A 55417-nucleotide genomic window follows, 5' to 3' on the forward strand; every position below is an offset into this window, starting at 1 on the left:
ACAACTGTCTATATCCTAAGACTATGTGTGTGTCCTGCTGTTTATTGTGAGCTTGTGTACCCCCATTTTATTACTTAATAAAAATGGTTAAACTTTATTTGCTCTCCTGCAAGTTTCTTATGAAAAGCTGACTCTCATATAAATAGACAGTCAAGACCCCGTGTTGCCTGTTCTTTTGCAATGCCCAGAGTCTGCTCCAGCTAATTTCCCCATACTAAAAAGGAGAGACTTCCCACCACTTTGGGTAACAGAGCTGCCTGCAGGGATTCGCTCAGCTGACCCTGCTGCCACCTAAAGCTAAAAAAGCTGAAATACTTTTTGGCTTTTTTCAATGTGGGTTATTCAGTTTGACCTAAATATCTGGGGGGCGGGGTTAGCTTGGTTTACCCCAATAAACAATGTTTTGAGCAGGTTTGTTAGAGTTTGCCAAAGAAAAGTCATGCAGCTGTTACTCCCTAATGATATTCTGGGGAGTGTCACATGCTCTCTCATAAATGATAGGGGGTCTGTCCTCCTGAATTACTATGGGGTGGATCTTGTTAAATTGACCCATGGTGGATTTCTACATTCTTGTTTTCCAATTGGTTACCAGACAAGTACATACAAATCTGAATGCTCCATTACACCTGGGCAACAGCCAAGTCCTGAGTTGGGCAGTTTCAAAGTTATTTTGATTCGTGGAAGGGAGAGAACAGTATCTCTTAGTCAGGGAAGCAGGTTCACCACAGCAAAGCAAAATTTTAGAACCATTTGCAGTTAATAATCCTATGTGATTTGGCTGGACTATTGATCTTCCCTTGCAAGGCTGCTTCCATACCAGTGTGGTTTTCCATGGTAAGCAAGTTGCTGGTGTGACTGTGTAAAAGTGTAAGTAAAGAGGCTGAAATGGGGGGAAAAAACATCCATGTGAGAGACACCCAAGAAGTATTTAGGATACTTTGGGCAAAACTTGAATGAAACAAAGGTAACTTCTTTCTCATCTGCAACTTATCTCTCCTACAGTGTTGACAGTTAATAGGCAGTGAACAGAGCATCCATGGAAGTTCACATGCATTATCAGTGCTGGTGGCTGCAGACAGATTTAGGGCAAGTGAATTACCATAGAGACAAGGTTACATACACACTGGATGTGCCTGCGAAAGGACCTTGACCTGCAATCAAATCTAGTGCTCACAAGCTTCTTAAAACAACTCAGCTGATTCAGCATGCCTGATGTCCACAAATTCCACAGAAACTGCCCTGATAACATGTTGTCAAAATAGCAATAGAAATCTTGTAGAAAAGGCACACTGTAAAAGATGGCTATGTAATTTTAAAAAGTCCATGTCTGTTAATACCATTCCCTTTAGAAAATAAGAACAGGCCTGCTGGATCAGAAGCATGGTTCATATAGTGCAGCATCCTTTTTCACACAGTGACCAACAAGTTGCCCTGGAGAGTCAACAAACAAACCTCCTCCTCCTCTCACTTTAAGACTAAGGTGCTAAAAAAGCCAGGGCACAAACTGCAACCAATCTTATTCTCCTACATACCTCATGTTTTTTTAAATGTGTTAAGTGCCATTTCATCACTTGTGGCTCATTTCATCGTTGTGTCTCAGATTAAACCAGGTTTGCCAGACTACCAGAACACAGAAATAGAGCGCGCGCACGCACGCACGCACGCACGCACGCACGCACGCACACACACACACACACACACACACACACACACACAGCAGAATGCATTAAAAGTACTTCAAACAATAGCTTGGAAACCAGAACAGAAATATCAGGCATTTATTAAATCTTTCTAGGCCAAAGTGCCTCCGAAACACCACGGAATGGTTTTTGTCTTCACTGTGGTGCTGGATGCTGCTCCTGGTTTTGACTCATGGTTTTGGTCCACTAACCCCAGCTGGAGGCCCTACAATGGACGAAGTTGTAAGGGTTGGAAGACAGGTGGGGTCAGTGGAGGGAGAGGAGCCTTCTCTTATGACTGTTGGCTGCCCTGTCAATTCCTGCTTGTAATTGAGAGCTCTGAATGTCCCAGGAGTTTATGATGTGGAAATTTATTTATTTATTTAATTTATTTATTAAATTTATAGGCCGCCTCATCCCCGAAGGGCTCGATTACATAAGGGCTCGAAATTAATGCCCTTATAGGAAAAAGATGGCAAACATGGCTGGGAACCACAGAAGAAGAGGCACTCTATGGTCTACGAGAGATAAGAATGAAGTTGGCAGTAGAACTTTCAAGTATGGGCACCACTGTGGACATTTGTTAAGCTCGTGCGTTCAACAACTTCAGTGACGCCAGAATATTTCCGTGATGCAGGAGGTCACAAGTCTGAGAACACTTTCCTGGAAGTATAACCCACTGACTAAACTGAAATTAAATTCTGAGTAGATCTGCTTAGCATTTCTCACATATATGTCTGCACATAGCATTTGGCATATTGGGAAGTGTGGTTTTTTTCTTGCTTTCCCACAGCATAAATGATGCATTTATGCACCTCCTCGGGTTTCCCTGGCTTGTCTCAAATCCTTCCCAAACCTGGTTTTCCGCAAAGTTGTGGGAAAGATCTCAAAATGAATTTCTGGTTGTAAATAAATGGAAGATAGTACACTTAGGCAGAAAAAAAATGAAATGCACATAGGACCGGTGCCACCTGGCTTGACAACACTACATGCAAAAGGGATCTGGGAGTCTTAGTAGACCACAAACTGAACATAAGTCAACAGCGTGATGCAGCAGCCAAGAAAGCCAATGTGATTCTGGGCTGTATCAATAGGAGTTTAGTGTCTAGATCGAGGGATGTAATTGTACCTCTCTATTCTGCATTGCTTAGACCTCACCTGGAATATTGTATACAGTTCTGGGCACCACAATTCAAGAAGGATATTGACAAGTTGGAATGGGTCCAGAGGAGGGCAACCAAAATGTTAAAAAGTCTAGAATCCATGCCCTACGAGGAGAGACTTAGGGAGCTGGATATGTTTATTTTGGTGAAGAGATGGTTAAGAGGTGACATGATAGCCATGTTGAGATATTTGAAGGGATGTCTTGTTGGTGAGGGAGCAAGTTTGTTTTCTGTGGCTCCAGAGACTAGTAATGGGTTCAAGGTGAAAGAAAAGAGATTCCACCTAAACATCAGGAAAAACTTCCTGACAGTAAGGACTGTTCAACAGTGGAATGCACTGCCTCAGAGTGTGGTGGAGTCTCCTCCTTTGGAGGTTTTTAAACAAAGGCTGGATGGCCATCTGTCAGGAGTACTTCATGTGTTCCTACATTGCAGGGGGTTGGACTTGATGGCTCTTGTGGCCTCTTCCAACTCTATGATTCTACAATAGGCTGAATTGATCTGAAATAACAATCAGCTTGTAAAATTATGCATCGATTATACCCCTAAATCTGCCTCCATACTGAAAGATTTCATCGGAAATATTTGAAGCCTACTTTTGGAGCCTAGCTATTCTGTCTCTTTAGAACTATTTCCACACAGGTTCATTTGTTGTGGCAATGGAATGTCTATGCAGCAGTTTTTCGTGTGCTTTCCTTTCTCTTGTTCTCTGCAGAACCATCACCAGCACATTGTCCCAATACACATGGTCAAATGTAATCACTGGAAAGGGCTGATCATTGCCACAAACTAGTTTCCTGCTTTCTTTCTTTAAGCAAGGCTCCAAGGAAGAGGCGCTGGAGTGTGTGGTGCATGCGTTCATACTAACACAAAATTCTGGGTGGGGGGAGCTTGATAATGTACCAGGAAAAAATATGGGGTTTTGAGCTTCATCAATATGGTGACTCACCTTATGATTTTCAACAGCTCACTGACCTTGCAGTGCCAGCGCACATGGCAGCCTTCCAGCACTGGACCCTCAGCAGGCAGTTCAGGGAGTGGTTCTGGGCAACCTGGGCTGGAATAGGCTCCCTATTGGACTCGGGGTTAATAAAAGCATCATATTTCAGCATATGTATTTCTAACAAATTGTTCTTGAGTGGCTTTAATGCATCCCACTGTTTTCTGTGGTATTATTATTTGTTTTATGGCCATTCCATCCCATTCTGCATTTGGCTGCGTTTAATGCATTCCGCTATTTGGGAAGCGCTGCTATTTGTTTAATGCCCAATCTATTGCATTGCAGCTTGTATCCACAGTTTGTGAACTGGCCATTTAAAAACCTTGCTTACAAATCTTGGAGTCAAGGTGCTGTGAAACACTGAACAAATTTTGGCTTAAATCTGAACCCTCTGACACAAAACAGTGACTGGACAAAACGGGCAGCAACAGCAGGCTTATTTGGGGAGGGGAGATATAACCAACATGAACACACATACATGCCTATTAAATCTGCCATGGGCCTTCTTCTTCTTTCTAGGCTATTTTCCCAGAGGAGAGGTTAGCACTGTGACTGTCGTTTCCACAGGTTGCTGTTTTGTGCATCCACAGGGCTCAGGTTGGCAGCACGCATGTCTTCCTTGATGGTAGTGCTGTTTGAGCTACTGATGTTGGTTCTCTTCTCATGACATGGCCATACCACCGTAGTCTGGCTTCCTGCATTTTCTTACTAATTGCTTTTATTCCTAGTCTTTGACGGATGTCATCATTTGGCACATGGTCAAGAAGTGTCAGGCCAAGTGTCCATCTCAGCATTTCCATTGTGTTAAGGGCTTGTTCGTGTTTCTTTGTTGCTGGCCAGCACTCTGCCCCATAGAGGGCTACTGGGCAAACAACTGTAGTGTAGATCTTAGACTTGAGTTTTTCAGGCATTTTAGAGTCACATAGAATGCCAGTAGTTTGCCGCCATTTCAACCATGCTGCATTTATTCATGACTGTATGTTTGGCATTGTGTCGCCATCTATGGAGACCAGGGACCCTAGGTATTTAAATTGGGTGGCCTTCTTCAGTGTTTGTTAATTTGAATTGTTATTCAAGTTTAAGAGCCACATTGTTGATACTCTGTTTTGGGTATGTTCTGCCATTGGCCTGCCTACCATATTCTCGAACCAGTCCTGCAAACAGAAATTCAGAAAGACTCTATTGATGTTGGATATTATCAGTGGTGGGATCCAAACATTTTAATAACAGGTTCCAATGGTGGTGGGATTCAAACAGTGGTGCCGCCGCACACACGCACCTCCAGTCCCTCTTGGGCAGGGAGGTTGCTTTAGTAACCCCTTCTCGGCACTCAGAAAAAATTAGTAACCACTTCTAGAGAAGTGGAGAGAACTGGTTGGATCCCCCCTCTGGATATTATGCTCAAGCGCAATCATCCACACCAACCCAGATTCCTCCAAGTCTACATTGCACTCTAATGCGCTTGCGCTGTATAAGCCGTACGGAGGAGCTAGCTTGTTTTCCGGTCCCCCAGGACATGTTCGCCGGAAGCGAGTTGTACTTTTTTTCTGTTCTGTGCGCTCTAACAATCCCTTTTCCTTTCGGAAAGACGTCGGAGGCGGTGCTCTCGTTAAATCTGTCCGCCGGAGCACTGACTGCGGCGCCCGGGAGGCTGCAACCGACGTGGCTGAGCTGAGGAGGTGGCGCTCTAAGGCTGAAGGGGCGGGAAGCATCCCGAGCGGAGACGCAGCTGGATGGCAGGGGCAGCCCGGAGCTCCCTGGAGTCGCGTGGGGATTGCACGAGCCTCTCCCGGGGAACGACCGGGAGACAGCGAGGTGGGCGAGCGCTGAGGAAGGTGCAAGGGGAGTTCTGTGCCGGCGGAGCTCAAGTGAGGGGCTGGGGCTCTTCATCGCATCGAGAAACGCCACTGGGGTGCTAGAAGTTAGACAGACTCCGCTTCAGCGCCGTGAGTCCTGCGCTTCTCTTCAGCGCGATCCACTCCCTTCCCTCGCCCCCCCTCATTTCTGTCAAGTAGTTTCGGGCGTCTGAGATTCTGGGTCAACAATCGTTCAAATTCTAGGTGGTGTTTTTTGAGTTCAGAGATTTTGGTTTTCTACAAGTAACTGATAGGATGAATGGGATGCGCTCCCCTTCCAAGACTGCAAGTCGCCAGAATATTTTGCCTTTATATGGCCTGATCATTTAAACTGCAAACGAAAAAATAGTGTCAGGCCGTAAGATAGTAAGACTCGATTTGTACCACACACCTGTCATGTTGGTGTTCTCAGGTCTCTTATCACGTGCATCCAATCGTTTTTCATTTGCCTGGTCTGAATGTGTACTTGATCCCTTGCTTTTGTCCTGGGAAGGAGCCAACAGCTACATAAAATAATAAGTGCTTTTGTGTGAACAAAGCAACTATTGATGGGGTACAAATCAGAGGTTCATTAATTGCTGTACTGTCCAATCTGATGCAGAGGGGTTTGCTCCCATTTAAGCATGCCAGCAGCCTTGCTGCTCTGCTTTGCAGCAGTGAACGTTTTGGCAGTCATCTGGTCCTAGCAAACTCTAGAAGGCTATTCAGGTAAATTCACAGAAGAGAATAATATCAGTGGCACAGAAATGGCTTGGCATCTGGACACAGTTCAGCTTTTAGATCAATTTCAAACATACTTCATGTGGAGGCTGTTTCGCCTGTACTGACTGTCCAGAGTTAGATTCTTGAGTTAGGTAGAATTGGAGTGACTATAGTAGCTAATGTGTTAACATTGCAGGTACATTTTTTGTCCACATCTTTTTAAAATATCTCAGCCAATGTAAAGGTCAGTAAGTAAAACATGTGCTATATTATTTATTTGGTATTGTTAATGGTAGGATATTTTGAGGGTAATTTATTCACAGGGTCACCATAAATTGGAAGTGAAAAACCTGGTTTAAAGTAAACTCTCCACAGGAAAATAGTTTGGTAAGATTTTTAGAAGTGAAGACTAGATTAGAAAATCTGCAAATTTGGGGCATCTTTCTAAAGCATCTGGGACCATTTATTCCTCTAGTACAGGGGTAGGGAACCTTTAACACCCAAAGAGCCATTTGGACCCGTTTTCCACGGAAAAGAAAACACATGGAGCCGCAAATACTTTTTGACATTTAAAATGAAGATAACACTGTATATATTGTTTTTTACCAATTATAGTGTATTGCTTATGAAAGCAGTGGCTTTCACATCATGCACGGGCTGCACACACACAGAGAGAAAGACACACACACACCCATTATCCCCATGGTTTTTGAGCACTGAGTGCGTGCAACATAAATATATTTTATAAATATGAATATAATAATGGAGATGGAGAAAGTCATTGGCTTCCTAATTCTGTTCCGTTCTGGGCAGGGTTTTTTTTTGGGGGGGGGTGCTTTTAAAGGACGCATGCTAGTCATTATGGCTGAAGAGATACTTGAAAATGCAACACCTGTTAAAATCTCAGAACCCAGAAGGGCTGCCATTATTCAAGTGCATTTCAGTGCACTTTCTCTGCCACACTGACCTCATCAGGTGTCTGTTGTGGGAAAAGGAAGGGAAAGGGGTTTGTAAGCCACCTTGAGTCTCCTTACAGGAGAGAAAGGTGGGGTATAAATCCAAAATCATCATCATCATCTGTATTGAAAACTGTCACAGGTCCTGCCTTTACAACGTCCCCCATCTACTTTCCTGAAAGGCGTGGGGGGCACATTGTGGAATGGGACCACTGATTTAAATAATTTTTACAGACACTTCTGAGACGGCATGAAATTGAGCCCGTAAGAATGAATACATCTCTGGAACTCACTGACAAACCTTTTCTTAAGCAATACAGAGATATGTTGGAGCGATGCTTATCACAAATTAATAAGCCCTATTCCATGATGCAATGTTTGTGAGCTATAATGTATCTTAATCAAAAACTATATTTAGTAGGTTTTTCTTCAACTCTGCTCTGGAGCTCCCCTTCCTCCACCTGGCTGTGTGTGGCCAGAGGTGCCATCCCTCCCTTTCCTCTGGTTGGCTGGTCCCCAGCCTGGCATCCTTCTTCTAAGGGTGGTGGTGGTGGTAAGGCGAGTGGTTCCCACCCTTCCATGTCCTGCAGTGAGCTGGGCACTTTCTACCTGTCTCTTTTGGTGGCAATTCCTGATTGCTGCTCCAGATTGGTCTGTAATTGCTAGGCACAAGTGTGGCACATGTGCCAAAAAGATTGCTTTCCTTTGAATTTGTCCTTGATTTCCAATACTCTCCCCCCTTTGCTGGCTGTCTCTGGAGTTTAATTTGCAGCCCTGGGCATCCCCACCACCCAAATCCCAGACAGGATCCCAGGCTAAACGCAGATATTTCCTGTGGTGTTCCATTCTGGAAAATCACCAAGTTAAACAGCTCAAGCTAATTAACACCGAAAATAATTTAGCAGCAAAACAAGCAGGGAAACCAGCTCCACACAAAGTGTCTTTCCAGGTGTGGCGTGTTGCCACCCTGGGGTGCTGTGTGGGGGCTTGCACCTTCCCTCCTTCCCTTTCCAGGGTGTTGGTCTCCCCGTCTGAGGCCCTTGTAGTAGGGGGGCTAGCCTTCTTTAAAGCCCTCAGCCACAGGTTGGAGCTAGGCAGGCTCCTTGTCCTAACCCACCACGCTCTTCACTCCCTTTTCCTCCCACTCCCAGCCAGGCTAGGGTCCCTGGCTTGTGCCGGGGGTCGTTCTTTCCCCTGAGACTCTTCCCCGTCTCCTCCCCTTCTCTCTCTTGCTCCGTTCTTTTTCTCTGCTTCTCTCTCTCTCTCTTGCCCCATTCTCTCACGTCTGCTTCTCTCTCTCTCTCTTGCCCCATTCTCTTACGTCTGCTTCTCTCTCTCTCTCTCTTGCTCCATTCTCTCACGTCTGCTTCTCTCTCTCTCTTGCCCCATTCTCTTACGTCTGCTTCTCTCTCTCTCTCTTGCCCCATTCTCTCACGTCTGCTTCTCTCTCTCTCTCTTGCCCCATTCTCTTACGTCTGCTTCTCTCTCTCTCTCTTGCCCCATTCTCTCACGTCTGCTTCTCTCTCTCTCTCTTGCCCCATTCTCTCACGTCTGCTTCTCTCTCTCTCTCTTGCCCCATTCTCTCACGTCTGCTTCTCTCTCTCTCTCTTGCCCCATTCTCTTACGTCTGCTTCTCTCTCTCTCTCTTGCCCCATTCTCTCACGTCTGCTTTTCTCTCTCTCTTGCCCCATTCTCTTACGTCTGCTTCTCTCTCTCTCTCTTGCCCCATTCTCTTACGTCTGCTTCTCTCTCTCTCTCTCTTGCTCCATTCTCTCACGTCTGCTTCTCTCTCTCTCTCTCTTGCCCCATTCTCTTACGTCTGCTTCTCTCTCTCTCTCTCTTGCCCCATTCTCTTACGTCTGCTTCTCTCTCTCTCTCTTGCCCCATTCTCTTACGTCTGCTTCTCTCTCTCTCTCTCTTTTGCCAGGAATTTCTCTCCCCTAAATGCTCTTCTCTCTCGCTCTTGCTGTATTCTCTCACGTCTGCTTCTCTCTCTCTCTCTTGCCTTTTATTCTCCTACAATTAGCTTCTCTCTCTCTCTCTTGCCCCATTCTCTCACGTCTGCTTCTCTCTCTCTCTCTCTCTTGCCCCATTCTCTTACGTCTGCTTCTCTCTCTCTCTCTCGATTCTCTCACCTCTGCTTTTCTCTCTCTCTTGCCCCATTCTCTTACGTCTGCTTCTCTCTCTCTCTCTTGCCCCATTCTCTTACGTCTGCTTCTCTCTCTCTCTCTCTTGCTCCATTCTCTCACGTCTGCTTCTCTCTCTCTCTCTCTTGCCCCATTCTCTTACGTCTGCTTCTCTCTCTCTCTCTTGCCCCATTCTCTTACGTCTGCTTCTCTCTCTCTCTCTCTTGCCCCATTCTCTTACGTCTGCTTCTCTCTCTCTCTCTCGATTCTCTCACCTCTGCTTTTCTCTCTCTCTTGCCCCATTCTCTTACGTCTGCTTCTCTCTCTCTCTCTCTTGCCCCATTCTCTTACGTCTGCTTGCCTGCTCTCTCTCTCTTGCTCCATTCTCCCACGTCTGCTTCTCCAGCTCTCTATAGCACTTCATTCTCTCTTCGTCTGCTTCTCTCTCTCTCTCTTCTCTCCTCTGCTTAGCTCTCTCTCTTGCTCCATTCTGTCTCCTGTGCTTCCTCTCCCTCTCCTCTCCTGGGAGGGCTGCACATGAATGACCATGGCCAGGTGTGGGGAGGGCACGGGGCGGGCGAGCGGTGCAGTAATGCACGTGCAAAAGGTTCAGCGTTCTTCCGGCAAGTAAAGCGCGCGCAAAACGTTCTTCTGGCACAGAGAAGGGGAGGGTAGAGAGGGGAGGCAAAACATCCTTCCAGCACAGAGGAGAGGAGGGGGGGGGGGAGCCGAGTAGAGATCTAAACAGTGCAGAGACAAGACTCGTGAGCTAATGCAAGGCCCTAGGAAGGGGCAGCCATGCCGGGAGCCGCACTGCAAGTAGTCTGAGAACTAGGTTTTAGGCTCTCGAGCCGGTAGGGTTCCCGACCCCTGCTCTAGTATAACGCTTCCTTAAGGGTGATTGGTAATATGGCAGTTTGATCTTCTCTCCAAAAAAAGCAAGTTTCTTCTACTTGCAGTCTGAGGGGCGATTCATAATCATGGCAGGTAGTGTGTTGACTCAAGACCTGCTTCTCATTTAGGGTGACTGAAGCCTTGCATAAAGGTTGTAAAGTTTTTTCAGATCTGCCCCAGGGTTTGGATTCAAATACAAAAATGTTGAATAGTAGGATGGTTTACAAGATGATCCCTATGTTGGATCAATAATAGATTTCATCTTGCCTGCTGACTGAGGTAGACTAACTGGCTGGGATCAAAAAGAAAATGTTCCCCTATAAGATAGAGTAGCAGATCACAGGGAGATTTTTCTCTGCCTGAAGAGATTGCTGGAGATTCAAGAAATAATCATTTCCCAAACAGCCTTATTCTTCACTAAAATAGGTTTGTGGCTGATTCCTCTACCTGCTGAAAGTTTCCATGCTAATAATAACTAGTAATAATAACTAGTAATAATAACAATTGTAGGACATTTCTTCTATGAGGTCGCTGTATATATGCCATGATTTTGTGGGTATTCAGAAATAAGATGGGAGTGTATGCAGAACTGAACTTTAGAATCTCAGCTTTTTTTTTTCAAAAGCAAGTTTCTAGCCTTTAAGGAGGCTAGAAGTAAGTGATTCAGAGCATGTGGGCAATTCCTTCTGAAGTCACATGACTGGGAACAAAACTGCTGTATTTTAGGTAGCTGTTTTCACATTCCTGACACAAGCAAAAATGGAATAAACTGTGCAGCACAGTAAAGATGGCAGAATAAACTATGACAATAGAGAAAATTTAGTTTTGAGGGAGAGACTTTTTTTTAAGTGCTCATACCATCCAGCTGATAATGGCTTGTGCCTGTTGACTGTAAGTATAAGGAGAAGTTGAGGCTTCAGCCTCTGATGTTGCTGTCAGGATGGATTGTAGGCCTAGCTTTTCTTGACCTTGGATTTTCATCCTGTTGTCATCCTTAGAGTGGTAGAAGACACCTACTGCACAATCCAGTTCTATGCAAAGGCTGTAATATTTTGCCCATTCAAGAGTAACTTAGAATCATAGCAATCATGTTTATATCAAAGGAAGACTGTCTTTGACAAGGTACCCTGTCTCTTTGGGGATGGAAATTGTGAGAGCAGCATTTTTTAGAGAGCTTGTGAGAATGTGAAAACCCGGGAGAGTTACTGCAGGTCTCACAATGGTGCTACTCCTTTGACTGGGAATATGAAGCCTGTTGCTGTTGGCAGAAGGTCAGAATTTGCAGTAGGAATCCAGGCGCTGAACTGCTGGACTCAGAAAATGGCTCTGGAGGAGAGTTTAGTTGTTGCTATTTCCATTTCCGTTGTAGGGGGCGGAGGATAAGATTGCATTTTGTCTCTGCTTCTCTGTATAAATAGAGATGAGGCTTGAACTTCCAGGTCTCAATTATTTTGTTCAAAGAGTGGCATGGCATTAAAATACAAGACTGGAAATATATGTTGCAGCTGTGTGATCGGAAAGGGCAACACTGCTGGCTGCCAGGGGGAGGTGGAAAGAGCAGAAGAAACTCTGATTGCACCACATAGAGCTTGGATTGTATTGGGTGGTAGAGAGCTGAGCTGGATTTTCCAGGTGCACTAAAAGTCACTTCTAATGGGGGCTGGAAATTTCTCGTAGCGGAGACTCTGCGGTTTCAGAAATGTCCCATGTAAACAATTTTATTCAGTTGTTCCTTTCCTTCTTGCTTCCTCGTTTGCGGTCACTGCAAGTTTACATTTCAAGCATTGTTTGCTGCTCAGACAAAATCCGAGATGGATCTCTTGACCAAGGAGTTGTGTCATGGTACTATTTAATCCCCCTCCCCTGGTACTGTTGCGCCAGCTGAATCTCTGTTCGCTTTCCTATTGTACTCATTTTTCCTTTTGTTTCTCAGCTGGAAAAAAAAGCTGCCTGGGGCTCTGGCCTCTGATGCAGGAGCTCTTTGCAATGTGATAAAATAAGGCCTCCAGGGAGTACAGCTGTTCTCTGTCTGGCAAGCACCCTCTGCTGAGCTGTGAGTCAGTTCTGCCTCTGCCGTTCCAATGTGGAATGTGCTGTGAGTCAGACTTCTTCTGCAGGTCCCAACATCTAACTTGCTCTCTGGGATTTATGAAAGGGCCACGAGTGCAAATGGTTTTTGAGCTCAAAATATTTCACTGGGACTGTTGCAGGTTCTTGCTAGGACTGAGTTTAAATGTGGGAGATTTCTTAGGGGTGGGTCATACGTGAGTGGGTAATAGTTGATTATATAACTAGATTCCATTAAAAAGTATTGCGTTGGAATTGTGCAGCATTAAGAAAGTTCTGACTTTGGGGCCTGATCTTTGGGCATGAGGAGCATGTGTAAACTGGTCTTAAGCTGTAAGCGATTAACTAAGGTCTGGCAAATCTGCGACGATTGTAATCAGGATGCCACTGAAATTGGCAAATGTTTCCTGTTGAGGTCATAATAAAAAAAGAACCATTTACTGTCTTTTGTGATTGGCGGCAGGAGAATGGAGATTTACTGCAGGATAGAGGGGATGCATCCAGCAGATATTTCTATGCATTGTAACTGGAAAAGGGGTTGTGCAGGCCTGGTTTATGATGGTATCTCTGTGAGCGGTGTGTGCCCAGGTCTTCAGTATGTAATAGAAACTAACAGGCACTTTTGACCCTCCCAAGTCAAGACCTTAAGAACTGTTCGGCTGTCAGTCTAGAGCTCCGTCCAGTCCAGTGCTCTGTCTGCAACAGAGGCCAGCTAGATGCTCTGGGGAAACTTCCCCTGTTTGTCAGTAGCCTCTGGCAAGCAGACATGAGTGAGTGAATGTAGAAATTCCATTTTCAGCAGCTAGGACAGGTAACTGTTGACACAGACCTGTTCACCATTAATTGTTGCATCCCAAGGACTATCAGAGTTGTGACACAGAGGCAGGCAATGGCGAGTCACCTCCAGACATCTCTTGCCTTAAAAACTCGATGGGGTTGCCGTAAGTCAGTTGTCTTGACATACAAACACAAAGATTTGGGTACAGCGACAGTTTTTGGCTCTCTTCTGCTCCATCTGATGGCTCCTTCGCTAAGAAGAATACCCTCTATTCTAGAGAATGTCCTCTAGTGAACTTTCTGTCTGTAGTATCTCCTGCCCAGTCTGCATCTACGTATTCCGTTAGTCTGGAATTGTCAATTATTGGTATTTTTAGTTTCAGGTGGACAGTGCCCTTCAGGAACTTTGCAGGTCTCTTGACTGCATCCCATTTCCTTTTGCTCAGGTAGTCAGTTTTCCTGCATAACATCCCCACAGATGGCCACTGATCAAATTTGGCAGGAACATGTCATTCTTTGATATGTGTGTGGGGCTATGTGTTTCTGTTCCTTCAGGTAATGGCACCTGCTGCAAGAGTTGCTTGGCTGGCCAGTGCTTTTCAGTGCACATTTCAGGGTGATTTCCTGAGTTCTACCTCCCTGTCCAGGCAGCCTTTGTTGCCAACAGCGGTTGGGCGCAGGTAAGGAGGATGAAGAGGCACGTGTTGGCACGGCCGTTGGGAGCTACAGCCAGCACTGACGCTTGAGTTCCAGCTCAACCTCCTGATCCAGGCAGCCTTTGTAGCTGGCTGCACCTCTCACCCGCTTTCCTGCATCTCTCACTCACCCCAGGTGTGCAACAGCCCCCCACAAGCCAAGTACAATAGCAACAGAGTAACTGTGAAAGGCTCTTTGTGAAACGAATGTTCAGCTTTCTTTCAGGAAAGTTACTCCAAGTCCTTTGCAACTTGAGAGCCACCAGACTAGATAGACTCTGCAGATGAAGCACGTTACGTAGTCATCCACTATGAGAAACAGGTACTGGAGTAGATGGACCACTGATCTTATTAGGAACACTCTCCTCAGGTTAACTCAAATGTGAAATTGCTGGTCTTGTTAACAAAAATAAGTAGTGTTATTAAAATCAGTCTCCAGCTGAGTCTCTGCTTTTCCAGAGTCTCCTTGGATCCCATCCAGAACCTGGCACTACGTTAATGCCAGGAGGGTAGCCGTGTTAATCTGTTGCAGCAAAAGTCTTTAAAGCAAACTTTAAAGCAAACCACATGCATGCCATGTGGTTGTGGTGTGTGCCTCACAGACATCCCAAATCTCACTCATCGTGTGAATAATATAAGTGCAGATTTCCTATTCAGTGGTACCTTAAAGACCTTTTTTAAAAAATCCAGCCCAGGCTTTTGTGAGTAAGAGCTCAGTTGATCAGATGCAAGGAGTGTACATGCTTTGTTCGTTTATTTAGAACTGAGAGTAGTCCTCACCCATTCTGAATACTCTTTGGTTGGTTATTGTTTTTAACTGGCTTCTCTGTGTGACCTCTCCCATTCCTAACTTTTTGTAGCTGTAAATATACCTTAGTAAAGTTCATGCTGGGATAAATATTTTAGTCTTGAAGGTGCCACTGGATTTTGTTTAGTAATGGTGTTACACTGGCTACTTTCTAATCAAGAAGCCAGTGTAATAGGTCAGATCTATTTAGAAAGTTGCAACTTGTGAGATTAATTTCTGTTACAGGTAAGCTGATTAAAAGTTTGATTGAAGCTAAAATTGTTAATCATAAAGAAGAGCAAGCCTGGATGAAGACTCATCAAAACAGCATTGTTGTGCTGAAATGACGGGGAAAAAAATATTGATGTGCAGAATGCAAACCATGTGATTGTGGTTTGTGCCTCCCAGACATGCCAAATCTCACTCACCATGTGAATAATATAAGTGCAGTTTTTCCTGTTCATGATTGCCTCTCCATCCCTTTGCTACTTTTGTGGTCCTCCTTGTCTCAATATTTAAGGTTGTAAGGTCATTGGGGAAGATACCTTGTACTATATGAAACACTGGTCACATTGTGTGGCGCAATTATTATTAAGAATGGGAGTGAGCCACATAATTATTGTCATAGCATAGCTTAACTTCAGCGACACAGTGCAGAGATACGCCCCTGCCTAAATGGTTTTCAAGGCAACAGATTTTCAGAGGTGCTTAGCCATTGCCTTCTTCTGTGTGTCAGATGCTGGGAAGCGCAATTTCAGTGCTTGAACCTCTGGTGGTTTTCAGCCTTTAACCAGATGTCCCTGTCTGGGCCCATAACTCTGTTGGCTGAGTGATTACAAAACAGAGCTGCACAAACTGATTAAAGTTTAGAGAAAGCTTTATTCAGGAAGTCACATATTTGATAGTAAACAGTACAGATATAGATAGGGTCCTCGCTACATCACTAACTGAGAGAGAGTTGTGAGTTGTGGAACTTCTGAGAAGGAGGAGGATATTACCCTAAGAATAGCAATCTGGAGACAGACAAGGAATGACACTTGCCAGAAAAGAAGGAGCTAACCCTTACCCCACTATCCTATCTAACTGGCTGTTTTCTCTTGCTGCCCCCTGCGGAGTTCTTCTCTTCTTTTGTACATCAGACATTGCTTGCCCCAACAAAATTGAATTGTATATCCAGTAACTTTTTGACAATAACTTTTTGAGCTTGCATCTGTCACATCTGACAACCTCACACTCAGTGAACATTTGGGGTTGGTGAGGTCACTGAAGTGCCCAAAGGCTCTTTGTTGTTTGGTGTAATTGAAAAAGAATTCCTTAGTGGTATTTGTGTTAGACTTTTTGTTCTCACTGAAGTATTTTATGATCTACTTGCAGGCCCGGCCATGCGTTGCTGTGGCTCAGTCTGGTGAAGTGGAAAAGAAAGAAAAGGGGAAGCGAATGGTTCAAACATGTGTCATTGCACAATGCTTGCAAGGGAGGGGAGGGGCAAGGGGCCCCTCGCTCCCCTCCCTCTCTCCCGTTCCCTTGCATGGCAACCCGGCCAGTCCCTCCCTAATGTTCCCCTTCCTCTGCTAGGGTGGGTGGGCCATGTGCAGGTGGCTGGTCCTGTCCCTTTCACTCCCTTCCCTTGCAGGCGAATTATTTTATTTATTTATTTATACTTTCAGCTTTTATACCGCCCCGTCCCCAAGGGGCTCCGGGGCGGTATAAAATTATGTAGAATTATGTAGCTTAAAACACGCTGGGAGGCATGAGATACGTTGTGTTCAAATTTCAGCGCGTTTGGTCCAGCAAACCCCTGGACCCTCCCTCACCTTCCCCTTCCTCTGCTAGGGTGGGTGGGTCATGTCCAGATGGCGGGCCCCATTCCTTTCACTCCATAAGGCAGTGGTTTTCAAGGAAGGCATGGTTGTTTCCCTTGTATCAGAGGGTGTTGCTTTGATGGCCAGCAGATGGTGCTGTTGCGGAACAGAACTGCGGTTCCAACTGTCACAGTTGTGGCATGTACACAATAACTGGCACAGTTGTGACATGTACGAAACAGGAGGTGTGGAAACAGTATGGAAACCTGGCCACACATGAATGCGACGTTGTGTGAAAATTTAAAAGCAATCGGTCCAGTAGTTTGGGAGGTTACCTGTCAGCAGAAAAACGTACTGATAGATTTTTATATATATAGATAGGGAGTGTTGTATATTAATCATGTTGGTTTGCCATTTCACTCTCTAATGGAATCACTTGCTCCTGTTGGTATCACAGCTGTCTCTTACATTACCAGGTCTTCTGCCCTCACTTTATAATATCCCTAGCCTTCCAGTGGCATCCAGGTATACTTCTGCCAGCTGAGGGTAAGGCTTCACACAGAATGACTTACTCTTTTCCTCCTTCATTTCAGGGATCAAGCAGCCAGACTGAGGTTGCCCAAGATGACTGGGAAAAGGCTGTTCCTTCATGGACCACTCTACTTCTTTCTACTCTCCTTTGCTTGCCAAGCAGTTGGTGGGGCTAGCCCCCTATGTGAAAAAGAGGTTGAGTCCTGGGGCACCATATTCTCCGAGGAACGCCTGGATGCCTGGATCTGTTCTCTGGTTGGTTCTGTTGTGGTTGGGCTGAGCGGAGTTCTTCCTTTACTGATCATTCCTCTTGAGTCTGGAGCAGCTCTGAAGTCAGAAGGTAGGCTGCCCTCACTCTCGGAATTCATTCCCAGCCATCTTTGAACCTCTCAGTCAGTGTAGCAGGAGTATATGTTGGATTCAAATGCAGAGAATCTATCTGAGGCTGGAAAATGTTGCCTGCTGAAATGCCTGCATAATTCACTAAGTCATTCTATTAAGCAGTTAGCAGAAATGTGTGGGCTCTGTTGTAAAGTGTTTGTTCCCATTAATATTGCAGAACGGTAGCTTTTCCCCTTCCCAAGTAGGTACTTTCTGAGAATCCCAATTTCACAGACTGAGAACTGGAGTGCTGCAGCCTGCAATAAAGATGCAAATTCAGCAAGTTTTGCATAATTATGGTTGTATTTGCAAATGTTGCATAAATATATTTCTGTATAGTGTTTTGCATAAATTTATTTTTATTATTCATAGGACGGGGCAAGGAAGCAAATAGAATGTGAAAGCTGTGTTTTCTAAATATTGTACACCCTCCAGTGGCCTTTGGGAGTATACCAGCACTTCCCACTTGATTTTAAGCCTTTTTTTATAGCCATAAGGAATACAAATTTACTCTTGAAAAAGAAAAAAAAAGTAGCCAATGTGTTAATGTAAAAATATAAAATAGTTAGCAGAGTGAATAATCACAGATGCTTCTGGTTAGATTGAATAATGTTTACTAAGAATATATAGAAGGGAAAAATAACATGGTAGAAAAACAATAAAACAGTCCACTCTGAGCTGAGCTATATTCTGTGTCTACATTGTGAGAAGATGCAACTCACACACTGACTGAGAACAAAGGAAGTTTATAATTTCCTCCCAAAATGCCTGCTTGCTCAGAAAGACATCATCTATGGATCACTTCATTAATGGAGGTACCAAGTTACCTAGGGAGCCAGCGTGGTATAGTGGTTAAGAGCAGGTGGATCTTGATTCCCCACTCCTCCACCTGAGTGGCAGAGGCTTATCTGGTGAGCCAGATGTGTTCCACACTCCTACATTCTCTTGGGCTAGTAGTCACAGTTCTTTGGAACTATCTCAGCCCCACCTACCTCACAAGGGGGCTTTCCGCACTGACAGAGTTGTATTGGTTTCTATCTAGGTTCACCTCAGTGTATCCGCACTGCAACTGAGCTCAACGTTGTTTTGTCTCAACCCCCCCCCCCCTCAGAACTGCGACATCCCTGTCGCAGTTATGAACTGCACCTTTCTGCTGGAACAAGATTAAATTACCAGCGAAGCTTCGAAGTCTGGACACCATCAGAAACGACACCTCATCCGTTCAATAATCCAGGAGACAGCTTTTGTGGCATGCGCACAGAGCGGAGGGAGAGAGTAAATTCAGCTGGCGGGCATGTAACTGTAAACTGTAAAAAAAAAAGAACACTCCCGTTTCCCATGGTAACACAAGCTCCAATCACGATCGAGGAGCGAAACAGGCACCAAGATGATCCCGCCCACTTAGCTCGGTTCCAGGGAGCCAAGTAGAGAAGTTTGCTGTCTTGGACAGCCTGGAATAGACCTTTACAGAAGAGAACAGAGTCGATATAGCTCCCTTCTGTAGTGCGGAAAGCCCCAAGGTGTCCGTTGTGGAGAGAGGAAGGGAAAGGAGCTTGTAAGCCACCTTGAGTCTTCTTTCAGGAGAGAAAAGTGGGCTATAAATCCAAATTCCTCCTCCTTTCTTCTTCTCCTCCTCCTCATGGAGGCGGAGGACCTTTTGAGTGGGTATTCCCCTACCCATTTGCAAGGAGGCAGGAAAGACTTTTACATCACTCCCTTTGGGAGCCCTGGGGGCCATCTTGCCCCCCCCCCCCCCGGTTCTCTATTTGCCCCTGACAAGATTTATTGTAATTACTCAGTTATTGTGGTCGTTAAGGGTTAGACATACTTGTTTAGAGATAGGACCCTAAACTAACCTAAACTAACTTAATCTTTATTTCTCTACTCTGTTATGTTCTAAACTGTTATGCTCGTTCTGCATTGCTTCCTGTTCTCTTTATATTCATGTTGTTATGGTTACTGCAATGACAGTTGTTTACTGGGGAAAGATGGCTTTTAAAGTGATGTAAAAGTCTTTCCTGCCTTCTTGCGAATGGGTAGAGGAATACCCACTCAAGATGTCCTCCTTGCCTACCATGAGAAGGGCCCTTCACAGTATTCAGTGGACCCTCCTTTTTCTTCTTCATCAGCTTTATCATCATCATGACACCTTGTTGGCTATTCTAATCCATCTAACATTTACTAACAAACAGCATCATTAACTGTTTCATGACTGAAGAGCTGACACTTGCTATACCAACACAATGTCAAATGCTGTGCTTGGAAGGGTATAATGTACATAGCTTTGGTCTTTTCCTGAGACACAGTCCTAGCACTGAAGGGCATGGCTGTGGCAATGTGAAGTTTTCCCTGCTCCCAGGGATGTACTTGTCAGGTGCCCTCATCACTTACAGGGGCCACTTAGCAGGTAGTTCAACTGGATTTCTGGTGTCTGCATGCGGAAAGCAGAGACTGCTTTTTTTTCTTCCCCTGGGAAGGTTTCCCACAGCCTCATCATGTACTTTATCAGCAAACTATGCCCAGCAAGGTGACATGCAAATGTTCCCTAGATATCCCTGAGCGGCACGGTATGTTGCGGCCAAGTTTTGTGGTGATAATTGGCTGTTCTATATCTTTCAGAGGGATCCCATCGAATGAAGCAGCTGTTGAGTTTTGCTATTGGTGGGCTCCTGGGGAATGTGTTTCTGCACCTGCTCCCTGAAGCCTGGGCCTACACCTGCAGTGCTGCCACAGGTAACATCTGTATAAATGCCTTGAGACCTCAGAGTATTGGGCCTTCCTTATCCATCTGCTTCTGGGTGTTTGTGCAGGGGATGAGGTTCCTCTTAAGGTTTCTTGTTGCCTTCTCAGTAGGAAGTGGGAGGTTATGAACATAAAATGAATGTAAGAATCATGGAAGCCACCCTGAGTTCCTTGAAGGAGGAGAAAGGTTTAACAAAGTACCAGATTGTCCTCTGCTTTGATCTAGAATTAGTATTTTTTTTCTTCCTTAGATAAGGACCTACATTTCCCCCTGTAGAGCAAATAATAGCTTTGGTGGGAATGGCAATTATAAACTCTCCTCTTAGCCCCTTAGCCCCATGATCCCAACTCAAAAGCTGGGAGGTTGTTGTGTTGTTTTTTGGAAAGATTTCAGCTTTTTAAGAAGATTTGTATATATAATGTATTTGATTGGAGCCATTCATTTTTGCTGTATTTCCCAATATGGTTTTAATCCTGCAAAACATGCTGGTGGAAGGGATTTCTTGCAGTGGACTTTCTTCAGCTTCGCCTCCCAATGCAGACCCAAATATCCCCTGAAGTGTCATTCTTGAGGGACAGGGGACCCCCAGGAACAGTATAAGAGGGTACACAGAGGTATGTAGCAGGGAGGGGAGAATGAGTGAAAGCTTTGACTTTGGCTCATCTGGTGTGGTCATAGCTGACCTTCTGATGGGGATAAAACTAACAGAACGATTCTTGCCTCTCTGCCTCTTGGCAGGCTTGAGTCGTTGTCTCAGAGAATTAGCTGCTGAACGGAGAAAGGGGGAGTTTCTGTCCTTGCTGTGGTGCAGAGGAAATTCTCACTCAGGATGGCCCTTGGCCTTTTATGCTTTGCCACAAAGACAGCTGCAGGAAAGTGTTCTCTGTCTGGAAAGTCTTCCTGCTGACTCTTCCTGCTGACTCTCCACTGGTCTTGGTAGTATTTTATCTGGCCTTTGTCTTCAGTGGCGTAGCAGCAGTGGCGTAGGAGGTTAAGAGCTCGTGTATCTAATCTGGAGGAACCGGGTTTGATTCCCAGCTCTGCCGCCTGAGCTGTGGAGGCTTATCTGGGGATTCAGATTAACCTGTGCACTCCCACACACGCCAGCTGGATGACCTTGGGCTAGTCACAGCTTTTCGGAGCTCTCTCAGCCCCACCTACCTCACTGGGTGGGGTATAAATCCAAACTCCTACTCTTCTTTCTTCTTCTTCCTGGTCCACATCACTTCACACGTGCCTGCCACTCCTGCTTGCCTTCAGTCTGGATGGTGGGTGGGAAGCTGTCAGCAACCGTCATGCAAGAGAACACTTTGTGTCCTTAGGCTAAGAAGTTACAAGGGTGTGACTGAATGAACTTCTCATTATCCAGTTGTCATGCCTGTACATGCAGCTCAGATGTGCTCAGCCATCCAATTTATGACCATACCCACACTGGGCTGTTTGCCAACCTGCATGGATTTTGGCACCCAAGAAATCCCAATTTTGTGCTCATTTACAAGCATGCTAGTTTAATGGATTCTCCCCTGCATATACACATACTTTTTTATCATTCCAAGCAATGCAAAGACTAGAAGGAAGGAAAGGGGCCTTGAACTCTTTACAGGAGTTTTTCTGTTCAAAATTACCCTGCCCACCAGCTGCTTCTTTGCTCATTGGAGAAAAAATACAAGAACTCCGGCATATCAGATGCCAGGTTATTTTCTTCATGTATAGTCTGGTTTAAAGGTCACTTGAGTGAGGAAGTCTATGGAGGGAAGGATGGGGTCAGAAAGACTGAAGTTACAGCTCTTGGGAGAAGGCGATTTATGAAAGGCACAGAAGTCCCTCCCTCTGAGCAAAGACTGTTTTGTGCTTTCTCAGTATTTGTCACAGATTTCCTCTTGTACTCCCAAGTTTTTAATTGCTTCAACAAGAGCAGAGATTTCTAGCAGATCAAATCTCCTGCTAGATTCTAGGTTCCAAGATTATGTGTTAGAATCTATTGAATCTCCAGTTATCGGTCTCGGGGTGGGGGGTGGGGGTTCACTTGTATAAAAGGTAGTTTGTCTTGCATTTGGTTTTGCCAATGTGCAGAACACTCACCAGATTCTTGGGTCATGTGATGAAATGCCTGTCACCTCTCTAAGATCATGTCATACTGGCAGTATAATCCTATGCTTAGGTACTTCAGTCTAAGAGTAGCTGTAGGAATGCACTGTGAAGTAGACGACCTCTAAGACTTCACCTTTGCATGTTCCCCCCTCTGCATTTTTATTGCAAGTGATTCTGAGATCCACTTGCTTTATTTCATATTTGCAAAGCAAGGGTGCACACTCAGCGTGGCTTGTCAGTTGAGGCTCAGCTTTATCTTTTAGGAGTCTTCTTTATACATTCTGCTTAGCAGAGCATTCTTGGCAAGGATCTGACTGGCCAGTCTGCCTTCTGCCTGTTCTTGCTCGAAGGATCCCCAGGCTTCTTTGTCCTTGAGCTAAACTTGGACACACTCAGATAATCCTGCGAGGAAGTTTTGTGGAAGGAAGGTGGGGATACCTCTGGCTGTAGGGATCTTATCATCATGGTAGTAGCCATCCCCCTGTTCTACTAGTCTGTGTGGATTATCGGTGCTGAAAATGGAGATCATGCTGCACAGTGCGTAGTGTGCAGCTGATGGGTATGCCAAGGTAGCACGCCCAATGATAGCAAGAACAGGGAAAAGCCTGTGCTTATTAACATTTTGGGTATGTGACAGGCCAAGGATTTTATTGCTTCTCAAAATCCATTGTCCTTTTGCCCTAAAGAGATTTGAGTTGCTGTATGGAAGATCCATGTGTTCTTGGAATGTGGTCTCCAGCCTAGTGGCTTTCATCATTAAGACAACACCCCCCACCCACCCTGCACTTGTTGTCCTTTCAGGAGGAGGACAGAGTTTCCAGCAGCAGAAGCTTTTGGGACTCTGGGTCATCATTGGTTTGCTGACCTTTCTGAGTTTGCAGAAGATGTTCCCAGACCATGAAAAGCAAGAAGGCTCCAGCTTGGTGAGTGAATTATGAAAGAAACACAGAAATCCACTTAGGGATGGTTACTGTTGTTGATCTTTGAAAATAGTTTCAGGCATTTAATTTTGCAGAAGCTGTATGAAACCTTATATCATGCCCTTCCGAGAAGGTGACTCTGCTTAGGGAATCTTGAGGCCTGAGAGATGGTCAGTTTTTAGCTCCAGCTGCTGGCCAAGAAGAAAGGAAGGGCTCCATGATCCTCTGTGTGAATCCCCTTCCATACAAGTGCTTTGGTGAGCTGGGCTTTCAGGAGGGCATCAGTTGCTCATTACGAGGAATCCTACACTGTATCTCTCTTCCCTCCCCTCCCCTCTGCATCTGGAATGAATAGTATGCTTACTAAAAAATGTGGAAAATGGAGGTTCATGTAAAGCTTTTTGGTAATCTCTTTCCATCCCCAAAAATGATTGAAAATGGAGTACGTGTAGTTCCTTTTAAGTGGGGCAACTTGAAGGGAATTCTGGAGGTGTCTGAACTACGGTTTGATGGAAATGGGGAAAAATCAACCATTTCTCCACAACTTAGGTCAGTGATTCGGTGGCACCTGCCAAAAGGGTTCCAAATGGAAATAGCTTCTCCATTCAGGATGGCGCCAGTCCAGTCCACAGAACAAAGATGGGCATGGCTCAGAGTAACGGTTCTTCTCACCCATCTTCACTACCAGCCAAGAAGATCAAGGTAAATCTTGCATGCTTTGGGGTGGGTTGTCCATAGTCTACTGGGTGCTTGTCTTCAGAACCACAGTTGGCCATTTGGGAGATCCAGGGCCGCCTTGGGAGTATGGAAGTGGAGGATGAGTGCACAGGCAAGCAAGTGTTTCACTCTTGAGCTCGTATGAACTTATGAATCTGTCTTATCCTCTATCGGACTGTTGCTCTTTCATACTCAGAACTGGCCACTCTGACTAGCAGCAGTTCTTCGAAGTCAAATGCTGATGTAAAAGAGATTCTTTAACTGGAGATTGAATCTGAGACCTTGTGCATGAAAATATTGTGCCTTTCCATTGAGCTGTGACCCCATCTCTGTGGCCAATCTGCTTCTCCCATCCTTTGTCCACTTGATTGATCTTTTATGTTAGACGGCCTGTGCTTTGGTTCTATTAATTTAAAAAAAGAGGTTCCAATCATGTTTCACTTATTCAATGTCTGCACAAAAGCATTGTCTACTTACCAAACAGTGTTTTCAAACTCTTAAAAATACAACTATCATTTTACAAATGAACCCCTGAAGCTGCCTTATACTCAGTCAGACCACTAGCCCATCAAGGTCTGTCCTGTCTACTCTGACTGGCAGCAGCTCCCCAAACCTTGAGTAGAGGTCTTTCACATCACCTGCTAACTGATCCTTTTCATCAGAGATGATGGGAATTGAACTTGCAACCTTCTGCTTGTCTATCAGATGCTCCTCTGTAGTGAACCGTGACCCCTCCCTGGGGAAACTGAGGCTGGGCCTTTCCCACCTGTGCTAAGAGGAAAGATGCCACATGTTTCTTAGGGAAAAGGTGAACATAAAGTCCGTTTGTCTGAGGCAGAGTGAACAGCATGTATTGAATCCTTATAATTTTGTATCCATGTCCTTATGGACTGGCATTTGATTTGAAAGATGGAAGTTCATCATGATAAATGTACTCATAAGCCCAGAATAAATCATCTTGGAATTAAATTAACTTTCTTAGTGTCAATAGTCTATAAGGTCTCCTGCAAATTCCCAATTGTCTTCTGCTTGTTAGACATTCTGATTTTCTTTATTTTCCCCCTACTGTAGATCAGTGGATACCTCAATCTTCTGGCCAACACAATTGATAACTTCACACATGGGCTTGCAGTGGCAGCAGCCTTCCTCGTTAGCAGAAAGGTAAGTTGATGGGAGACTCTTTTTCTTCTTCTTTTTTTTTGAGCCAGCGCTGGTCTTACAAAGAGATTGGGAGACAGCCTTGAGGGATACAAGAAACAGTGCCAAGCAGTGCTTGAGTATTGCCTGACATCTGGACAGAGATGTCCAGCCTATAGAGACATGGAGTCACCCATGTCCCTGGGCACATGCCTTTCGGTCACGTGGGGGGGGCACCAGGCCTCCCTCCACATAACAAAACGACATGCACCCCAACTGCCTGCCACCGAACCCCACCACCTCGGCCTCCATGCAGACCACCTTTTGCCCTCCCCAAGCCCTGGGGATGACAGGAACCAACCAGCGGGGGGGGCTCGGTGCCCCCTAGCCCCGTCCCTGAGCACAGGGGGGGTTGCGGGACGCCCGGAGAAGGTGTAGTCAGTCCTGAAGCCATTTCCCCCTGATACGCAACTGCACCTGGATACAAAGGTGAAAGGGAAATGAGCAGTTCTGCTCTGTCGCTAAGCATAGGACTTCCACATAAATATTTGTGGTGTACAAGATCTGCGTGAAGCATAAGGACCAATTGTGGCTATTTCGCATCCTCTCTTATAGCCTCATGCCAAAACCCTTGCTTGAAGCTCCTGCTGCTAATTTCCATCCAGTTCTTTGAACACTGGAACTGTGCTGATCACTTGTGCATGCCAGCGCCGTCTCCCCTTGCTCCAGATGCAGTCAGGATGAGGAAGGTTCTGGCTGTCCCGGGAGCTGCTGGCTTATCCCAAGTGTTTGTCATTGCCTGTAGGTTGGGCTCCTGACCACCATGGCAATCCTCCTGCACGAAATACCCCATGAGGTGAGTGAAGACCATAATGTGCTTGCTGCCAAGTGGGACAGATGGCTTTGTCTGAAGGGTTTGTGTGTTGCTTTTGTAGTGAATGCAAAAAAAAAAAACAGATGTCCCTTCCAAGAGTCTTCCAGTCTCAATGTTGATAATGGGGTAAAGGTAGCAGAGGAAAAGCACAGTAGCAGGAGATGAATGTGAGCAAATCCTTAGATGCAAAGGAATGCGTGGTGGAGATAACAAAGGTTAATATCTCTTCTCATCAGCTACTTGACTCGGAAGAATTGTTCCCTCCTATGAAGTTGGAGTTTGTTTGTTTGTTTGTTTATTTATTTGTTTATTTAATATTTTTATTTGTATCCCGCTCTTCCCAAGAAGGGCTCAGGGTGGCACAACAGTAAATTTACAACAGATATAACAGCCAGTAAAATAATGAGTATTTATTTCGATTACAGTCAGCGACCAACATATACAAATAAGCACACTGTTTGATATGTTGCACACAGCATATACAAATAAGCAGTAAAATAATGGTTAAAAACAGTTAAAAACTACCACAGAGTAGGCCGGCTGGCTAGATGGAAATGCCTGGTGGAAAAGCTCCACCTTGCAGGCCCTGTGGAACTCATTCAAGTTCCGCAGGGCCCTGATCTCATTAGGGAGCATATTCCACCAGGTAGGGGCCAGGGCTGAGAAAGCCCTGGCCCTTGTGGAAGCCAGCTGGACCTCCTTTGGCCATGGATCTCCAGTAAATTTTCCTCCAATGAGTGGAGGGATCTAGTGGGGCAATACGGGGAGAGGTGGTCCCATAGGTATGCAGGTCTGAGAGTGCTCACAGCCTTATGACTTGTTTGTTTTCCTTGTCCAGATCTGTTCCTGTGTTTAACTGTGAGGCTAGGAATGTTAACATTGTTTACTTATTCAGGAAGGGGAAGTAAAAATGGCAACACTAGCACAGAACAGGAGAGCGGCTGATTCAGTGTCTCTCCCCAGCCCCCCCCCCCCCACCCCCCAGCAAGTCTACCAGTAAGGCTTGGTGAACATAGCTTATCCCATTACCTGATCCCAATAACTGGTATTCAGAGGTTTTATTTAACCATTATGGGGAGTTAATCCCATAGTTTGGAACCATGTTCTGCTTCAGTGTGGACTTTCTTCCCTCCTACAGTCTATTCTTCTGTGTTTCTCTAGCTGGGAGATTTTGCTATCCTCCTTCGTGCTGGGTTTGATCGCTGGAGTGCAGCCAAGTTGCAGCTTTCCACAGCTCTAGGGGGAGTTCTAGGAGCTTGTTTTGCAATTTGTTCTCAATCTCCAAAAGGGACAGGTAAGATCAAGGTGGCTGCTAAGAGGCCAGATCTCCTTTCCTTTCCTGTCTTGGTTTACCTGGCATCTCTCTTCTGCCACCTCTTGGTTACAGATGCAATTTGCACTCTTCCTGCAGGAGAAACCATCGCTTGGATTCTTCCATTTACTTCTGGGGGATTCTTGTACATCGCCTTGGTAAATGTTGTTCCTGATCTCCTGGAGGAGAAAAATCCATGGTAAGTGTCTCTGCCGTGGCCATTTGGGAAGAAAAGCTTAAGCAGTTGAAACAACAGCATCCCAAGTCTCCTTAAAATCTGTGTTATGTGACATTGAGTGACTCCTGATTTATGGTAATTCTATGAATTAATGGCTTCAAAAATGTGCTAATATTAACATCCTTGCTCAGGTCTTGCAAACTGATGGCTGTGATTTCATTTTTTGAGACAATCCATTTTATGTTGAGTTTTCTGCTGCCTTCAACCTTTCCTATCATTATTATCTTTTCCAGTCACTGTTGTCTTCTCATAATGCGACCAAAATACAATAGCCTTAGTTTAGTCATTTTAGCTTCTAGGGAGAGCTCAGGCTTGATTTGATCTAGAACCTACTTTGTCTTTTTGTTATTCCTTGGTATCTGTAAACTCTCCTCTAGGACCAATTTCAAATGAATCAATTTTCTTCTTGTCAGCTTTCTTCACTGTCCAACTTTCACACCTATACATAGTAATGATGAATAGTATAGTATGAATTAACTTGATCTTGGTCACCAGTGACACAACCTTACACTTAAGGATCTATTCTGAGTTCTTCATGGCTGCTCTGCCCAGTCTCAAGCTCCTTCTGATTCCTTGGTTGCAGTCTCCCTGTTGGTGATGGTGGAAACAAGGAACAGCAAAGCTTTTAACTATTTCAGTTTCTTCATTGTCAGTCTTAAAGTTGTGTAATTCCTTAGTCATCATTACTTTTGTTGCCTTGATGTTCAGCTGTAGTCCAGCTTTGACACTTTCGAATGCAACCTTCATTAGTAGTCACTTCAAGTCTTTGCTGTTTTCTGCCAGTAATGTGGGGTCATCTGCATATCTCAAATTGTTAATATGGCTTCCACCAGTTTTCACTCCAGCTTCCTCAAATTCTAATCCACTTTCCCTTATGATGTGTTCTGTGTATAGATTGAGGAGGTAGGGAGATAGATTGTATCCTTGTTTGACCTTTTGCCTGTTGGAAACCATTCTGTTTCTCCATATGCTATCCTGACAAGTAGCTTCTTGTCCAGAGTATAGGTTATGCATTAAAATTATCAGATGCTGTGGCATGCCCATTTCCTTTAAAACTAGCCATTGTTTTGCTTAATCCATGCAGTCAAAAATTTTGCTGATTTTCTTCTGAAATTCTGTTGTATGTTCTAGTAACCAACATAAATTTGCAATATGATCTCTAGTTTCACCTCCTTTTTCTGAATCCAATTTGAACATTGGGCATTTATCATTCCATATCTGGTAACATTGTAGTAAGTTTTAAAGAATCACTTCACTTTCATGGGAAATTAATTAAAGGGGATCAAGAACAGGAGGAGCTAAGTACATTTGTGCTTCATGTATATCTGTAACTATGTACCAGCTATGTACCATTTTCTGATCTATTCCTCTGAACCTGTATTAGAGGCCACAATTGTATAACAAATACACCATCTCATTCCTATTCATTCTGGGTTAAGTAAGCTGGGAAAACTACAAGAAGGGAGAAGCCCTCTTGACTTAACTCCTGTCTCAAACGAGCAAAACAGGCTCCTGTAGTTCAAATAGAAAGGCTAGCTTTCTCTAATCTTTGGAAAAGTTTTGCAGCTCTTCGCTTGAAACTGACTGCCAGAAGCAGTGATGAGCTGGCATCAGGAATTGTACAGGTCTCCGTAGTGGAATCATCCTTCAGCATCCTTGTCTACACAGTAACTCCTTCCTGTATACAGCATCCGTTCCCAGTTACTGCTTCAATACTTGTTTACATAATACAAAGAAAATGTATATCTGAAGCAGCCACCTTTATCCATGAGCATAGATTCCATGGAAAACCACTTTCATGGCAAAGAAGATCATTGGTGTTGTTCTTCTTATGGTTTGGAAATGTCATTTGTGCCCCCAGCATCTACTTGACAGAACTTAGATTAATGTCCTTCAAGAACAGGGCCTTCTGCAGTGGCAACTTTCTTTTGGGATGCTCTTCCTGTTGAAGGGCTAGTTTGTTGGTGTCTTTAGAAAACAAGGCAAAGTTCTGTTGTTCTGCTGGGCTTTTGAAACTCAGATTGCATTCAGATGTCTCAGCAAACATGTTTGATAGTAATAGGCATCAATTCAGTGCAGTTTCTGTGCTTTCATGTTCATCTTTCTCCTCCTTCTCTTTGTATGTGGAGCACGATTGAAAGCACCCTGGATTTGGAAATTTTTTGGTCAAACCCTAGTATGCTCTGATGTCCAAACTTGGGCACCTGGGCCAATTGGAGTTTGTTTCCTGCCCACTAACTGGGGTTTTGAACCAGGACTAAATTTTTGCTCTGTGCTTGGGAAGGAAGGAGGATAGCAAGCAGCATTTTTGCTTGTCACAGAAATGTCTTTAGTTGTGATAGAAGAATAGTGTCAGTTTTTTCCCCACTTCTTGTGCTGTTGATGGTTTTGAATTTTAATGCTTTATAGTTCTATGTTTTTAAGTGCCTTTATTCTTTTTATGATGTTACAAAAGACCTGCCAAGTGGTGAGATAGGGTCTGAGTGGACATGATGGAGACCGTGCCTGGCATTCAGCCTGAAATCTCTCTCTCTCTCTCTCTCTCTCTCTCTCTCTCCCTTTTATTTAGGAACTCGGTGCAGCAAGTTCTCCTGCTGTGCACAGGCATCACCGTCATGGTGCTCCTCTCACTCACTGCAGATTGACTACTGCACAGGCCGCCTTCTGCTGCTTCCCCAAGATGCCTTCATTCTGAGTGGTTATAAAGCAATAAGGGACACCCATGGATTGTGTTTCTTTTCACTGTGTGCCTGTAGCTTCACCTGCTGCTATATATGGCAAATGAGGAAGGATGTCACAAACTGGTTCCAAAGGTTTTTTTAGGAAATAGAGTGTTTTCTATTTTTTTAAACACTAAATAATTTAAAGGAAAGGCAGCCGTGAGAAGAGGAGCTGCTGCTAGGGGAACAGATGGTGCCTCAACTTGGACTAGACGTGAACTGGAGTTGGGTGGACTAGACATGGGAGTTGAAGGAAAAGCAAAATCCACGACATCTGGATGAAGACTTAGCCAGCTAGTTCCATCCTGTGGACCTCATGGAAGCAAAGTTACAGTGCAGAACTTATAGGCAAAAGCCCTTCACTGCCTGGTTCTTCAGCCGATAACTGACTATCTTGTTGGACTTAGGTCAGCCCTTCTTGGGCGTCTTTGATGTCAGCTTTTTGTTCTAATCAGCAGATACTGACAGTTTCACCAAAGATCTTGTGTAGTCTGAGGAACAGGCTCAGCTTAAATTGGGAAGAGTTTCTTCTCTTTTCTGGTCAGAAGGCTCGGATGCAGGTTCAGTTGCTGTGTCACATTTCTCATTTCTTTAGCTCATTAGGAGCTACTTGAGCAATAAGCAAATCCAGTGTTCTCTTATTGTCGTAGGGTGGGCTTGAGAAAACATGCTCATTCCAACTGAGGACATAGCTGCACTTGCAAAACCATTGGAAGGAGAAAGCAAACTCAGGGATTTGCTAGGACACTAACACAATAAGAGCTGAAAAGGACTGTTATCAAAAGTAAATCTGGTTAGTGGGGAAGAAGGAGGAACTCTGAATTCCTGATGGTCATCTACGCTGTGCATATTCCATGCTTTAAAAAATTACTCTGGGCAGGATAGCCCAAATGCTGTGCCAAGCAAGGGGGATTTCTGCAATCTGTTTAAGCAAATGTGCATAAGTTGCTTATTTTTTCAATATACTGATTCTACAAGTAGCAAGGAGGGGCACTGAAGCCTCAGCACGACACAAGGAAATGCTGCTGGGGAAGTGGGAATACTTAGCCCCACACTTGGGAAATTGTTGCAGGTACTTTCAGCCTAAAGAGCTAGAGATTCTCTAGCAGGAGAGGACTGGGACTTTTAATCTACAGGGAAACTTCCCAATGGTCTGTGCCCTAGAGGGACACCTGGTGGCCAGGAGCAAGCAGAGCCAGGCCCCAGCAACTCTTCTGGAGCCACTTAGCCTAGACCCCTCATCAGCAATGGCAGCAGTGTCCACTCACCAATAGTCTCCTCCTGCTCTGCTTCTGGTTTAGGGGTTGAGGCAGTTGGTGACCTCATGCCCATTGTCAGCCCCACTGAACTGAGTGGCCCCGCAATGCTGGTTTGTAGCAGAAGGAGGGTGCCTCAGCTTGGTTTGCTTGGTGGCTGGGAATTTTCCCTTCCCAGCCCACTCCTGTTCCCTGAATGTGAGTTCTGCACTCTTATTTGTATCTGTACAGGGCAGCACCAATCTCAGTGTTCATTACAGTTTGGTCTCTGAGATGGTCTCCTTTGAATACATTCAGCAGATTTTAGTACATCACATTAGAAACAACTTACAAAGTTCCTTGATTCTGGAAATGGCCAGCCTCTTCAAAGTCTTATCCCTGTTTCCCAACAGGTGGGCTCAGTTCTTAGTCTTTCTTGAGCTGCACCAGTTTGAAAGACAGCCTCCATTGTTTGGATTGAGAATAGATGTCATACAACAAACAGCTGTGCATTGCAGAGATACAATCTTTCACTGGCAAATAGTTAGGGCTGCTGCTCTGCCCCACTTTCCATTAACGCTTCTCGAGAACATCAGTGCAAGATGTTGCTTCTGTTCCCCACTTCAGTTCTGCTGGACATTGGTTATGACCTTGTTTGTAGGATGTTCGTGATGTAGGTGTGCCATCCTGCAGACATGGAGGTGTAGTGTGGCAGGCAGTGTTGATCAGCTGGACTTTGTCTCAGCAGTGTTGCCCTTGGGGCAGGTACCCAGGTCCCCCATCCCAAGAGTTGCAGTGGCACTGAGCCGGGGTCCTATCGCCTGGCAGACAGACCCTTGCATAAGTGCAGCACCCTTTTGTGTGTGTGTGGAAGGTTTTTTAAATGCTGAAAGAAGAATAGAGCACCTGCACTGTATTCTAAACCTTTCTAGAATGACTCAGCCTGCGGTTCTGAATGGGATAATTGCTTTGAAAAAAATCAAGCCTTTTTACATTGTGATTGGCAAAAGAGAAGCTGAGATATGTTTGCTTTAAGACCAGTAGTGCACACCCATTCCAAATATGGACACTTTCCTTAGTTTGCGGATAATTCAGTATTCATTGTCATTCTGGGTTTCCTGAGTAATTAAACAAGTGGCTCTCATCCAGAGGTTTCAGGATGCTGCCACCCCCTTCCTCTGGGAGTTGTGGGCTCCTTGATCCTCTCTACCCAATCCTACCATTTAATTGATGTGTGGTTCTGTGGGGAGAAGGACCAATCAGCATCTTCCTTTTTTACAGACTCACCCCCCTTTGGTTTCCCTTACTCAGAGACCTACAGAAAACAGTCTCATTCTCCACCATTTAATGGATGAAAGTTACCTTTGCCAGCCAGGCTACGTTTGTGTAGTTTGTATTATTTTTATATTAGTTTAACTGCCATAACATGTCTGCAACCAGAGAATCGCAGGTTTTGTGTAGAAATGTCAGTTTGGTGAGGTGCTGAGAATTTTGTTAAACCTCATAGGACTACCATCCCCCAAGGGTTGAGTTTGTTGTGCTGCTGAGTTTGTTGTGTGGCTGTGCCCTTATTTAAATTTGGAGATGTTCAAGCTGATTTGCATATTTTCTGGGCATGGCTGAGGCTTTACCTTCTCAGGCAGACACTTTCAACCCATTTTGTTTGAGGCAAGTCCAACGGGGTGTGCCATCTGGGCTGCTGCCTGCTGCCTCCCGCTGCAGTGCCTGATGGTTGTCTCCCCACTGCGGAAGTTCATCTGCAGCACAAATGATAAATAAACTGTAAAGTGGCTAGAACCTTTATTGGTACAGTTACCTGGCTCAATCTGAGATCACCAGGATCAGCAGAGGCGTATTTGCCTAGGGACATGGGGTACCCCATGCCCCCGGGTGCATCCATTGCGGTCACTTGGGGGGCGCCAAAACGTTCCCCCACACAGACTGATTCAGCGAGCCCCAGGAAGCCAGGCACTGAGGCAGCTGACTGCTGCCAGTGCCTGTCGTAGCCCTGCCCACTGTGTATGGTGGCCTGGAGTGCCCAGGGGTGGGGGAGAAATCCCACTGTGCTCCTAGGAGCAGGACTGGGGAGCTCCGCCTCCGCCTCCCCCTCCCTCTGACCCGGCCGGTGTGCCTTATTCTTCCTCACATGCCATTACTCACAAGTCACAAGCCTTCTCCCTGGCAGAAGGGCGCCGGCCGGCACAGGAGAAGGGAAGCCAAGCCAGGAGCCCAGCAGCAACAGGTCCAGCACCGCTGTGTTGGCCCATCCCTGGTGATCCTCCGGCTGTCTCTGAGAAGAGAGAGTTACAGGTGGCAGGAAAAAGGAGGAAGGCTAGGAAACTGGGGGGGGGGATGGAACAAGAGAAGTGTGCCCCCTGCCTTTCCTAGGGTCTTCTGGGAGCTCAGTTGGGTTCCCTTTGGGAGAGAAAGAAGAGAAGGGGCTACAGGCTCCCCCCTTACCATGATCCAGGCATGCCTTTCCCAACCACCCCTTAACAGACAGCAATACATGAAATGGGGGGGGGGGGCAGAGATGCTTGCTTTCTAAGTAAAAGTGATGCAGAACTTTTCTCTTTGTCAACTTCTAATGTAGAAGGGGAGTTAAAGTGGATGATCTATTTCCTGTTCCCCTTCCCCACTATGAATGCCTGCTGTCCTTGGCTGTTGATTTTGCAGGGAATGACATAGGGGGAGGGACTTTTTGAGACTGTGGTGTTATGGTATCTGGGGTGTCTGGGGGGATTAGATCACTGGCTTGAAGCCCCCTTGCCTTTACATATGACTCATAAAGGGATCGTTGGTTTGTGAAGCCCTCAGCTTCCCTAAATGTGGGAAGAATAGTCTTGTGTTCCCCTTTTGGGATTGAGGCTATCTACCCAGTCTTCTGGTTGCTTTATCTGTCTGTCTGCAGCTCCAGTCTCTTCTCTCCCCCCCTCTTCTGATTTATTCAGGGTTAAAATGGGTTCTCCATCCCTGCTTGGTTCAGGGATGTACCCAGCATTTTTTGGTTGTAAACTGCAATGGGGGCGGGGGGGGGGGGGATATGACAAGGGGACACTATTTAACAACAAGCACATTATGGAAGCTTAACTGTTACCACCAGACTTCATTTTTAAGGCCAGGGACTTCATGAGGATCTGGGTTTTCCAAGCAGGTTCCCAGGCTCCAGTGTGCCTAGATACACCTCTGAGGATCAGCATTGGGATTGGCTCACCCTGTGCATCACCCTATGCATCACTTTGTTTAAACAAGTCTGAAAAACTATATTTCCCTCTCTGCTTACTGTTTGCCTCCTCAGAATGGGAATGGATGGTGGTGCAGGAGCAGCCAGAAGTGTGCATGGCCAGGAGTGCCAACTCTGGAATGTACTTGTGATTTTTAGCTAAAGAATGCCTCTTGCTCAAGGGACAGCTTCCGTCATATTTCCAGGAGGCAACTGTGAAGGCAGCTAACCTGCCTCATGGGCTTTAACCACACACAAAAAAATTCCATTTCAGCCTCTAGGGCTGCCTTTCCTTGATGGCTGTCCTGAAAGATGTTCTGCTTCAGGAAAGCATGGTTCTAAAAAGACCCTTTTCCTACTCCCAGCTACCCTGAGTCATCAGTCATTCTGGATCATTTGGTGTCACAAAGCCTCTGATCAACTGTGATGAGGTGCTAGTAAAATCCTGCTGCAAACCAAGTTGAAGTCCTATGCAGGATACAGTGTCCAGCGCTTTCCAAGAATGTATCTGGCTGACACTGGTAAGAGACCTCTGTGCATGTTCAGGATGGCTGCCCAGAAGCTTAAGTGTGTGTTTTTGCATCAGCGTTAGGTTTGGCATAGGCAGCTAAAGCTCCAGCCAGAATTTTTTGCTCACTGTTCAAGAATGCAAAGTGGGTGACATTGACACATTAATATCTCAGCAGTTGCTCTTGACTTGCAAGCCAGGCTTGGACTGAGTGTGCAGAACTAGGGAAGGTTTGCCTCAACGGACAGTGTTTGGTATGAGGGAAAAGGACAGTTTCCCTGCACCGCTGCATTTGGGCACCAGGGTGAGGTGTGTGTTTCTGTGGAGGGAGAGGGGTGCAGATAAAATCCCCGCAGCATTTGTAACTTCAGGCAATACAGAAATAAGTCTTTTTCTAGCTTTATTTTTTCACCAGCTCTTGTGCATCTTCCATAATCTGTATTGATCTATGTTGCATTGAGGCAATAGAGATGAGATTAAAAAACAAAACAAAACCTGACTGTAGACTCTTATTTGTGTGGACAAGAATATGCCTGCCACTCTAGGTTAAATCATAGAAAGAACCTATTTCTGCTTCTGGCTACAAAGGAACACATTTTCATTTATTATTAATTTATTATTATTATTTATTAATTAAACTTATTAATTAAACTTAAATTCATGTGCTTCAAGGCAAGACCTAGAAGCTAAAATGCCTAACTGAGGTGGTTGTATTTGGTCCTATTATAAGACAGGTAGGTTCGAACAGTTTGCTAGTTTTAATAATTTCATGCTATTTTACAAAAAAAATCATTTTACATTGCAGCACATAAATGTTCTAAGCAAATAACAAAGCTCTGGTGATGCCAGGGAATGCATTGGTGGGCATCACAATGCCCTTGGGGTGCCACTTTTAGAGACAGCTGTTGTAAACAAACTCATTAAGATAATAGATTAGTGCGAGCATAGAGACTTATACCAGCTGAAGTGAAGGAATCCTTTAAAAAAAGTTGTGGAGATACTAACATCAGTCAAGATCCAGCAACTCTTCCAGTTCTCCATTAATAGGAGAAATAAGGTCGGCTGTCCCTAGCTCTGAAGCCAGTGAGGCTTATCTGCTTAATTTTGGCTGAACTGGATTATAATGTCTGTATTGTTAGGGTTGACTTCAGAATGTGTCTAGATCTGAGCACAAATGGCAAATGGTGCCAAGTTACTTTGAAGGAAAAGGTCTCCAGTTTCAGAACTGATTGGGAAGTTGCACAGTGCAAAGCAACATTTACTAAGGGTGGGGGAGGTCTGAAAACTCATTTCATTTCATTTCTTGCTCCAGAAAGCCTACGCCCATTAGGTAAAGTATATGCATAATTATGCAGTCTGCTATAATGATAGTTATGGTTAACTATAATTTATATATGTTCATTTCAGATAGCTATATTAGCTTCAGTTCCCCGGCCTATATATTGGTAAAATGTAAGCATTTACCTACATCCCTTGAGATTATGGGGGTAAAGTTGGCAGTCAGAATCATGGGTCACATCACCAGAGACATCCATTAGGCAGGTGCATTCAGTAGGTGTACACTGCATAAATATGATGGGGTGAGCTCTGGATCATTGAAAGCTTATCTTGAAAAGAACCTTTAATATTCACAATGCCTCCTGCACTCCTGTATAATTTGTTCTATTTTTATGTATTAATTTAGACTCCACCTTTCTCCACAGTGGGGACCCAAAGCAGCTTATATCATTCTCTTCTCCTCCATTTTATCCTCACAACAACCCAGTGAGGTAGGTTAGCCTAAGAGTGAGTGACTGGCCTGAAGTCAACCAGCAAACTTCCACAGAAGAAAGAGTATTCAAACCTGGGTTTTTCAACTATTCGTCCAACACTCTTAACCAGGGCACCACACTGGTTCTCAAAAATCATGCAGTTCTTTGATTTTTGCTATGTACCGCTTGTTTTTATTCCCATAATCAGAGGGATGTAGATGACAGTTTGTATTTTACTAATATGCTGGGGAACCCAAACTGGTTCTTTCTGGGACAAGATAGCTATGCCAATGAGCCATAGGGAATTAGGGTTTCCCCCCTGTCTAAACTGCATGGGCTTGTGTGTCTGCCCTTTTTGCATTTATTGAGGAACTAGTGTATTAGTGTGCATAACGGGAGGTGGCCCTATGTCACAATTCTGTGGTTTATTAATTTTTTTTATTAAATTCAAATCTAGATGCTGCTTCCACAACCTGCTGTCAACCTGCAAGAATCCCCGAAAATTTGGGAGGTTGCAGGTGAACTATGTGCTAAATAATAAGACTGAGTGGAGAAATCCCAAGAAATCAGGGCATGCCTTCTGTCCTGAAATGGATAGGGCAGTGTCCTCCCAAAGCGAAGGGGACACACTTTGCACGTGCCCGGTGAGCATCCTTAGTCTTTATTACGGCGACTTCAGTCGTGCGCCAGGCCAAGCCCTGGCCCTAAGTTCCGAAGCTCAACCCGAGCCTGGAGCGACCCCCGTTTGTATGTCAAATGGCAAACGAAGCCGGAACATTTGGCTGCTGAGGATCGCTCGCTCTCTTTCACGTGCGCTGCCCAGCGAAAGGCAGCCTTGGGAAGAGATGCTGGGTGGAGGAGCCTCTTCCGCTGCGTAACAGGCGCCCGGCGCCCGCCCGGTCGGGTCCCGGTCCCGGAGCGCCCCAGGGGCGGTAGGGCCGGCGGCGGCGCGGGGCTGGTCGGCTGGCGGGGCTGCTTCCCCCCGGCCGAGCTGCAGGGGGAGCAGCGGCAGGCAGGCAGGCTGCGCGACTCGGGTCGGGGAAGATGGCGGCCGCGGCTCAGGCGCTGAGCTGCTCGGGGTTGCTGCTGGCCGCCGCCGCCCTGGCTCTGCTGGCCGTGGCCATCGGCACCGACTGCTGGTACGAGACGGACGCGCGGCGGCACCGGGAGCGCTGCCGGGGCTTTGGCCACAAGCGCCACGCCAAGAACGACCCGCCGGGCTCCATGTCCGCGCCCAGCCCGCACCTGCCACTGCGCGCCCGCCCGCCGCGAGCCCTCGTGCCCGGCCAGACCCCGCCGCCCGCCGCGCTCCCCGCCGCCGCCGCCCTCGCCCTGGAGTCGCACTGCGGCCGCCGCTTCAACTCCACCGTCTCCGGCCTCTGGCGGCGGTGCCACCGGGCGGGCTTCGAGACCGAGAGCGAGGAGCTCATCCGGAAAGGTGCGGAGGGAGGGTGGGAGGGGGCGGCGGCGGCTGGGGCGGGAGGGGAGAAGAAGCGGGAGAGCCCGTGCAGGGGCGCAGTGGAGGTGCCTCTGTCCAAGGTGCTGAATACTCCAAGAGCCCTTCCCCTCCTGCAGCGAGCGAGGCCTTCAGGGATGTGTTCTTCCGCTGAGCCAGGAGGCCTAGCCGTTTCTTACAGGGCTCTGATTCCTCGCCTGCCCTCCCTTAGCGAAGTGCAGGTAGCCGAGGGCCTGGAGGTCTTTCTCCTCATCGAATGATTACAAGGAGGCTCAGCAGCTTGGGAGCCAGAACTAGATCTAGCTTGATGAAGCGTTGACTTTTCAGAATGAAGGTATGGGTCAAATGGGAGTTCTTTCCCATCGCCCAGGACCTCCAGCTTCTCTTTTCTCTAGCGTTTAGAGCCAGTTCATATGTTCACTGTCCTGTATATATGAATAATCCCAATTATCCTCTTTCTACATCCCCGTGATTGGCATAGCATGAACCAGCTGACAGAAAATGCAGCTGGCAATGATTTCTGTGATTGCTTGACATGTCACTTCACATGAGTGCATTCTTCCATACCCACAAGGATAAATCCACTCATATGCACAATGGATGATGTTGCATACACTGTCTTAAAGAAGAACGGTCTCTGAAGCATAATCAAATGATGATTCTGCTTCAACTTCTGCTTGGTCTTCTGCTCGGTTCTCATGGTCCGTGGGTACAATTTATGTGAGGAGCATGGGATGCACTGAGTGCTCAGTGAATACTCTAGGATGTTGTTTGGCATTGTCCCAAGTGAAAACTTGTCTTCATTTTCCAGCACCTGCACTTTTAGGATTACACAGATTAGAAATGTCGGTATTTGCCATTTTGGCATGGCTTCAGTGACATAGTCTAGTTATGACAAGCCCAGTTGACCATGATGGGGCGCCACAATTGTGCTTTGGGGCATTGGCTGCCCTGCTATTGGTCATGGTGAGGATATTTCTCCTGACACTTGGGCTAAACTTTTTTTTGTGGCTGATGTCTTGTGTACCACCTTCTGGCATGAAATACTAGTCTTCTTGATGGGTATTCAAGAACAATAATAGAAAACAATGGTTATTTGTGCTATTCAAATTAGGCATCTATTATCTTTATTATATCACAAACCAAATGCTGGGAGTGTAGAATTTGTTTTGTAGTACCTGAAGCTCAGACCAGTTTTGGAGGATCTTATTTACCAGTAACAGGTGCAGAAATTGCAACAGTGGTTCCAGTAACAGTGAGTTGTATAGTATTCTAATGTAGGCAACCAGAGATGGTTAACTATTCAAGAATGGCTCAGCAGTAAAAGTTAAATCATTGACAGCAACTGTGGATTTTCCATCCAGATGTTATTGAAATATAGATTACAGAAACATCTGCCCGGGTTGTTCTATGAATCATTACAGATACTTGTTTACTTGATTTATAGCCCACCTTTTCTCCCTAGTGGGAACCTAGAACAGTTTGCATCAGTCTCCTCTTATCTGTTTTATCTACAATAACTCTGTGTGGAATCTTAGGCAGAAAGCATCTGACTGGCCCAAGGTCATTCAGTGAGCTTCCAGGGAAGAGTGGTGTGTGAAACCTGGGTTTCCCAGATTCTAGTTGGACACTCTAACTACTACACAACACTAGCTCTCATATACGGGCATCCACATGATAATTTAAGGAGAGTTCTAGCTCCAAAAATCTTGTATTGGATTTTGTATTTTCTCATTAGGTAGCTGATCTTCTGTTTCTAACACTGAATTGTTTGGAAGATATAGAATCCATTACAAAATAATCAGCTGCTTTTTGCATTTAATCCACTAGGATACATTTTCTGCCTTTTTATGCTCCCATGTTGATTTTATTCCATTAAAAGGGATGTCATTTATTCATTTTATTAATTGGTCCTGTTGTGCATAATGTTATTTTCCACTTCTGCAGTGCTCCCTCCTCCCCTCAGGCCAAAAGCTTTCTGGTCCCACTGATGTTAACTAAAGGGATTTAAAGCCTACAGTGTTTTCTATCTCAGCATTGCTTTCAGGATGTTTTCCCCCTCCTCTTTTGAGGCTTTGCTGAAAGTTAATTTCTTAATTAAAGCAGAGCCACAATCCAGTGCAGAGTTAGATGATCATCAAACTCATGGGCTTTGTGTTTGGTTGTGGCCTCAAGCTCTACGTGGATTCATTTTTGTCATATATGGGAGGGCTGGTTACCAATGCAGGGCAGAGTTGCTCCTCCCATATTAGTCTCAGTAATCATAAACCGCTGTCATAATTACAGATTTTTACGTAGGAATACCTCTGAACATCAGGTAGATAAAAGACGGCAGGTTTCGTATCTTGCTCACTCTTTCAAGTTTCCTTAGTTCAGCCTTTCCATATTTTCAGTACATCCTGTTTCCCTGTAATTTCCAAAATAAATGAGGCCATGTTTGTGTTTGTATGTACGAACTGTGCTCATTGGAACAATTTTGCCAAATGTCTAATGGTCGAGGCACACTCTGTTTCAGAATTAAATGTGAAGGGACATTTGCACCTCAAGAACAACTTTACTTTTAGACTATATAAAATTCAGAACTTTCCATCAGAAGATCTTGGCCACCCCTCCTCTGAGAGCATGTAATTTTGCTGCAACTTTGCATTATAAGAGACTGATCCAAACCAGTTGGGAAAAGGCAAGGCTGAAACATATATGGTGCTGAGATGCTTGCGACACATAAGCATTTTTTTCTATAAGTGCAGAAATTGTCCCTGGGCCAGCCTTTAGGAATTCTGACCCTGCACCAACCATTCTGTGAACCACTGACACAGATTTTTAGAAGCTGTATCCATGATCACTGTGGAGTCAAGCATCTTTGAACAGTCCTCCAATTAGAAAGTAATGCACCAGGTTTCTGTGATGATTCCCATTTTAAAAAAACCCAAGAATTATTTTTTACATATGAAATGTACAATTTTTAATTAGGAAAGGGGAACATAAGTCATACTTTTTCTCAATGATTTTTATCAAGCTTACAAAACTAAAATTGTGTCTTTAAATAACATTGCTTGCATAATATTCAGAAAAGGATGCAAGATTTACAGAGTGGTGTAGTAGTTAAGAGCAGGTAGACTCTAATCTGGAGAATAAGATTTGATTCCAGCAGACTCTTATCTGGTGAACTGGGTTTGTTTCCCTGCTCCTACACATAAATCCTCCCGGGTGATCTTGTCACAGTTCTCTCTCAGAACTCTCTCAGCCCCACCTACCTCACAAGGTGTCTGTTGTGGATAGAGGAGAGAAAAGAAGTTTTAAAGCTGTCTTGAGACTCCTTATAGGTGAGACAGGTGAGGTATAAATCCAATACTCTTCTCTCTCTCAATAGGGAAATGAAGTGGTTTGGAAAGGCCCATTTGGAATTTGTACTGTTAGTCTTAAAGTCATCTGAAAATGATGAAAATGTGTAGAAAACGGTACCATTTGCCTTGACCCAGGTCCATGCCGTTTCATCACGTGGGCGGGGCTGAGCGCCAGCCAGGTCCTCACACTCGACCTTTCTCGGGGTGTGGCGACCCAGCTGGTGCCTGGTGGCTCCCCCATGCTGGAGTGCCACTCACTGGCTGAGTTGTTCACCACCGCTGTAGCCGGCTCCCCCCCATGGAGGCTGGGGAGGGCAGGAGCCGCCCTACTGCCATGGCGCCTGCCCAAGCCGCCGAGCCCTGCCCCCACCCCCGGCCCAGCTTCCCTGCAGGCTGGCTCCTGCTCTCCCCAGGCCCTGGGGAGAACAGGAGCTGGCCTGCAGAGAAGCTAGGGCAGTGGTGGCGAACCTTTGGCACTCCAGATGTTATGGACTACAATTCCCATCAGCCCCTGCCAGCATGGCCAACTGACCATGCTGGCAGGGGCTGATGGGAATTGTAGTCCATAACATCTGGAGTGCCAAAGGTTCGCCACCACGGAGCTAGGGGCAGGGCTTGGGGGCAGGTGGCTTGGGGGGTGTCGTGGCAGCAGGCCAGCCCAGGAGCTGGCCTGCTGCTTCAGCGCCTGTCCAAGCCTCCCCATGGATCTTGAAAGTTACCAAGTATTCAGAGATGGCAAGGCTGACGGCAATTGTAAGAGACAAGAATACAGACAATTTTCTGAAAGGCTGGAAATCCTTTGTGGACTACTTATTGAAAAGATATACAAACAGAAATGTGTATGTGTGCTTTTATCTTTTCTTTTCATTTTGTATTATTATTAGAGGGGGCAGGGGGACTAGATCAGAATCTTTTCCTTATCTTTCTATGTATGTGTTATTTAGGTGTGTAAAATAAATAAAAATTCTCATTTAAAAAAGGAGTGGTGGACTCTAATCTGGAGAACTGGGTTTGATTCCCCACTGCTCTGAATGAGTGGCAAATCCTAATCTGGTGAACCGGGTTTGTTTTCTCATACATGAGGCCTGTTTCTCACACATGTGACCTTGTGTCAGTCACAGTTCTCTGAGAACTCTCTCAGCCCCACCTACCTCACAAGCTGTCTGTTGTGCGGAGGGGAGGGGAGGAGTTTGTAAGCTGCTTTGAGATTCCTTATGATATTAAAAACCAGCTCTTCTTCTGTTACCAAATCCTTTCCCCTGGAGATGCTGGGGATTGAATCTGGGAACTTTTGCTCTGCCACTGAGCCACAACTCCCCCCCCTACCCCCCACCACACACACACTTGTGTAGGAATGTTATGGGAAGGGGGAGAGGTGCTAAAGTCAGTGAGATCTGATATGAACTTGAAGAAGAACTGACAGGTGCAGTGCAATTACATTTATGAAAGTCAAGAAGAGTAGGAAGAGGAAGAGAAGGAGTAGTTTGGATGTATACCCTTGTGAAAAAGGTGGGCCTGAGAGAATTCTAAGAGAACTGTGACTAGCCCACAGTCACCCAGCAGGCTTTATGAATAGGGTGTGGAAACAAATCCAGATCACCAAATAAGAGTTTGCTGCTCATGCGTAAGAAATGGGGAACCAAACCCGGTTTTCCAGATTAGAGTCCACTGCTCTCAACCGCTACGCCACACTGGATCTCTAATAGTTATGAATAGTGTTTCAAGAGACCCCAGCAGTAAAACCACAGTGGCCGATTCCTCACGGTCAATTAATCGTGTGATACTCACGTGAAATATCAAGGATTCAGGAAGAACTCCCCACTGCCTAATCGACGAACAAGGATTCATCACGGTTCTGGTGCTCATTCTCCCCCTTATCCCACGTCTTTTCTGAACCTGCTTGAAAGCACTATGTTTTCAAAAAACACATATTCAATCCAGTTTGGAGGGGAGGATTGAGGGTCAAATCCTGGTTCAAATTTCCCTCCGTGGAGTGTGACGCAAATGCCTTACAACCAATCAGTGTGCGTGGTGCTGTTCTCGCGAGAGCACGAGAGAACGATAACCAACCAGAAACTTGGGCGGGGGAGACGTGCTGATGTCATAATGTAAGCACGTTTTTGTGGGAGCCAAAAAAAGGTCCTGCCCCAACACAGCATGACAGCCAATCAGGAGAGACCTGCCAAGCCGATTGCGTGGTAGTGGGGATTGTTACATTTCTTGAATCCGAGATAGGCCTAGATGTCTTCACTGGAAACATGCTGCAGTGGGGAGGTTGAAACCTCATTGAAAAGGTGCCGTTTATTTTCAAACTTGGTTTGATCTAGATTGAATTTCCCGGTGGGGATTCGGCCGTTAATTCAAATGATTATTTTCTGTTTTTATCCAGCTATTTTTGTGTGTGTACTTCAAATCCCATTTAAGCTTGTTCCTTTTTTCTGAAAAGCAGAAATCATGACATGTTGACCATCCTGTTGCTACCCATTATAATTGGGCATTTGCTTTGGCAGATTATATATAATTACAGTTTCTGTTTAGGCAGCACCATGTTTTAAAAACAAGATTGAGGCAACTTCTGTATGGTAGATATACTCTGCCCCAGTTCTCAAATGGGACCTGGGATGTTTGCACTATCCACATAATGCTGTCCTGCCACCATCTTTGGTGGTTTCTCATACTTTGCTCTGATCCTTCTGGAAACAACACTGTCAAATCAGATTTTCCCACAACATGGATGGGACTTTCAAACTGCCCCACCTATATGGCCATCAGCCACCATTTTCCTCAAAAACTCCTTGAGTCTGCCATTTTGCTGAAGCCTTTTTTTAAAAAAAATGGTGGTAGGAATCTTGCTATAACACTTTAATGATATATCTAGTGTCAACTAGATTTTTAAAAGCTGTCAAAATTCCTCTGATGGCGAGGGCCAGGGATGCCATATGTAAGGAAATCGAGAGGAAAACATGGTGAATTACCTGGTGTGGGTGTTCTGTTTTCGCAGCACTGAGTCCAGAACAAAGAACTGCCCCAATATGGGAGTACCCAAGAATTTAATATTATTTATAGCAGCATTCTTATAGCACTTTAAAGAATTCATCACTTCCCTGACATGACCTTGTTATCCTAATGAACAATTCTATAAGGTAGGTCAGTATTGCATATATTGCAGCTTGGGAGTGGGGTTGTGAGTGGATTGTATAAAAACCACTTAGAATTCATGGCAAAAGTGAGATTTTAACCAGTGGCCAAAAATAAAAGAAACCAAACATAGCATAGCACACAACAAATGGAAAAGATTGCCACTTGGCTTCAGATAATGTTCACATTTGCATGTTGTGTTTCTGTCTCCTTCAGGCGTTATTCAGCGCTGCACAGCTGTGAAATATCACTACACCTCCTCTTCTCTGCCACGCAACTTGCCTGTTAATATTACTAACACCATCCGTCAGGATGAATGGCATGCCCTTCGTAAGTATCCAAAGCTCTTACTGAACAACCTTATCAGAGCCAAATGAAATGTACAGGATCTTGTGGTGTTGCCTCCCTGTCATTGTACTACTTGGAATACTGGCACAGTAAATGGTTATGTCTAAATTCTCCTCTGCTTCAAAAACGCCATGCTACATGAAAGCTAGCCCTTCATGGAGAAAGGTTCTAGTTGATGTTGCTCGCTGACATGTTGCTTTTCCATGGATGAGACCTTTGTAATTGGGAAAAGCATTCAAAAATGCTTAGTATGCACTTAGGAGGACTATATCATATATCTTTTAAAAACATTTGAATCTCTTTGGCTAGCAATAAATCTTTATTTCTTTGTGATTTTGTTCCTGCCATTCTTTCATTTGTTGTCAAGATAGGAATCCCTTGCCTTGCTGAAATTCTATCACCTGACCTTCCCACAGAACTCTTAACCTTTGGTGGCCAAATCTTTTTCTCTTTTAAATGCAACAATCCCTGCTAAGCTCCAGCAGCTGTAGCCTTGTACAGTCAACCCCTTTCTGTCGCTGTCTCCTCCACTGTCTGTGCTACCTTTGTGGATCCCTTTCTAGATGCATTGAAGATAGGTGCCAGTCAGTAATCTGGCAGGCACCAGTACCATCACCCCAAAACAGCTCAACAATGTAAAGTAACCCACATCATGTTTTGAGTCAGAGGACAACTTGATTCCCTGGACACTGAGAAATTGCCTATTCATAGTCTTTCTTAAAGATAGCCATAGATTATACCAAAACTAACTGTCAGGCTGCAGCCTGGCAGTCATCAAGCAGGCCCTGGAGGGGGAGGGAGTCAATGGTACCAGGCAAACTGCTTTCAGTTTTCACTGTGTGGGCCTCTACTACAGCAAGGCATCTTTATCTCTGTCTTTTGACCTTGGCCATTCTGGCATTTTTGCCTTTCTGCTTTTTGAGCTCTCTGAACCATGGGATTGTATTACGTATGAGGGAGGGGGAGGAGGTATGAGTTTCATATACTGGGGTGCCTCCTGGTTCCCACCAGAACCAGCTTTTTATTTCCAGCCTATGTGTCTTTTCCATAATAAAGACTTCTTAACCCTAATGGCATAGAGTCTGATTTGGATATAGATCTGAGGTCTGACACTAACAAATAAACCAGTGCAATGTTGGTCCATAATGCAGGTTTCCACCGTCTGGCTCAGTATTCCTAAGTGGTTATTTTAAGAATGTAAGGCTGATTCCACATTGGCCCCAAAACAGCAGTGTGACAATGGTATGAAAATGGTGTAAACCCTTTTAAACAGTTTTATACCCTTTTAAACCATTTTCACACCATTTTCACACCACTGTTTTTGGTCCATGCGGAATCTGCATAAGAGAAGCCCATTGGATCAGACCAGTGGTCCATCTAATCCAGCAGCCTGTTTCACACAGCAGCCAATCAGTTGCCTTGGAAGACAAAAAGGCCCAAAGAGGCCAAGGCTTTCTCCTGCTGCTGTCTCCCAGCATTCATATGAGAGGTTTGCTGCCTCAGGATATGGAGGTTTCCTTCAGTCATTAGTCACTGATGGACCTCTTCTTCGTGAATCTGCCTAACCCATTTTCAAAGCTATCTATGTTTGTGGCCATCACCTGGCAGTGATTCCAGTGTTTATTGTTGAAGGCTTTCACGGCCGGAATCACTGGGGTGCTGTGTGGTTTCCAGGCTTTCCTACTATCAGATCCTCTGAAGATGCCAGCCACAGATGCAGGCGAAACGTCAAGAGAGAATGCTGCTAGAACCCGGCCATACAGCCTGGAAACCACACAGCACCCCAGTGTGTAATTACTCACTGAGTAAAGAAGCATTTCCTTGTGACTGTTCTTTCAACAATTTCATTGGGTGCTCCCAAAGTTATAGAAGAGAGAGAACAGGCTCTCTCTATCCACTTTCTTCATCCCATGCATAATTTTATAAACCTCTCTCATGGCTCCTGGGAGACATCTTTTTTCTAGACAGAAAAATTCCAGACTTCAGCATTTCCTCATAAGAAAGGTGCTCCAATCCCTTGATCATCTTGGTTATTCTCCTTTACTTCCTCCAGTTTTGCAATATCCTATAATTCAGTTGTTAAGTGGAAGATTTTGCAAGATTTCACAAGATGAGAGTGGTCAAGCTCAGAAATTGCTTGTATAAATGTAAGGTTGTATAAATGTACATTTCCTCCAGAGCCCCCAAGTTACACTTCATGGTACACACACTCTCTCTCTTTCTCTCCCTCCCACAACGTCTACTTTCTTTTCTCATCGCACCAACACCCCTTCAGACCTGCGGAGAATGACAGCTGGCTTCATTGGTATGGCCGTCTCCATCATCCTCTTTGGGTGGATCATTGGCATGCTGGGTTGTTGTAAACAGCATGAACTCATGCAGTATGTAGCTGGACTGCTTTTCCTCATGGGAGGTGAGAGGGCTTCTTTGTTTTTGTCACAATGCCATTTTCTGAGCAAATGAAGGGCTCGTGCTGCCTGAGATACGATGAATCAAAGCCTCAGCAGCTTTATTGGTCTCACAGAACATGAAACCACACTCATTAGATCAATTGTAGTTTAAAATGCTTGGGGTTACTTTCAGTGGAGAAAACAAGGAAAGATAAAATGCCAAGAACTGGCCAAGCTATGCTTCTAAGTCCAGTGGTGGGATTCAGCAGGTTCGACCCACTTCGGCAGAACCAGTTGTTAAAATGGTGCTTGTAAACAACCAGTTGTTAAATTATTTGAATCCCACCACCAGCACCGGTTGTTAAATTATTTGAATCCTACCACTGCTATTAACCCTACCTTGCATAGCCAGTGCAGTGCCTGTAGCTATTTCAATCTAGGAACTGGATATCCCAATGTGTATGAATATCCCAAAGCACATCGAAATTTGTATGGTTAAGGCATGAAATTCCACTGAAGATATGCCCCCCGTGTTCTGTGGGCACATCCCTGCCAAAGCACATCTATAGACTTTTAATTTATTGCATTTTTACTCTACCCTTCTGTCCAAAAAACTTGGATTCCAAAATGGCTCATAAGATTTAATGACCAATGTGAAGCACCAATTAAAATGCTTAGTTTTATTATTCTATTTTATTTATTTAATTTCTAAACTGCTCTCCCTCATCTTGATAGGCTCAGAGCAGTTTACAATGATAAAATACATATAATAAAATCAAAGACATTTCAGGCATACATGTGAGTTCACGGCTCGCTAACACATATTCTAATATCCAGCAAGGGGGAATAATCAACACATTGTAAAAATATAGGAACAATACATTTTAAAAGGATCCAAGAAAGAAAGGGGAGGGAGGCAGCTAAGATGGACACTGTTGCTGCCTTCAACATAGGTCTGGTGGAACAGCTCTGTCTTATAGGCTCTGCGGGACTGAGTTCAGTCCTGCAGGATCTGGGTCTCATTCGACAGAGCATTCCATCAAGCTGGGGCCAGAGCTGAGAAGGCCCTGGCAAGGAAAACCAGACAATATTTGGGTCGGGACCCACCAGCAAGTGGTTTGCTGAGCATACTTTTTTACTTTACCACCAGCAAGTGGTTTGCTGAGCATGATGGTCTCTGGGGGATGTATTGGGAGAGGCACTGTCACATATGTGAAAGTCCCTGACAGTTAGGATTAAAACCTTGAACCTGATCCGGTACTCCACCTGGGGCCAGTGCAGCTGACAGAATGCCAGATGGATGTGTGCTCTCCATGGTGTTCCCAGAAGAGCCTGTACAGCTGCATTTGGGACAAACTGAAGTTTCCAGAGCAGTCTCCAGGGGATCACTGCATAGAGTGTGTTACAGTAGTCTGAAGGTGACTGTTGCTTGGATTAGCCACAGGAGTTCATACCTGGGAGAAGGGACATCCTCAGATTAATCTGAATCCACGCAGGATGGAGTAGTGAGATTTTTGGGCTTTTCAATAGGCATATCTGTGCTTTTTACAAAGGCTAGGCTGAGTCTATGCAAGGGACTTTAATTGCGGTCTATACTGAAGGAATTGTTCAAACAGAGAGGTGGGTTGATAGATGATCAGGATTTGATTAATCCAAGGCTGACATCTTCCTATGGCGCAGGCAACAGAAGTGTAGGAGTCCAGGATATTGTATTGTGAAAATAAGAAATGTTGCCAGTCTACATGGACTGAAATAGCAAAGATTAAAGAATAAGGGAACTTTTGCTGGCCTAGAATATTAAATGATATTCTAGTGCTGCATTTCCATCACGTAACGTGAAGTACTTGAATATAACACTAAAGAAACAGCAACAGTGGATTGGCTTTTGGGGAGGGGCTGGAAAATGTACACCTAAACATATTTACATATGCAATCTTGCCCTTTGCTGGGGTGTGAAGCATGACATTTATCTATTTCTGCTGGTGTTGCTCAGTCTGTCTGTTTCCCTCTTCTGCAGGTACATGTTGCATCATCTCCCTTTGTACATGTGTGGCTGGAATAAACTTTGAGCTGTCTCGTTATCCCCGCTATGTCTACGGGCTACCAGAGGACATCAGTCATGGCTATGGCTGGTCCATGTTCTGTGCCTGGGGAGGCCTGGGACTAACACTTTTGGCAGGATTCCTATGCACACTAGCCCCCTCCCTTAATACTCCTCGGACTGTTGTACAGAAACCCAGACAGGAGAATGGTGCAGTGTGATAACCACAGAAAGAACAGCACAAGAGACTCTAGCGAGCCCAGTCCAGCTCCAGCAGTAGGTGCCATCAACGCAGCATGGCCATCCATCAAAGAATCACTGAGCAGGGCAGCCCCCTCTCTGGAACTATCTAAAAGATTCAGATTGCTTTTGACAGAGACCTGTAGGAACATCACTCTTGGATTCTTCAGCCTGCCTGTCTTTTAATACAGCCAAACTGGCCAGGGTTATTTTGTGCTCCTGGCTTGCCTAAAGGAAAGTTTTCTGTTAAACTGGGTGTGATGATCTATGTGCTATTATGTTGAATCAGATTTCTGCTAGAAGCAGAAGCCACTGTGAATTCCCTTTGGGATCTCGTGACTCTGGGGATCTCCATTTCTGACAGAACACTGAGTTCAAGTCAGAGGTGAAGGCCAAAGGGAAATCCACCCAGCCTCAGTATTGATTCTCCTCTACAGCACCAACACAATGCTGTTATAGGTGTAGCACTGACTACTGCATTAACTTTCAGCACCAGCTTCTTTTTAGAGGGCTTTTAGTCATCCAGACAGGGAGGGTGTAAAGCCCTTCTTTTGGACTACTCACTATCTGAATCTGGTCATTCTAGAAGCCAAGTACCTGCAACAGAAGTTGTTTGTAAAATAACCTGTAGGACAATGGATGGACAAGCTAGAAAAATGTGTATAAAAGCTTTGGGTGCTGGAGGAATTCTTTCACAAGAGGGTAGGCAGCTGCAGCTCAGCTCACAGACTTCTACGGATATGTGTACAACTGAATCAAGGTTCTTGCTTGTGAAATTCTTGCTCCAGGTAGCTGTGAAGTGGAGAAAACTCAATCAGCCCAGCAAATGAACCAGAGCTGCTATCCAACAAATAATAATCGTAGCAACTGCTAAAGCAGCAAATGGACTTTTGCCAACCCTTCAGACTGAATGTGGAAAGTGCAGATTTGTTAATGATTATTCTAATTATTTTGGAAGTTGAGTATTCAAGATGAGCACACAGACTGAAAAATTCAACAGCCCCTCAGCAACATCCTTTCACAACATGTAGAAAAAGAAGCTCTCTCTAGTGAAGGAACTCAGCTTGCTGACAAGTAGAAGAACTGGGGCTAACTCAGGAACATCAACAATGGTGCTGGGGCAGGAGAAGAGCACTGGCCTGTCCTCATTGTGCTGTGCTCCTTTTCTGTCTCCCCAAAAGACTGCACAGGAGCCTTTTTTAAAAAGAGAGCTGTTTACATTGTATTTTTAAGTGGCATGTGATTAATTACTCAGTGCTAAAGTAATTGTATTTATGGAAAGTGTGATTTTTTTAAATGGAAGCTGTAAGTCTCAACAGGCATTCAATTAAAAGGCTTGGAAGTTCTGTTCTGCAGATGGAAGTTCTGTTCTGCAGAGACCCAGTGGGTTGCGATCTTCCCCCTGGCACAGACAGAGAACTACCACATTCTTCTCCCTGCAACCACTCTGGTGTGTTCTTTCAGCTTCTAGTCTCCTCTTCATTTCCCAGCTTTTCAGCTGAGTGTTATTGTGAAACCAATCTTATCTCAGTGAAAAGCCATATCATTTCTAGTGGTTAAAGCAGGCAAGTGGTAGAACCTGACTTTGGCAGGTGACTTCAGGACATTTAGCCCCAGGGCTAAGTCTATAGGTAGACTTTGAAATATACAGTAGTGGGATGTACAGCAGAGTGTTCAAAAAGGTGGAAGGTACAGGTGAGGTATCATTAGTCTCACATATAACTTACAATATGCTGAGGCTTCTTTTTGCCACTGCAACTTTTTACACCATGGAATATGCACTATTAGGACACCATCCTAGGGAATTGGGTCTCTTTTCCTCATTTGTAGCCATATAACAATTGCCTTAGTCAAAGCAAAAGATTTATTTTTTTCCTCTTTAAGTACAATAAAACAGAGTTCAGTTCCAGCTGTTTTGATTTCAGCCTCTCTACCCAGGCCTTCACAACCAGTCTGAGTTTCAAAAAATCAGGCATAGTATTGAAGATTGGCTTTCTTCTTGGCTTGAACCTCCAAGATTCCTTCCATGTAATCTTCATGGGTGAGTTCTGTAGCTCCGTGTCGGAGTGCAATCATACCCTGTCCCAATGAGAAAACAAAAGTTCAGTAAGTGAGCCTCAACTACACATCACACAACCTGGTACTGCCACTCTGCATTCACCATGATTCTCCCCAGTTCAACATTTGCTAATTAGATCAATTTCTTACCTTTCCTGATGGAAACCAACAGGAAAGCCACTTGGCCAAACCTACTCACCGCTTCCACGCAGACAGCCTTGCACTGTGCACCATTGAAGTCATCTGTGCAACGAGCCAGCTCTTCATAATTCACATCAGGGCTGCAGAGAAGAATTATAATGTTATTTTGTTACTGAGAAGGAACAAGTATATTGAGAGCATTGTAAATCCTATAAAGCCAGGGCTGAAAAGGCTCTGTGCTCAAAAAACAAAAAAAACCCCTGCAAATGAGAAAAGTTGAACTCTACAATTTCTATTTGTCCAATAGCCACAATGCTTCTTGTTCTACAGGATCCATTCTAGTTTTGTTAATCATGGGTTAGGACAAGAAGACCACTAAAGCTCTGACTTTAACCGCTGGAATCTTATTTCAGCCATCAGTCTTATTTCAGCCATTAGCAAACGGCCCCACAGGGATTCAGACATATCTTCTCAGGCATAATAGCTAGGACCTGATTGGTGGAGGGAAGAGAATGAAAGCCAAGATTCTCAGGAAACCTAGTTGTGTGACTAATACATTGCCCATTATGTCCGACACACTCAACATATCAAAAGTCCACCATCAATACGAAAGGAAAACAAGTGACCCTCAATACCTGACATTCATCTTGCGTGAATGGATCTGCATTATCCTAGCTCTGGCTTCCTCGTTAGGCATCGGGAACTCAATCTTTCGATCTAGACGCCCTGAGCGAAGTAGAGCAGGGTCCAGGATATCCACACGATTAGTTGCAGCAATCACCTAGACAAAGGAGGTCACTATGGAGGGGAACAGAGGATTCTGTATGCCCGACGCAACTGAATCTACCAACTCCTCCCTCATGAACCAAATGTGTATGTTACTGCGCAGTATCCACCTACAGCGTTCCTTCTTGTACTCCTTACCAAGGGCAAATTACCTTGACTTGAGTGTTTGGTTGAAATCCATCAAGTTGGTTCAGCAACTCCAACATGGTCCTCTGAACTTCCCGGTCACCAGCTTTCTCACTATCAAATCTGAAACCAATCACAGGAGAGAGTCAACTTTGCTTACTCAACTAATAACCTGAAAAAAAACCAAAAATATGTTCTGTCTGTTGTGGGTTTTCCACGATGACGTCTTCAGAAGCATGTCATGGTAAGATGTCTCACTGTGACAGGCTCTGATGATGCCAGCCAAAGATGCAGGTGAAACTTTATGAGCTAAAACTACCACACCCATGGTCACACAGCCCAGAAAACCACAACAGCCAGTTGATTCTGGCCAGGAAAGGATTTGACAATACAAAAAACATGTTCATTTCACCTTTTAACAGAAATGTATAAATCCAATTCAAACATTAGCATGGTGGCACCAGGAGCCTGAGAAAACCCCCCTCCTGGTGGTTCCATGTCACTATGGTAAGCTATGGAAGGTCAAGGTACATGGGGGTGGGGGTAGTAGTGTCACTGCAATGACACCATTCCTTTCCAAATCAGTAATAGTGGCTGGCATGTTTGGAGCCAACGCAGGGAACAATGTCATTAGGAGTGCCTTATGCAAGCCAACCTTCCATGTATTGTAGCTGTGAAGCCAGATCAATGGGACAGCAGGGTTTTTTTTTGTTACTGGGTGATACAAGGCTGAAAAAATCTGACTACCTTCTTGCCAAATTACATTTTTGGCATCACCACAACTATGTCATTACTTTAGAATTATGTTTGGCAACCACGCAAAGCAGTGCTCCTCTGTCCCTTTTCCCCTAATGCAGAGGGTAGGCACAGGAAGCCCAGTCATCTATGCTGCAGAGCTAAGTCTGATGTAGAAAGCTGTGAGTGTACATAAGCAGTTGCTCTGAGTTACTCCCCAGCCAGTTTCCAAACTGAGGAGGTAGATGCGAGACTGCCAGCTAAACAAGAGCTGCCCTTGCTAGCCAAGCATACATGGAGCCACCCAATACTGGATTAGATCACTAGTGCCAGTCGAAGTCAGTGCTGGCAGTGGCTCTCCAGGGCTCCAGAGAGAGGACCCTTTCCCAGTATCTACTGCCTGGTTCTTTTAACTAGAGATGCCAGGGATTAAACCGGGGACCTTCTGCCTGCCCAGCTGATGCTCTTTATCACCGAGCCACGCCTCCCTCTCAATAACAGTTTGCTAAGAGAGAAATCAGCAAGGCATCCAAACTCTTTTCAGCAAATGCAAAATGCTAATCTTGCATGACTAATAATAGCATTGATATTTGCATAAATAAAAATATTATCGACTGTCAGACTAATCTCAACATTCTCTTGACTCACACACAGAGCTATAGGAATATGGAATTCAAAAAGTGATTCTTATTAAATCATTTCAGACTCATTTCACTTCTGGTCTGTAATTATTCAGGACACTCTAAAGCGGTGGTTCTCAACCTTCCTAATGCCGCGACCCTTTAATACAGTTCCTCATGTTGTGGTGACCCCCAACCCTAACATTTATCCATTTTACAGATGGAGAACACTGATGCAGAGAGTCTTAGGCGACCCCTGTGAAAGGGTCGTTCTCAACCCACAGGTTGAGAACCATTGCTCTAAAGGTTTACACAAGTTAATGATGCCAGGGGAATATGATTTCAAGTGAACCTGTATTAAATTGCAGGAAAGGCCCCTGTTATTACCACCCAGTTCTGCTATGATAATGATTCAGATAATCTTTTGAAGCAGCCCCATGGCATGCCCTTATACTGAACTACAAATATCTCTTCTCTTGCACATCATATCCCCTGAAGAATTAGGAATAATCCTATAAATGTTAAAGAACAAGTGTTCCTGGAAAATCCTTCTGTGTTCCAGACTCGTTTGACATAAACAAAGGATCCTGGGTGTTTATTTCAGATTTTATAAAAAGATCTCTCACCTCTTTGTGCCAATGGCATCTAGTTCATCAATAAAGATGATAGAAGGTGCTTTTTCCTTGGCTAATGCAAAGGCATCTCGCACCAGCTTGGCACCGTCACCAATGAACATCTGCACCAACTGTGGACCAGCCAGTTTCAAGAACGTAGCCTAAAGGGTAGACAGAGGAAAAGGAATGCACCTTCAAGGTTGTGAGTGTTCTGAATAACTTTGGTACCCTAAGCAAACAAAGAAAGCAATAAACTCAGATGCTGCATCCTAAGAGTCCCCATTTTTATGAAGTGAAAGTAGAGCAAATTTATTATACGTTTATCTTACTTTTCAGCCACCAGCTGGTTCCTAAAACAGGCCACAGAAATCAAGATCTAATACAGAGGGATGCCAGCATCACTATAAAAATGTTCTCTGGGGAGAAGATTATCAGACAACCTGTATTTTGGCACAGGGGATAGCTATCAAGCAACTTCCTGCCCCCTGCCGGAGA

At 45.0% G+C, this 55417-nt stretch overlaps 3 protein-coding genes across 4 annotated transcripts in view; 2 read left to right on the forward strand and 1 right to left on the reverse strand.

Annotated features, from left to right (window-relative positions):
• The first annotated feature begins 5437 nt into the window (after positions 1 to 5437).
• Positions 5438 to 35628, forward strand: SLC39A13 (solute carrier family 39 member 13). 2 transcript variants are annotated; one of them, XM_048485762.1, is made up of 10 exons: positions 5438 to 5788; positions 17098 to 17375; positions 20036 to 20149; positions 23052 to 23173; positions 23720 to 23872; positions 24959 to 25048; positions 25830 to 25880; positions 27060 to 27192; positions 27310 to 27409; positions 30018 to 35628. In XM_048485762.1, exons 2-10 carry the CDS (start codon positions 17129 to 17131, stop codon positions 30091 to 30093), a joined length of 1086 nt encoding a protein of 361 aa, XP_048341719.1. In that variant the 5' UTR covers positions 5438 to 5788; positions 17098 to 17128; the 3' UTR covers positions 30094 to 35628. The 2 variants fall into 2 exon arrangements, with proteins under 2 accessions (XP_048341719.1, XP_048341720.1); XM_048485763.1 differs by having other exon boundaries at positions 5438 to 5657.
• Positions 35629 to 37722: 2094 nt separating this feature from the next.
• On the forward strand, positions 37723 to 51188 carry LOC125426161 (transmembrane protein 178B-like). Its single transcript, XM_048484368.1, has 4 exons — positions 37723 to 38323; positions 45040 to 45153; positions 47447 to 47584; positions 49579 to 51188. Exons 1-4 carry the CDS (start codon positions 37930 to 37932, stop codon positions 49821 to 49823), a joined length of 891 nt encoding a protein of 296 aa, XP_048340325.1. The 5' UTR covers positions 37723 to 37929; the 3' UTR covers positions 49824 to 51188.
• A 504-nt stretch (positions 51189 to 51692) lies between these two features.
• Positions 51693 to 55417, reverse strand: part of PSMC3 (proteasome 26S subunit, ATPase 3) — a 9613-nt gene continuing 5888 nt past the window's right edge. The window contains exons 8-12 of the mRNA XM_048484367.1: positions 54935 to 55083; positions 52980 to 53076; positions 52677 to 52822; positions 52100 to 52181; positions 51693 to 51921 (exon numbers count right to left, since the gene is read on the reverse strand). Of these exons, the coding sequence (XP_048340324.1) occupies positions 51811 to 51921; positions 52100 to 52181; positions 52677 to 52822; positions 52980 to 53076; positions 54935 to 55083 (585 nt within the window). The 3' untranslated portion in view covers positions 51693 to 51810. The remainder of the gene's footprint in view (positions 51922 to 52099; positions 52182 to 52676; positions 52823 to 52979; positions 53077 to 54934; positions 55084 to 55417) is intronic.

Source organism: Sphaerodactylus townsendi, linkage group LG02 (assembly GCF_021028975.2).
Source record: "Sphaerodactylus townsendi isolate TG3544 linkage group LG02, MPM_Stown_v2.3, whole genome shotgun sequence".
Taxonomy (NCBI): domain Eukaryota; kingdom Metazoa; phylum Chordata; class Lepidosauria; order Squamata; family Sphaerodactylidae; genus Sphaerodactylus; species Sphaerodactylus townsendi.

Bases quoted from the DNA above. Each gene is read 5' to 3' on its own strand.
- LOC125426161 (XM_048484368.1), top strand. From the start codon at position 37,930: ATGGCGGCCGCGGCTCAGGCGCTGAGCTGCTCGGGGTTGCTGCTGGCC. The intron at 45,154-47,446 runs GTAAGTATCCAA...ACACCCCTTCAG, and splicing joins GGATGAATGGCATGCCCTTC to ACCTGCGGAGAATGACAGCT. The intron at 47,585-49,578 runs GTGAGAGGGCTT...CCTCTTCTGCAG, and splicing joins ACTGCTTTTCCTCATGGGAG to GTACATGTTGCATCATCTCC.
- SLC39A13 (XM_048485762.1), top strand. From the start codon at position 17,129: ATGACTGGGAAAAGGCTGTTCCTTCATGGACCACTCTACTTCTTTCTA. The intron at 17,376-20,035 runs GTAGGCTGCCCT...TATATCTTTCAG, and splicing joins AGCAGCTCTGAAGTCAGAAG to AGGGATCCCATCGAATGAAG. The intron at 23,873-24,958 runs GTAAATCTTGCA...CCCCTACTGTAG, and splicing joins TACCAGCCAAGAAGATCAAG to ATCAGTGGATACCTCAATCT.